Below are 72,089 nucleotides of genomic sequence, written 5' to 3'. Positions count from 1 at the left end.
CCTCTATTATTTATCATATACTTTTGTTTATACATGAATCACAGAAATCTTATATCCAAATAATATACTACTATAATACTTTGTTACGCAAAAGCATGAGTGAGTAATTTTCACTATTGAAAATATTATCTATTCTCTTATCTCTTCCTCTCTTCTACATCTTATAGTTGAGGTCAAATATACAATCAGCCTTTTTTTTAATTATTATTTCAAAATGAATGTATAGTTAAACGTCAGAATCTGACAGTTACAGTGAGAACCAAACCACTAGACAGACACTGCCATCTGCTGGATGTTGTAAGTCACTATTTTGACCTTTTAAAAAATGATATTCAGTTATGATTATATTCTGTTACGTTACGGTTGTATTCCATTACATTGGCTATTTCATTGCAGTTTTATTGTTGTCATTATTCATAAACTCAAGTGTCTTTGGACTGACTAGTGTAGAGTTGATCACAATGATCTGCCTTAAATTAAAGAAGGTAAAGAAAATGAGTGCTAGTGAGGGCTGTTTAGATAGTGGAACGACAAATCTTATCGATTTTGTACTTGAAGTGTATCTAAACATCATCAACATCATGCCATATAAGCTTTTCAGGAGTAAGACGGCGGGGCGGAGCAATAACAAAGCAATCCTTTTAAATCTCCTCTTCCTGAACTTGAGTCAGTTTCACTTTCGTTTCCAGCTGTTTGTGTCAGTGTCAGTGTCAGAGGCTCCTTGCTCTAGAAAAAGAGGCAGAGAAACACGCAGGTTAGTCTTCTCAAGGCTGTGATTTTCAGTCCAGCTTTGCCTACACACAACCTCTCTCTCCCTCTCTCTCTCACCACGGAGTCGACTTGCGGAAGTGACTGTTTGGGTGCGTTGACAGCACGAGAAGCGGGGGGAAAGTTGGGTGTCAAATCTTTTGTTTTACAAACAGCTGAGTTAGTTTTTTTTCGTTTAGTTTTTTTGTCCTAACAGCAACGTTTGCTGCGACACATGTTATGTTACCTGTCGTTTCAGGCGTGATCATGGCCTCCCAAGATGCACCGACAGTTTGTTTGAAGGAGGGTAAGCAGCTCAACTTAGTTTCGATTTTGTTGTAAGGGCATTAATCACATCTAGTTTCACGTATACTCCTGATATGAGACCACCCATTTCATTAATTCTGTCTTCGTGGAACGAATATGTTTCATTTGTGTCACTGTTAATTGTTGATCTCTGTCATATGTGTGGGGGGACAGGCCATTGTTTTGATTGTGTTCTACCAAACTAAAAGACACAGTTCAAATTTTTATTTCCTCTTATGTAGGGGGAAAGTACACAGAAAAAAACTATAGACAAGATACCGCATATTTAATCCATAAAACACTGCCATCCAATGGTGGCAGCCATTGTTAAGAAATGGCATGTGTTGTTAATAAGTGACGTTAGGGATAGAACTTTTTCCTTGCTCCCTTTGCAGCGGAGGAACTCGCCCTCGCTCTGGGTGAAGCCCTCAGCAGTGGGAACAGTGAAGAGGCTGTTAAACTGTGCCAGAGGCTGTCACAACTCTCTGTCCCAGTGTCTGTCAGTATCAACAGCCAGGCCTACCCTCAGGACTCCATAAGGTGGGACACCACAGTGTGTAGGTGTATGTTTGTGTTTGACTTCCTTACCTTGGCCCGATTTTTTCCATAACAGAAAACCATGAACCTTGTCTCTTGCGGGGGAAGAGTTTCCCTCTTTTGAAGAGAAGTGTTTATTTTTAGAGTGAGCTCTGTTAATATATTATATAGTGGATAAGGGTTGGTGGGAAATGAAAGTAAAGTATATGGCAACAAGCAATGAATAACAAAAGTGTGCGCATGCATGACTGAGTCCCTGTGTGTGGTTACATTTGATTCTGTTATGCAGTAAGCAGATAAAATACAGAATAACACAACACTGACAGGTTCTGTTGATTTCTGTTCTGTAGGTTGAAGGTTGGAGTGGAGGATGCTCAGTCAGATAACTACATCCCAGTGAATGTTGTGGTTTCTGCTGGTATGACAATTGCACAACTTAAAGATAAGGTACTGATGTGACAGCAACTTTGATGACTGTTCCTGTTTCCTATGTATTGTTATGAAAAATATAGCATACTATAGTAGGACAGCAGGTGCTTCTTTCTGGTATTACTAAGTTAGAAGTTTTATATTTCTAATGCAATTCTTTGCAGCACAGATTTCTGTAACATACTGATTTTTTTGTGTGTAAACTTTATTTAAATGCATGTACACGAACACTGGCACAAATGCAGTTCATACACACCTTCTGTTATCATCAGTCACGATCACAAGCGAGAATCATTTTCCCTCTCAACAGATGTTACATTACAGCTGTGTCAAATGATCTTGTCTGTCCCTAATTTCCCCGTCACAGATCAGCCATGACTTTGGGTTCCACCCTTTGCTGCAGCGTTGGGTCATCGGCAAAAGGTTGGCTCAGGACCGGGACACGTTGTACAATCACGGTGTCCGTAAAGACGGGGACCAGGCTTTCTTGTTCATCCTCTCCGCCCATGCTGGTCATCTCACACGGCATCAACACATCCAGGACCAGGAACAGCTACGAATTGAGGGTCGGTAACACACACACACAAACACACACACACACACACACACACACAGATCAAGACTACAAATAAGTTTCAGTTTTAGTTAATCTACTGATTTAGTTTATTAAAATATTGACAAATGCTCATAAACGTGACAGTGTTTGCTGCTGGATACAGATACATTTCTGTCAAATCTGAAAATACATTGAAGTTCAGTATCTCAATACCCAGCCCTAGACAGAAATGTTTTTCTGTGATCGCTAGCCTTGATTACCGGATAAATATAAGTTTTATGGTATGATAATCTATTCCTAGGCATCGTGGAGTCGATGGAGTCGATGCAGCTTTTTCCTAGAGGGCTAGGCGGAGGTGGTGGTGCGAAGGCAGCTCCTCGAGAGCCTCAACAGATTTTTCCTACTCCTCCTCCTAAACCCCCAACTGCTCCTAAACCAGCCGTGCCTCCTAAACCTCAGGTCAGTGTACAAACTGTGTTACGCATTATGTCTGCATTGCGTCTGAGCCCTATAAAACTGCCTATATGTGTGTCCAGGGGCTGTGTAAGCTCTACTGTATTGTAATGTGTTTGTGTGTGTGTAGTTGGGCTGGGCCTGTACTTCGTGTACATACGTGAACAAGCCAACACGTCCTGGCTGTGAGATGTGTGGAGGGGAACGGCCACAGGATTACAAGGTGCCCGACATCTACCAGCCAGACCAGCAGGAGGTTCAACGGATTCAGCAGGAGCAGCTGGCCATGCTGCAGTATGAGCAGGTAACATTAAAAATCCAAACAACCAGAACTCCCGGAACCTTTTGTTGGTTGTTGTGTGGTGACTTATAAGCATAAATCTGTTACTGAAACATGAAGTTATATGTAGTAATCTAAAGTCACTGGATGATTAGCATAGCTCTCTTGTATGGAAAAGACAAAAGTAAAATCCTTTATGATACAATATTTATGATAAATGCAGAACCAATAGATGACACTTACTGTATACTCTGCACAACAAAATAAAAATGACGCATGGAAAAGTAGACATAACACCACCAGAGTCTATTAAAACTTTGCTGGAAACACAGGGTTATGATATTTATAATGACAGTTTGTAATGAATCTTTGTGCTGTGTATGTATCTCTCTCTCTTGCTGGGTAATGAAGGCTCAGCAGGTGGAACGAGAGAAGAACTACCTGTACTTGTTGGCAACAGAAGATCAGCGCCTTATCCCCAATGCCACAGAGACAGACTGTCCCATCTGCTTCTCTACCCTGGAGCCAGGAGAGGGCATTGTGCTCAGGGAGTGTCTGCACACCTTCTGCAGGTCAGACAGGAAACAGCTTTGTAGTATTTCATACGACATAAAACGACAAGTATTCTGTCCGCTTTTCTGTAAGTCTGAATATACATGACATTATTTCTTCTGTGTGTTTTACGTGTGCGTGTCCTTGTCCAGGGAGTGTCTAAGAGGGACAATAGTGAACAGTCAAGATGCTGAGGTGTCCTGTCCTGACAAATGTGACAGCAAGATACTGGACAGAGAAATTAAAGCGGTGAGACAGGAGGACAAGACACTTTCAGAATCTAAAAGCTGATGGGACTCACAATAACATAATAATAATAATAATAATAATAATAACAATCCAGAAAATAATCCATGTTATGACTGTGAAAATGATTGATCTGATTGGTCGGACTAATAAAAAATTCCTCTTCAAACCCTCCTATAAAATGTAAGAACTTGTAGAAAAGTATGGAATAGAAGTTAAGTGAGGGAGTTTTTTTTCTGCCATTTGACATTAAAATTAAAGTACATATATGTTGCTTACCCTAATTTTGAAGAGAAGATTTTAATAAAAAATGATCTTATCTCATAGCGTGAACAGCTGAACAACAGCATATGGCATACCTGAGTCATAAATGTTCAACAATAGGACAGTGGGGATTTACAGTACAATTTACAGTATATTAAGCTTCAGGCAAAGCGCCAACCAACAAGTCGCAGTTTCTTTATTTCCTTTTATGTGTAAGTGACATCCATATCATATGTACACTCTCTGACTTTCTTTTTGTTACTGCTAACTGTATGATCCTGGATGCAGCTGCTCACAGAGGAAGAGCACCAGCGGTTTCTGGAGTTGCGTCTGAGCATCGCAGAGAGCCGCGCAGAGCACAGCTTCCACTGTCAGACTCCCAACTGTCGAGGGTGGTGCGTCTACGAGGATGAAGTCAACGAGTTCCACTGTGAACTGTGCGATGAGACCAACTGCATCCTCTGCAGGGTAGCTTTCTTACATTTTATTACATTAACTGACTAAAGTTTTTCTTTCGACGCAAACAGAAGAGATAATGTGTGTATTCTCAGGCCATCCATGAAGGCATGAATTGTAAGGACTACCAGGATGACCTGCGCATCCGAGCAGAGAACGACCAGGCGGCTCAGCAGACTAAGCAGATGCTTGAGGTAGGTCAACCAGTGTGTGAAAATTTACACCTGTTAATATTAGCCAATAAACAGGCATGTGCACCCTGGTGTTGGCAGATCAGCATGGATCCAGAAACATGTGCGGAACAGTAACAATCTTGTATTTTATAGTTTCTGTTCATTATGAACGAAAGAACAGACCACTTCCTTAGCAGCAATACAATTTTCAACTTTTAAAGTTAGTATTTTATTTTTAAAAAGTAATCGCACAGAGCTTTTATTTATTTTTATCTTGTCTAAGGCCCTGTAAATATTGTATAATCGTGCATGAAAACAGATGTGTGCCGCTAACCTAAACTGGAAGGGCTGATGGAGTGTCTGTTTTCTTTAACATGAATCATAAAATCTCTTTCATCTGTGCGTTGAACTGTAAAGTATTTTGGAGACAGTTTCTGACATGGATTTTCAATAAGTTAGACAATATTTCAATATCCATGTGTGATGCACCAGCAGTACCTCAGACTCTGAGTTCTTAACTCATAATTGTTTCATGATGCAAAGTAACATTTTACACTGTTTCACTGTGTTTCACCACAGAGCCTGCTGCAGAACGGGGAGGCCATGAAATGTCCGCGGTGTGACATCATCGTCCAGAAGAAAGATGGCTGTGATTGGATCTGCTGTTTGATGTGCAAGACAGAAATCTGCTGGGTCACCAAACAAGCTCGCTGGGGACCAAATGTGAATACACACACACACACACACACACACACACATTCATACATACACACACACACACACACACACACACAGCTAGATAAAAACATTTTCGCACAGTGTTGGTTGATTGTTGAGGAGAGTAACCTGTGTATCTGACTTATTTTTTCCTTTTTTTTTTTTCTTTTTTTTTTTACAGGGCAATGGTGACATATCTGGTGGTTGTAGATGTCGAGTCAATAATCAACCATGTCATCCTAACTGCCAAAACTGCCACTGAGGCAAGCACACTAATGAACACATACTATAACAAAGAGCTGCAAGTACATGCACTGTCTCAAGAAATGTAGACCTCAGCGGGTGCTCAGTCCTCTGGTTTAATGCTGGCTGCGTTCATGTGCTCTTTTGATTTATTTTACTGACTTTCAGCCCTGATTTCAGTGACACACTGACAGGACACTGTACAGTAGTTGTTCTGCTGCTGATGCAAACTTTTCTTCAATGGTTTGGTTACCATAGAGAAATATACTATACACAAGCTATGCAGACTACCAGCTATATCCTACATCTCTGCAGCTCAGGATATTAAATGTCAGTGTGAGAAGATAAGCTTTACTGGGACCTTCTGCTATGATAATACCTCTTTGCGATGCATCAATGCTTGATATGCATTTTGACTTCTGGCTACTGCTTTCATCACAATTCGACCATGATATTGTTTTTTACACAAGTTTGGCTTTGAGTCAAAACTTGTAGTTTGAAAAACCCAGTTTTAAATTTTTAAACTTTCAGACAAGAAGGTGAGAAAAAGCTTATACTCACATATAGTTTATAAAAATGTCGGTCCATGGGTAACAAATAAGGAATTTCCTTTGTTTTTCTTTCCTGTGTGCTACAACTAATTACCTACCACTAAAACAACGAGCATTCATGAATAATTTATTGTTTTTTTTCCTGCAACTCATCATTTAATCTATGAAACACCAGGAGAAATAAAAAAATGACTGTTATAATTACTGGAGTAAACTGACAGTGACCAGAAGGTTTTCTGAAATTCTAACAAGTTGTAATGTCGGTGTCGATAAGTGATGAAAATGATTGATTTGAAATGAGACTTGTATGCAATGGAACTTCTTTCAGTCGACTAATCAGACTGCAGTGTAGGATGTTGTTTTAAGTGTTTACATTGAATGAATGTTTTCATAATGCAAAACAAGCTGCTCCAATGCAATTAATGTCTTTGAAGTATCAGGTTTAAAACATAGAAAGCTGGACAAATAATGATGGTGAATTTTTTTGTCAGGTATTTGGTTCTTTATCTGTAATTCTTACGTGTTAATTCCTCAAGACTTACAGTAACCAATGTACTATAATATATAAAAAAAATATTTTGTTTACGTGTTTGTTGGGTTTGACTATTAGTTGAAACATGTCTTATCATATAATTTTTGTTAACCTGTCTTCAGTCATGTCATTAGATAAAATGAAGAACCTTTTAGAAGACGTTCATCTCTGCTGGCTGAGCAACAACATGAAGGCACAATTCAAATATTTTCACTCTTTAGCCTTGAGGAAGAACAATGTGCTGTACTATGATAATTTTAGAACAAGTCAGACGCAGTCATAGTTACACTTTATCAGCCTTAGCTCAACATTCAACAGGCTCAACTGTCCTGTATCTGCAACAGCTGTACTTTGTCAGTTTTTGTTGGTACAACTTGTGAACTACACTTTAGATTCAGCCAGAGCCTGATAAGAAATAACTTGAGTTTTTGAGTTTAATATTAAAACGTGTACCACATTCATATGGGCGTACCTTCATTACTTATGGACACAATGCATGTGTTTGAAAGTGATAATTTTTAACTACTACTATTACACTGCACATACAGGCATTGCATTCTAGCATTATTGGAATACGATGAAATGTTAGCACAAAGCTTAAAGTACAAGTGAAGTTAACAAACTATAACAAAGGTTGATGGAGTCTAGCTGAACATGACAAAAAAGTATGTGAATCTGATGATGTCATCATGATGCTGACAAAGGCACAGCTGAATGTAACTGAGAGCTAAGGCTCACAAATGTTGAATTAATCCTGATAAATACAGATTAGGCCGGATAAAGTTTACAAAGGAGTACAAATGTAAAATATCAGATCCATCTGAAAATTGTCAAAATACCGTATTTGAGGAAATATCAAATTGAGTAATTTATGTAAGTAACTACATGTGGACAAAAATTCTTTGAAGGTTCAGGTGGATCTTCCTGGTCTGAAAAATATCTTTGCTGTATCAAAATGGTGTACCTTAAAATCCCTCTTCAGTCAAAAATGTGTTTTGTTACTTCACTTGGGTGTTTGACACTAAAAGACCGTTTTCACCTTCGTCTGCTGAAGGAGGAAAGTTCCTCGGTGCTCACCTTAAATTCTGAGTTATGTACTTAGTTTTTGTAGAAACCTGAAATCTCCATTGCACAAACACAGAAGAGACTTTTCAGTGAAGTAGGAGACATCCATTAAGCTTTTTAAAATAACAACTAAACTACAACAGGCACAACTTATTATTCCAAGCAGAGAATTTATTTTGTATCTAAAGATACTGTATGTCTGAAGTTTCCACATTGATGTGTAACTGTGTCCAAACAAACACACAGAACATTTTCACTCTAGTTTATTAGCATTCTCTTGTACAACTTAACATTAGTATGACAGTTTTATTATAACAAAATAAACATAAAAGGCAGATAAATCATTTAGTGCAATGAAAATAAATGAAAACCACTGAGTGCAGATAAATGTTGCATTACAATACTGCTGAACAGCTATTCTCTCAGGCACCTCAGAGCATCCCTGGAAATGTTCCAGTCCACCCTCATTTTGATCGAGCTGTCTGTCTGTCTGTCTTACCAGCTGAATCAGTAGTTCACTACAAAGGCAATAAATCGATCAGTCATAGTATAGGAATGGGATGCCAAGGTGTAAAGTTCCTAATCGCAGTGGCAAAAAAAATAATTTTCTGAATTACATCATTTGAGTTGCTTTCAAGATATGTTTTTAGTCGGCTGGGTTTTGTGCCATCCAATGCAGGTGAAGATTTCCATTAAACAAAAGACGAAAAGATTTCAAATTAACCAACTTAAAATGAAGTGCTCTGACAAACTATTTGCTTAGTATTTTCTGTTAAGACTTGGGTATTCAGGTGAGTGCCATACCACTGACACTGCAATGCAATCCCCTATTTAAAATGTGTGACTGAATGAAAATGACTGGAACATTGGAATGAGCCGGACTGCCACTGAAATTCTATGCTGCGGGCAATCCTATTTACTAAGAGGGGTGTGTTCAAATCAAGTTCAGTCATGTTTAAAACACAAATGTTGGACAGTATTTATTTAAAGGCTCAGGTGCTTTCTCTGACAGGAGCACCTTTCCGATAGGAGAGAGTAAAGCACCTACCAAACTAATTTTAAAGTGATTTTTCATAACTAATGCTCTCAGTGCAAACTGGGTCCCCCATTGTGCCAACCCAAAGACTACCACTTTTATTTTACTTGCCATTTCTCCCAGCTCTGACATTTTCTGCTACCAGGCATTGAGTGAGTGAGTGAGTCAGTCAATCAGTCAGTCAGTCAGCTGCTGAGCGACAAGGAGAGAATTAATCATCTACTCCTGAAAAAGTGAAGCAGACAAAATACACTAGTCGTTTGAGGCCATGAAACACAGACACATTTTAAGATTGCACAACCAAACAATTAAGTGAGTATGTAACTGGATATGGATTTTTACCTCCTGGACTGGTGAAGTTGTACTCCAATCAGGGACCTAATCCTCACATTTAACTTTTGAATTACAAAATTAAGTGTCAAGCAGACTACAAAACATCTACTTTTATAACACCAGTAATATTATGATTTTGATTGATGCCAAACTAAATTTTAGCCACTGTTGACATGTTTTGAAGATACTTGATCCCAGAAAGGAAGATACATTTTCTTTCCCGACTGAAAAGGCTTATTCAAACAACTAAAAAGGGACAAAAGGACCTAAAAACATAAAATGTTGACCGTAAAAAGTGCCTGTGTGAAATGACCATATTGCTATACAGCTTCTGACATACCTGTGAATTAAGAAACAGGAAATTATACAAAGAGGGGATTCTACCAATCCTCTTTTTGGTCTCAGTCCAGGTATCAAATGGATAACAAACGGATTGCGATCACACACACAAACACACACATGCGCACACTCACACTCTCATACATTCACTTCAGCTCTATTAATTGGCAGCAGTTTCAAGTGTAGTGAGTCCACTAAGCTTTCAGCATAAATCTCTGTGAGCATAACTGAATATCAGATTATCCTAATACCAAATATAAATAAACTTTAATAATGACACCATCAATAATAGTTCTTAGAAATACAGTCTCTTCATTATAACAGGATGGATTCTTCGTTTCAGAACACCGGCAGCTGTAGCTGTTACACTGCTGCGTGCTCTTCATGAGTATACTTCATAAAAAGGACCCTCAGCTGGGGTCCTAAAAGCCCCACACAGAGTAGGATGTTTAGTAACATCCTAGAAGAAAAGGAGGAGCGTTAACTGGTTCAGTTTAGAGAGTACACTCCAGACAGTGTTATCGACTGTAGGGTTTGTGGTTTATTACTTTAAGGGTTCTTGGAAACAGACCCACCGACTAGATTCAGTCAAGGACAGATAAGTTGGAGTGTAGGGGTAAAAGAGTTCAAGGAAACAGGTCCAGTTTGGGGGCCCACTCCAGGGCAGTGTTGACCACAGCGAGAGCTGCTGCTCCTAGAGCCACCGTCAGACCCATGACAGCCAGTCGCACAAACCGCCGTGCTGCTGAAGGCTGAGCCACTGCTACTACCGAGCTGGATGCTGAGCTCTCAAGCGCAGCCTGTTTTTGCCTGCGTCGGCGACGGAGAACAGAGTCTGGTCGCTGTTGAGTGGACGCAAGATCAAAGTCCTTAAAGGTAGAGGTTGCCATGCTTAGGAGGAAAACGGAGAGATGCATAGAGAGAGACCAAGGGAGACAGAAAATGAAAGGGTTAATAAAAGAACAGTGAGTAATTGGAGTCATTGAGAAACAGCAGAAAATGAAATATGAAATATTACAGTTTATAATAACAGTCAGCATGCGAATGTAGAAGCAGAGAATTAAATATTCACGCCACTGAGGCAAGTAGTGTTCTGTAAAAGGTAAGGTAGTGAACCTAAAGAGATAAACACCTGTCATGTGAGGCTGCCTCTTTAGCCAGTTCAGAAGGAGGAAACTGGACGAAAAGGTCTCCTGCTCGGCTGATGAGTGTCTCATACGGCAGGTCCTGGGGAATCTGAGACAGCAGGTGATGAACCATGGCCATGTCACATTCACACTCCAAAACCTCCTCTTCTCTGTACAGTACAATCTGCAACACATGTACCATGTACAAATATCACATATAGGCGCATCTGTCATTCAAAGGGCCAAAATGGTATAGTTGCATTAGAGATAGAAGAATTACGAATACAATGCCTGAGAAGATCAGGTTATCTGAACCAGTGGCCACATTAAACTTAACCTGACGTTATGGTTTAAACAGTGCCAGTGATCTAATTATACAGTGTGGGAGAAAAATGCATTTGATGTAGATGTAAATGGCTTCTGTTAAGAAATTATACATGTTATACACAATGATCATTGTATTCTGTATTGATTGTAACCGTATAACCTTATACTCAATGTGTCATTTCATGTGCATCTTTAGATGCTAGGCTGCACGAGGGGAAGGAAAGGGTGTGTGAGTGTGTGAAAACAGGAAAACCTTTGGGAGAAGCACTAAACAGTTTTCTAAGTAGAAACCAAACAATGCTGGAGGGAGCAAAACTGCCCTTCAGCAATAATATATGGTGTTTTTTAATCTTACAATATCGGACCAACAGTCCCAAATTTAGCTATAATGTCCAAATAGAGAATCTACCCCCACCTGAAGAATACTTATTATACTTTTATCCATGATGAGAGTGGATGACAGACACATACAGTCATGCATCAGACTACAGTGCAGCCGCTGCACTGTAGTCAGTGCACAGCGCCTGATGCTAAAATAGATCTCCATCATGGCAGCAACAGTTACCTAAAGTATAAGTTCCTCTTTAACAAAATAAAGGCATGAGTTTGATTTTTTTACAGCAATGCTTTCAAGTTATTTCGAGCTTTTATTTTGAAAAGTTCAGACAGGAAGTTCCGAGGGATTCTTGTGGACATACAATATGTGTTATGAAAAAATAACACCAGTTCGATAAATCAGTCAAACATATAATATATGACTATCGGCCACAGCGCCACACGTTAACAGTAACAAAGAAAATTCCAGTTGCATTTTTAATCAATCGTTTTCTTCAAATTAGCCTTTGATTATGTTCTGACCCACCATCTAATGGATTAGAAAGAAATTGGCCTGAGGCAAAACCTACTTGCCAACCTGTCCTATATCATGGCAAGCCATTGCCAGACAATATGAATCCAGTCACACTCACACTCTCTAAAGTTGGTTTAAGTTTGTTTTAATTTGTTAAAATTAAGCTATGTAGTAAGCTGCTCTCCTGAGACACCTTAAGTACACCAGCGTGAGTGATGTTTTGAAAAGCATAATACCTTATCACCAAAGCTCCTAGTTTTGTAATAACAATAACCTTGACTGGGCCAACAAAACCTAGTGTGGATCAGGAAGGGAGCGGAGGAGACAGAGAGCAAATATAGAATTAAAAATGTAATCCTTCAAGGTCTTCTTTTTACTGAAACCAGGGCTTTAAGACTTGCAGCTTTAAATCCTGAAGTTTGCAGAGTTCTGAGAAAGACCACCACAACAGGGCTGGAAAAATTGATCAGCAATGTATATTAAAGGATTCATTAACAATCAATATCACCTTTTTTAAGTGCAGTAGAGGTCATGGCATCGTGACATCCTAGCAACCTACAATTTTGCCTTTACACAACCCTAACATTGGGCATAACATCATACAGTATATCATCGCACTGTCACACAGGCCTCTGCACAGTGACAACACTGTCCGAGTTAAGTAAATGGATGCACCATCAAAGGATAACTGTTTGCCTCAGGCTCACATATGAAAAAATTAAGCTCATCTAAATGTCCCTTCCTTTGGAAATGTTTTATTGATTGAGCAGACTTAATTCATGTACTGTACATTAAGTGCTGATTTTAGGGAACTCACCACAGCAGCAAAGTAGATGGGCATTAGTGGATGGCAAGCCAAGAAGAAGTCATACAACCGGACAACATGGCGGAAGTCTGAAAGGACGTGGCCAAACCAGGTGATCAGCCAACTAAGAGCGAAGACTGTACCCACCTCAGCCCTAAGAATCAAAACATGGCAGAGATCCTCTTATATCAGGACACAAAACCGAAGTGTTCTGATGCACCAGGTACAATATAGCACTCAAGACCAAAAATGACTGGAAGTTACAGATCTGTTATGGGATCTGGAACTGAAAGTCAGATATAAGGGGTAAGTGACATGTTAGCCCACCTAGTGGGAGGACTTAATGGCCTGTGATCTTAAGTCTTTACACAAGTAACTTGAGCTGTCATAATAGGATCACTAAGCTGTCAAAGCTGTCATCCTTCACAGGAAACAGCCAAACCCAGTGGCTGTAAAACGAATTCAACTGAATATATCATCCATTTAAATTTCCTTTGAAAAATACCCATAATATTACAATAAATGCTGAGGATTTCTTTACTGGAAACACACTGTTGTGTCTCTCTTCGAGTAAAACCTACTGGTACATGCGTCCATTATCTTTTGTAAAGTGATCAAACTGATTATCAAGAGAGGCACGTTCTCAAGATTGCATAATTGTTATAAAGTTATTTCCATTTAGCATGTGAAAATAATTAAATGATGAAAATGAAATATCCAAGTTCAGGACAACAGACACTGTTGGAAACAATTTATCGAGCAGATACAAATCGTATTAAGTTTCATAACCAAAGGGCAAGCTCTGTTGGGTATGAAGGCCTTTAATACTCTCAACACTGAGCTTCAGTTATAGCTGCTGTACCTGGCAAAATTGCTGCATGTTCAATAAAGTTCTGGTGGATATTTCATTTTGCAAAGCTTCATATGTTTTTATCTATTATTTGATTTGGCCTTTTGTCATTACAATAGCAGAGCCTTACTGTTCCATGAAGTCGTGCACCTCTGGGTTGACCCTCTCAATGATGGGCATCAAATAGTTAAGAATATGTTTTGTGTTGTCCATGGTGGGATCCATGAAGTCCCTGAGAAGGAGGATAAAACAAAGAGCATTTTTAGACTGCACAATAGAGCCTATTGTTAAACCAGGGAGAAGGGAGGGAGGAGGGGAGGGAAAGGATATTCTTTTTGAAATGAGAAAATCTCAGCCCACTTTCCCATTTAAATGGATTTGTATATATGTATATATTTTTATATGTATATATGTATATGTTAAGTACCTGAGATGATGTGTGGAGAGCTTTTCCACAAGAGCAGTTGCAAGGCGCTCCCCCAGGACCAATAAGAAGGTGACAACAATATCATGGTATCCCTGGTAGTAGTGCAGCTGGGGATTACGTTTCAGAACTCTGAGGATGATGTCAATTAACTCTTCCTGGAGACCCTCCCTCTGCTCGTCTGGCATACCTGTACAAGTCCACCCAAAACAAAATAAATATTTGTTAGTTAATGTATTGATACCAATTTTTCATTACTAATTCCATTGTAATTCCTTCGGGCTTATGATTTCACAATTTAGAAATAGTGCTTGTTGTGCTATACTCCTCAGCCAAACAGAAGATAATCTGAGTAATTATGGAGCATGAATTGTAACATTCATTGCTGGATCCCCTACCAATCAAGCTTGCCAGTATGAATGAATGAAAAACTAGTAAATAAATAATGCAATTCCATAATTTCAGGATAAAAGCTAAATAAGTACAAATGCGGTTGTGTTTTGAGTAATACCAAATACCAACATTAATTTATTTAAAGGATTCTAATCAAAAATACAGTACTGTATATTATTGTTGAGTTTTTTCCTCCAGAAGGAGAACTTTTTTAAAGGAAAAACTGTTCCGCATGATGATGACGGACGCCACAGTTTGGCACAGATCAACGTTCACTGAGATCAGAGCTTGCAGAGGCTGAAGTTTCCACAGTTTTGACATTTTTTCCCACCACCAGTCACACATTCTGGGTGCAGCTCAATGTTAAATTGATAGATATTGGTTTGACAATACTGTTGAGATGGACTAGCAGAGATTCAGTAACAACAGAGAAGGCAACATGGCTGTATTCCTGTAATTTTGTATGCTAGGTTGACTACTACCAAAGGCAACACAAACAGCAAGTAATAGCAAAGCAGTTTGCATATTGCAATGCCATTTAATTATTTGCAGAGGTGAATGGGTGGCTTCCAAGAGGAGCTGAAATGACTGGCTTAAAGTATATTCAAATCATTAATTTGAGAGTCAGATTTGGTGGTCAGGACACACAGCTTGATTGTGTGTGTTCATCTGAAACAATGCAGCTGGCAATAGCATATATGAGTCAAACTGAGTTGTTTGTCATTATTTACCAGGTGGGAACCTCCTCAGTGAGCGTTGGACATCCAGCAGGACCTGGTTGTAGTCCTTGTTATTCTCTCGCTCCACAGTCTCTGGACAAGACATGTCACAATTAGCAATGCTGTGTGAGTCAAATATGTGGGAGAGCGTGCACCTGTGTGTTTTAATAACTATCAAGCATAGTAGGAAAGGAAAGGCATGTGCAATAGCATATAGATGTGTAGCCTATATTACTCTGTCCATGCATGTATAGCTAACATGACACCTGGCTCCTGATCCAGGACTTCAAGGGGCACATTGAGAAGCCGAGGCCACACTTGACAGCGTATCTCATCAGTCAGCAGTCCTCCTTCACTGATAGCCATCCTCCTCAGAGCTGCTACATCCACTGGGCTCACGCTCAGGGCCTGCGTGATGTCCGCAATTTTCCTCTTCCGCCTGGTGTCCCAGTCTGAGACACACAAAACACCGTGTTTAACTAGCTAGCATGTGTTGACTTGCTACAGCTTGCAACTGTAACGAATACATTTACGGTCGTTTCAGGCGATGTGATTAGCTTAGCTAACTCCAACAGACGCAAGCAATCATGTGTTTTTTTAACCCCGAAATTACCCGGAATACACAGTATGATAGGCTAAACTGGAGACTGTCAACTTAGCGACATGACACTTACCGTTACCTTGTTTTCCATTCACTGGTGACGAGGCACCAGCACTTCTAGATTTCTTCATTTTCTTTCTCCACTTCTTGATGTGTCCTTGTTAGATAACATTACTTGCCATCCTTTGTCTGGCTAAACTCGATTTATCCCTCCTTACTTGCCAACTGGAAGCTAGCCGTCTAATTAGCAAAGCCAGCCTCATACAAAACACGACCACAACAGTTAGCTATTCAGCGTTAGCTAGTCGCCAAGCTAACGCTGCACTGTCCTGGTTCTGAAACCAATATTTCCAGCAACACAGCCATCATTGTGCAGACTACTGACGAACTCGTTACCGATAAGAAAAAAGTGCTTAACATCAATAAGTTTAGAGAGATGAAACGGCTACATGTTTACATTGGTTGAGGCGACCAATAGGATACATTAGCATTAGAGATCCTCCCTGCCCAGACTGACTCATCATCACGTAGGGTCAGGATGATGGGAGGTGAAGAGGAGGAGGCGTCTACCTTTGAGTGTTAATACTATAATAAAAATACTACTAAAACTAATATTATTAACGATTATTATTATTACATAATATTATACATATATATATAAACAGTGTGAATTTATGAATTTACTGTGCTAAGTTTGATCGCATATTGTCTTTGTCTATTTTCTGATCAAGTATTTGTGCTTCAAAAGCCAAACACTTCTTTCCATATACCATGGTCTAAATCTAAAGATAGTTTCCATAGGCTTGTACATTTCCATGCATTGCTCTTAAAGTGCAGTACGGTAATCTTCTAGGGGGGTTGAAATGTAGTCTACACAGTTAACACCAGCAATGGTGAAACAGAATATATATTTTTTCCAAAATGTTTCCAAACTGTAGTACAGAGAGATATACCTAAGTTGCCTATTACAAACGTCTTGCCCACCTTTACTTCTATATAAAATAATTTGAATGCGGACATTTTTACTTATAACTGAGTTTTATCTCGATGTGGTATTAAGTAAAACATCTGAATACGTCTTCTACCATTAGCTACACCATGATTAAAATCAGGCAGGTTGTCAGACACCCAGCATCCCGCCACATATTTGTAAATATAAATACTGAATAGATGAAACTGTGAATAATCCGCTGTGCACGGATATTAATCATGTGCGCCTTAGTCATTCGTGCTCCACACTGACTTCATCTAGGTGTGGTGTGTCTCTTCGGATGAAACGAAAACGAAAATGACAGAGCATTTAAATAGCAGCTTCCTGAACCGAGCAGTCAGAGCGTCTGAGCAGCTGGGGAGCTCAGACAGAGACTACCGGCTCAGCAATAGATGCTGCAATAATAGCAAACAGGCCTGTTTCCTGTCCTTAATGGTCCTGGAAATATTCGTATCAAGTGGATTTCATTGTAGGTAAGTTATTTCTGTATGTTGCTTTTGACGGATATGTCGGAGGCAGGGGCACTTGGCTAAATTATACGTTAATATGAATGAAAATAGGAACGAGAATAAAGCAAATAAAGATCGGACTGATATCAATAGTCCGGATACAGTAAGAAATTTGTAGAATGACTGTGGAGTATAGATTATGAGAAAATTTTCGAAAAATAAAAGACATTACACATTTACTAATGTGTTGGTTTAGTATCTGCTCAGCCTGACGGTATTTAATCAGTTTCGTGACAAAAGACATTTTGTGGTCAAAATAGACCTTTCATCCGAATTCTGGCGAAAGGAAACTTACCCATAAGAAGTCCAACCCCATGCAAGTCCTTCGTGTTACCAGTAGAGGGCCTGCTCTTTATTTGGGTCATTGCCATTGCAAGCCAAGTACACTCAAAAGCATATGGATAGTAGATACACTGGAAATGTCACACATATTAACCTTTGGAGGCCCACATTAAGACTTTTCCATTTTTTCATACCTTTGTGTTTTGCCTTATAAAGTTGTAATTTCACCAAGTAATACACAACCTCATTAAATTATAAACAGTATGTCACTCAATAAAGACTTGTGTACACTATAAAAGGGTGTAGTAGCCCATAAAACAAAAAACCTTGAATTTTTCCTTATTTTAGAGATAAAGACACTGAAAACCATGACAACGAAAGAAAACTTCAAGTTGCACACATTTGTTTGAAATTGTGCTAGAGGTGATTTTAAGTATCTGTTCATGAGTTATGCTCATTCTTTTGAGCTGTATTCATGGGTGTATTTCTTCTGCTCCTTGAAAAATAATCTCCGAACCCACTCCTGCAAATATCTCACTGGTCACATCCTTCTGTCTTTTTTCTGCCACTTCAGTAAGCTCAGTAGCTCACCCCGCTTTAGAGTAGCTCACTCAAAGGTTCTGAGAATATACTCCGTACAGACCATGGATGCATAGTTCAAACTTTAAGCAACACAACTTCACTCAGTAAATCTACTCCAAATGCAACTAAATCAAACACACAGAACTGTGCTGCGCTTAGCTATTTCAAGTTCCAGTTTGTTATGTACCATTGATGTAGTGAGAACTATCACTGGATTACTGAGTGAGGAGCTTTTTTTGTCTCACATTTCTAAGCAGATTTATGGATGTTTATTTGCAGTGGTGTCATCATGTTTGTGTTCAGGTTTGACTGAATCTTGACTCAGATCTTTGTCAGTTTCAGAGGTCTTTGGTATAAAATGGGAATTTTGGATATTGATATCTGATGACTTGTTAAATTATCATATTTATCTGATTTGTTTTGGTGATCGGTTTGAGTGTATTATACAATATGTGAATAAAAAAATATTACTGTAACCAGTAATATATGACATGAGGAGCTCTCAGCCCCTTTTATTTGGTCAAAGTAGCTCTCAGAAGAAAAAAGGTTGGAGATCCCTGACATTTTATATAAAGTTTATGACTATATTATTTTGAGCTCATATAGTTTGGGTATACAAGCAATTAACAGACTAAGCCAGGCCAAGCCAAGCCTCTGAATCAGTCACTCTGATTGGCTGTGATAGCATCCACTGGAGCCAATAGAAATGTCCAATTCAGTCGTCAGACGTCACTAGCAAAGATGGCGCCAAAAAATCTATCAATTAACAAAACAGATAGAAAGCAGCAATGCGCCAGCAAACGGTAAGATTGTCAAAATTCTTTCTAATTTTTGATATTAGTTTATCGACCGAACTAAGTGCTTAGCGACGGACAGTCTCTAGTTTTACGTGAAAAAAACTGCACGTCTCCAGCTGAATCGATCGCGGAGTTATGACGCACTATCACAGTGGTATTTGGGTGCATATACACTCCCATTGGCTTCAAGACCTTAAAGTGTCAGAATAGTTGAAATGTTAAGTGCATTTACTGCTATGGATATTCAAGTACATATCACACAAAATAACAGTTAAGATTGAAGAGACAGGCCGAAGACAAGGATTGCTTTGATACTGATAATAGGAAACAGTGCATAATAGTAATAAATAGTTAAAAATATAACCACTTTTTAGGAATGAGATGCTGTTCATGTCATGTCTTGTCAGTTAAAACCCTTTCATCTTCTTCCCTCATGCTTGTAGTATCGGGTTTCCCGTTTTATATTGATACTCACCTCACCTGCGCTTCACTCCTGTGTGATTACCTGACCCCGCCCTAATGTGTTGCACCTGTGTCTCATTGTCTCCCTTGCCCCGGAGTATTTAGTCTTGGTGTTCCCTTTCCACTGTGCTAGTTTGTCTTGTTTACTTTGTGTCAGCGGTCCAGTAATTTTCCCTACAGTTTTTCCTAGTCAGCCAGCTTACTACCTATTTCTGTTTCTTGGCCTTGCCTTTAGTCTTCGATTGATTACCTTATTGGGCTGCCTTCCTTTGTACCGAACCTGTTTACTAATTAAAGACTTATTTAAACCCACTGAGTGTCTCGATTCTTACATTTGGGTCCTGTCTCTATGTTCAGCCATTACAACTCACTGCCGTCTTATACAGGCTGTTTTTTTTTTTTATCATCTTGTACACAAATGACACATTATTTAGATGCTTGTTTATTTATTGTTTTAAAAATTGTTGCACTTTTGTAATCTCTCGCCACTCAGAAACCAAACAACCAGCCTAAATTTCAACAACTGCCAAATGCAAGACAATGGAAAGAGTGACGTTACCAAATTGGAGAAGAGAAGCTAATAATGGTAATTACACAGTATGAGACGCAATCAAGTTAAAACACTGAGCAAAGGTCAAGAAACTAAGGTGTTAATTTTCAAGGTCTCACTGAATGAATGTTGTTTTTTTCCCCCAAGCTAATGATACTGGCCAAAATGAGAATGCCGGTAGAGGCAGATGGAGAAGACGAGGACGTGCACGGGGAGACAGGCCGCGAGAACAAGAGATAGACGGAGGAGAAGGGATGCGTGGGAGAGATGGAGGAAGAGCAGAGTTAGGGAGAGGCGGAGGAAGAGGAGCAGGAAGAGGCGGCGGGGAGGGGACAGATGGAGGAAGAGGTGTGGGGGTACAAGGGAGAGGAAGGGGAGGAAGAGGAGGAGGAGCAGCAGGAGCAGAAATAGGGGATGAAAGAGATGCAGGAAGAGGTGGAAGACAGAGAGGAGGAGGGGGGAGAGGGAGAGGCGGAAATGGAGGGCAAGGTGCAGACAGACAGAGAGGTGGAGTAGGAAGAAATGGTCAACCAGGTGCTGATGCAAGAGAAGGAGCGAGAGGAGGGTTGGCAGAAATGGCTGTAAGGAGAGGAGTATATAGCGTGGATAGAAGAGGAGGTAGAGGGGGCGAGAGAAGAGATGGTTCGAGAGACAGACGAGAGGGGAATGGGGGGAGGTCAAATTCTACAGGCAGAGTAGGGGCACCACAGGGCCGTCGCCTGGGCTATAAAACACTGGAGGATCTCTCTGGAAAAGACCCGTCTGTGGTGGCCATCAGCCTCTCATCTAACCCTGCCCTAATTGAAGTCCTGCGTGACAAAGCAATGAGGAAGGACCTTATCGAACTCCTTTGCCTGGTGTTGAGTAAAGCCTTCAAATCACGGACAGACAGAGGCTCTCTGCAGCACCTGGCTGGCATCATAAAAGATTCAGTCTTCTTCCAAACCATCCTGCCCCACCATGTGGTGGGCATGGGGTCAGAGTTCAACCCTCTGCGCAGGACACAGTACCCTCAGCAACTGGAAAACATCCTGGCTATTCTGTCAAAGGTAAATAGAAGAAGGAATGAATGAAAGGGCCAAACATGTAAAAATTTCAGCTGAAGGATAATGGAGAAACACATTTTACAAGGTTAATGCTCAAAAACTATGACATCCACATCATTTTCTAGCGACCAACCATTCAAACCAATGAGAAAAACCCAAACAAAAACCCAAATACAGAAATCGCTCATATGAACTAACCAACAATGTAGAAAGTAGATTTTCAAGACCTTTCCCAAACCTTGTTTCACTGATTCTTAAAACAAATATTATTTTAGCCTTATTTTGCTTCTTTCTGTTAGTAGTAGTTGAACTCTTTGTAGTTGATTATATAGTTTAACTAACTACACTCATCATGTGCTTATTAGGTGCTGAACATTTTCCCTGCTAGCTCCGTTCAGTCAGTGAGTTTGCTACTGACGCTGCTCCAAGCCTCCATCAACAAGCTGAGAGCACTGGGAGTGAACATCCAGCCTGAGATGGAGGAGACTTTGGAGGATCTCCAGGGCCTAGTCAAGCACCTAGAGGAGAGATCCTGTGAGGGAACCCTGCGCTCAGACAGGGACACGTATACCCTCCTACCCACTGGTGATGATAACCCAGGTAATGGCTTGTTTTTTTTTTTTTTTTTTGTAACATTTTGATTTGACACCCTGCTCTCAAGCCTACACTGCACAAATTAGCCAGAAGATCTTATGGGCAGTTTCAAAAACGTTGCCACAAGGTTTTATAGATATGTACGTGCCTGAATCTCCCATTCTGTCTAACCCAGGTGAAGAAGAGCAGCAAGATTTCAGGACCATACACATCTATCCAACTGTTGAGGAGTTCCATCCAGACCACAGGCCCTTCCTTAGACCCAACCTCATCTCTAAGCGCTACACAAACACCCACCTCTACCTTGACACGCACTTCCGACTGCTGAGGGAGGACTTTGTGCGGCCACTCCGTGAAGGGATCCAGCAATTGCTCCAGAACCAAATGGAGATTGGAAGGAATGATAACCCACTGAAGACGAAGCGCTTTGATGATATCCGTGTATATTTTGATACGCAACTGGTGGTTCCCAAGTGCACGCACACTGGCATTGCCTACCTAGTCCAGTTTGACATTAAGCCACTTAAGGTTAGCCTTTTGACTGTCCATTCAAACATTCTGTGGTGTTGACATTTTACGACATTCACTGGTTATTTGCTGTTTAAACAATATAATTATACATGTTAACATATAATAATATTATAATCATATATATGAATTATTATTATATTTCCTCCATCCTTCCCACAGTTTGTGCGCTGGCAGAATTCCAAGAGGCTGATCTATGGTTCCCTGGTCTGCCTGTCCTGTGACAATTTTGAGAGCCTCCTGTTTGCCACAGTGTCAGATCGGGACCCCAGATACCTGGAGAAGGGACAGGTCCAGATTACCTTTACTGAAGAAAGCAGATACAAGCTGGCCAGACTTCAGGTGGGGCAGTAGCCTACAGTTTGTGCAAAAGTTGTTTATAAAGTTGCATGCAGTTGCTGAGGATACATGAAGATCTGATTTCAGCCACTTAAATGCAAAAGCTGTGAAAGTAATGTACATTTAGTTGGCTGTTTATTATGTACATCCAGTTCAAACACTGTGCTGAGAAGCTTCTATAGTTTAGTCTGATCTCACTGATATGAATGGGGTGGACAAAATATTAAAATCACTTATCACTATTAATGCTTACAATTCAATAGCACCACAACCCACAGGCTCCAAAACAAAAAGTAAGATAGAGAAAGAGGAAAACATAAAGTTGACACCTCTCTAAAGCTGTTTTGACAAAACTGAAATTATATCATTAAAAGGAGGAATTATTGCAGACCTATTGTATTACACTGAATAAGTTTTAGCCAGGTGTACATAATAAACTGGTAACTGAGTGTATTTATATTTTCATCAGTCTTACATTTGTGCTTTCAGCACAGCTGTTGTACATTAGTTTCTATCCTGCAGCACACAGTATGGTTTTATAGGAAACAGATATTCAATTTTTATTTATTTTATTTGTGAGAGGCCATGTACAACATTAAACATAACATGTTGCCATTTGATGTATTGTACCAGACCTTGGCAAGTCACAGTTAAAACACATAGTGTCAGAACACAAACTCGACAAACAAGACATGAAGAACTAACGAAACCAACTTTTCCCACAGAAAGACCAATTGTTCCTGATGGTAGAGTCCACAGCCTACTTTGAGGCCTATCGGTATGTCCTTGAGGGCCTACAGGACCAGGAGGAGGATGACCTGCCCTTCCAGAGGTGTGTGTGTGTGTGTGTGTGTGTGTGTGTGTGTGTCGTGTGTGTGTCTTTGTGTGTCTTTGTGTGTCTTTGTGTGTTTTTGTGTCTGTGTGCTGTGGGGGAGTTTCAGATTTCTCTGTCAAGGTCAGAGTTATGATCTAATCCCACAGCACTTTCAAAAGAAGTTCACACGTAGTTTTTTCAGGGCTGCAGGGGGAGAAACTGTACAAAGCAAGTTTAGCAATCACACCCTTAATTGGCATCAGTTAATTATATCGCTGTGGTATTCCCAAAAAGCTATCACGCATGGATGAGTTCAAAAGTTCTGTTATATGTGGCACTCCCAGTGCCCTTCACAGATACCACAAAGTAATGTATTATGTGACACACTTTGTTGGCCATCTGTCTCTCTAACTTCTCTCTAGTGTTTCCTTCAGAATCGCAACATAGGAGTTATCAATAACATAAACTGCTTATATATCAAAAACAGTTCTCCAGGCCATCTTTCAATTTTCTTGTTGGTGCAATTGATGTTGAATTAAACAGCCACAGGTCAGCTGGGGACATTTGGAGACTGATTCTCCAGCTCTCCTCACTGTTTTCATTTATTTATCCTAAGTAAGGCTATGTCACTTTTGAAAAAAGAAATAACACAATGCTGAATTCATATGCAATAAAATGCACTCTTGCTAGTGATGGCTAATGTTAGATAATTAACCATCTTTAGATTGATATTACTGTGTAATTCACATTGAGTCAGTCCAACAATTTTATTAGTCTTCTCTGCTTGTGATATTTTTAAATTATGTCTTTAACTTTTATCGTCATACTGTAAATGCCACTTTTGGCAGCTGTTTTGCAAAGCTTACATAGACTGAATTTTGGCAAAAACAAACTGACTGTGGTAAACATTTTGCATCTTTATTGCAACGGATCTTAGTTAAATCTTTTAATTATTAAGAATACTTTACTTGAGGAAATAATATATTGAAAGTTTCCATCCTATTCATTATACTTCCAGGTACATCGTGGAGTGCAGCACAGATGTTCGGGCCCCAGCTTATCTGCAAATAAAGGATACGTATAACCTGTCATCTATTGCTGACCGTGAGTATAAGGGCAAAATGCAGCCCTTTCACAGCTTGGACGAAGAGTCCTGGCCAAGAATGGAGGTGCTGGGGCTGGATGAGTCTCAGATGAGAGCCCTCCAACTGGCCCTCACCAAGGAGCTGGCCATTATACAGGGACCTCCTGGCACTGGTAAGACATTGCTGGAAGGATGACTCAATTCATTTGTGAATGAAAGTAAAATTAAAATGTATTTTACATGTTTGTGAAATGACGAAATCAATAGAATTGTTTAAGCTATTCCAATTCCTCCAATTTTCTCAGGAAAAACCTACGTTGGCCTTAAGATTGCTCAGGCTCTGCTGACCAATAAGAATCTTTGGAAAGGTGCAACTGGCAATGCTCCGATACTGGTGGTGTGTTACACTAACCATGCCCTGGATCAGTTCCTTGAGGGTAAGCAGTGATACCAGTTTATAATAATATCAGATATATTTAATTCTTTTTTTAAGTGGTTTGGCAAATCGGGCCTCTTGTCAACAAAAGAGGCACATCTGTTCCTTGTACAATTAATAATTCGTGGCAGGTGCATTTGTTTATATGCTGAAATGTTCACTACTGAGACATAGATACTTATTCAGTGTTAGTTAATAATTTTTAGTTTTCAAACTCCAGCTCTGTGCCCTTCATGGTGCATTTTTTCCCCCTGCATCTAAGGTATTCATAAATTTCTGAAGGACGGCATAGTGAGAGTAGGAGGCCGCAGCAACAGTGAGATCCTGAAGCGTTTCACTCTACGGGAGCTGACCCACTCGCATAACTTCAGAAGTACGCTACCAGCTCACCTGCGTTCTGCATATAATGCGGTGGGTTCATGCTTACTTTACCTACTCTTATGACCAAACATGATGTTTTCCAGATGCGCCACACTTAATTTCTCTTATGAATTGCAGCCTTTGCCTATTAGCCCATTTGCCTGTTACATTTTATTAAAAGTTTTTATTTTTTCATGTTTTCCACATTTTTATACTTTGTCACACATTCATTTTTCTCAGCTCTACAAGTCGCAGTTTATCAGACACATTCTTGTGAGATTTCTCCACCTAATCACTGTATCATGACCCGTTTGACAGATTTACAAGCAGCTGTGTGAGGAGGAGAGGGAGCTCCAGAATCAGAGTGTGAAGCTGGAGTGTTCTCTGAAAGGCGTCCTGCGTGAAAGCATCTTACGGAGGTTCATTTCATACAGACACTGGGACAGTCTGAACTTGCCACCTGTGAGTCATACTGAATTAAAAAAAAAAAAAAAAAGCATTTTATGTGTGTAAACTGAGATAGACAGGACAGAACACAGTGCAGCCTCATCAGTTTATGTTTATTGATTGTAGATGCAGGATGGTTTTGAGAGCTGGAATGAGAAGAGGTCCAGTTTGATTATGGAGTGGTTGGGTTTGGGTTCCACTGTCTTCCTGCAGAGGGAGACAGGCAATGCAAATATAAATGAAGGTAAGGCTTCTACTATAAGCGGCGCTCCAATGGAACAGTATGAGATGATCTGATAATTGGCTTCTTTTTAGTGCGTCCCAAAATTTTAACTGTATTAGTCAGAATGTCTCATTTTAACAATGCAAAATTTCCTCCTATAAATTTTCTAAGCAAGCACAAATCAGTTTCACCTTTCAATTGTTGGGATGCAGTTAAAATGTTGTTGACAGACAAGTTTAAGGTGTTACATTAGCAAAGAACTAATGACATTAAAGGCATTGTCAGCCAGCAGACACATAAATGGCTGAGAAAAATTTACAAATGGATTTAATTTACAATAATTCAACTGAACCATTTATTGAATTTACCTCAGTTAAAAGAATTACAATTATTGCAGGATTTTGTAACTAAACAATGATAGATAGTCACATCACATTTCAGCTTGACCATTTCAGTTCCTAAAAATGATATAAACCATGACCTTTTCACCATTTATCAACATTGTACACTCACTTCCTATACCATCTTTCTGTCCAAGCTAAAATTCTGTACATTTATTGGACTGGATGAAATACCTCATTTACTAACTAACTAACTAACTTACGACATTGTGTTAGACATAGCAGCAGAGGAAGCAATGGAGTTGGAAGAGGAGGACCTCATTGAAATAGCAGAGGAGGCCGATCTGATCCAGGCGGAGCGGATTATTGACGACAACATTGGTCCCAGACGTGGTAGAGATGGCAGAAAGACAGGAAACATGGAGGAGGCTGTCAGAGAAGTGGAAGAGCTGATGCTGGCTATGAATCTGGATAAAGCTGAAATACAGGCTGAGCAGAGCGAGGAAGGATGGGAGGTAATGTTTTAAGGAGATTTTTCATGTGGAGACTGTAAAGCGTTTCTTTCATTTAGAACAATGATGGAGGAACAGATGTATGAATGTGTATACAGTGAATCTAAGAGCTGAAATCTTTACAGCTCCTGCACTGTACTTAAATGTACCCTCTGGAGTACAGTACAGTACGTCCATGTTGGTAGCAGTCCTCCCTGCCTTTATTGGCAGATCGCTTCATTATTTGGCACATCACTGCCACCAACTTTCAATCAGTGGAATAGCCTGAAGCCACTGGCAGGACTCTGTATCATGTCACCTGCTTGCACACATACATGTTTGTTTAGGCGCCCATCCAAAAAACATTCAACAAAACATCTTTTGAGTATCACTCAGTGCCTGTTGGGTTGAAAAGCTGCACTGAAATGTTTGAAGCTTTCCCCCGCAGCTGTGGTCAGTTTTAATTCACAGCAGTTACAATGGATTCCAATGGAGGCTCTTGTCAAATTGCATATATAGAAAAATCAATTTTGCATCGTAATCCACTTTTCCACCGCTGATGTTCTAAACATTCAAGGTTTCTCTCTAACATATTGTAGCTAAATACACACATTTTGTGTCATGCTCCTCCTCATACTACCACATATTAAACAACCACTTACCCTGTGATGTTAGTTTTGATCTGAAACACACTAAGAGAGTGGACCGTCCTTTTTCAGCTAAAGAACAACAAATTAACGACTTAATGAACTAACCTGTCCTGATCTGTACAGATGCAACGGGACCAGAAGAGAAAGATAAAGAACAAAATCAGAAGAGAGCTGGGGAAGACTTCAGCTATGTCCGAGAGAGAGGCAGATACCGTGTTTGATGTTTGGACTCTCAGTCAGCAAGACAGATGGCGACTCTATCGGTAGGTTTGCGTCTGTGTTTCGCTTCTACGTGATTCTTTTTCAACTCTTCCTTTCCATCACCTCTCCAAGTGCCTTTCTCACGTTTCTCTCCGCCTTCACCCTTTCATCACTTTTCTTCCCTCACTCCTCTCATCCCCCAAGCAACCCTTAGTCTGGGAGAAGTAGTCTATTCCCAGTGTGTGTAATTAAGTCAACTAATCACCAGGAAACGGTATCCCAGAGGTTCCTCTCACCTCAGAGAGCCAAGACATAACTTTTATCACTGTGAAACCAGTACTGTAAGGACTCATGTTTACATACTTTTAATTATCATTTAAACTAACAAATAGAGCAATTTCCTTCCAAGACAGATATAATATGTCTCGCTGTAATTGTTTAACTACACTTGCAGTGATATCAAGTACAGAAGCATCATTCTTTTTTTAGTGTACTTCCAGATGCGGAGCAGATAGTAAGAGTCTTCAGGCCTTCATATAATTGAGTCAGTCGTCACAGTGTTTTTATGTTATTAATTTACTTTGTGTCTGCAGCTTATGGGTGGCACAGTACAGGATAGAGCTTCGCACCAGAGCTGTGGAGTCTGAACAGGCCTATCAGAACGCAGTGGACAGACTGGCTGATGTAAAACGACAGGAGAGCCTCTGTCTCCTGAAGAAAGCCATGGTACAGTATAACTGAAGTAGTGAATAGGAAGTATGCTGTTTTTTGTATTTTTTTTTAATGATCCTACATTAGATCCTTGTAACAAAATTTATCTGTGAAATATAATGTGAAATACACTAAAGTTGTAGAATTTTGATGTGATATAATACATGGTTGTATTTTCAGATATCAAGAAGGAAGGTAATAGATTAACACTGACATGAGTCTTGTTTTTGAACAGATATGTTACAGGTTACAGGGTTAGTTCACCAATGTTACATAAAAAACATTTCTCTCACTTATATATAGTGGTATCTAGCCATGCAGATGGTTTTGGTTGTATTTGGTTTTGAAATATGTATCTCTGAGATTTCTGCCCTCTACCCCAGTGAAGGACTGTCAAATATGCATCTACTTCGGAATTGAAGGAAATTGTACATGTGAAATAAAACAATTTGTACCTTCACTTTTAATAAGAAAGTTAACTTTGAGGCAAACTGTGGTACGTCTGGTGTACTCTAGTGGCAAAAACGCTGAAAAAGTTATAACACCATTAAATAGGCTGGCATTCAAATTAGCAGTACTATATTTGTAAAGGCAGGCAGCAAAACTAATAAAAATGAATGTGCTAATAAAATGAATCATAAAATTAGCAGATGCGATAAGCTAGCTTTGTGTGTAAATGAACAGCTATCTTGCCCATCAGGTTATTGGCATGACAACGACAGGGGCGGCCAAGTACCGCGCAGCTCTGCAGGAAGTGCGTCCACGCCTGGTGATTGTAGAAGAGGCCGCAGAGGTTCTCGAGGCCCACACCATCACCACGCTGAGCGAAGCATGCCAACACCTCATCCTCATCGGAGACCACCAGCAGGTGAGAGCTCACACAGACGCATAGCTCAATGTTTCCTAAACCCCCGTTTGTGCGTGAATGTTATTGAACTCTGCGTGACTATTTGTGTGGCAGTGTATTTGAACAGGCCATCATTCTCTTAAATTATCCCCATTTCCATGTCCAGGTGCAAATTTGAAGGACATCCTGTCATGAGGGATTTGTATAGTTATGTGGTTGTCAGTATGTTTGTGTGTGTTGCCTTGAGGGAAATGGAAGTTGGACAAAAAAAAACTTCTCATGCCAGACATTACAAGAGAAGAGAGAGGAGTGATATGCTGGACATCAGCAGACTATTACAACAACTTGTCAGAGCCTGCCAAGGACATATGGCCAGGCAGCCTGTCACGCAATCTGCAGTATGCGATAACAACTACACACAGTTCTATCACACATCTCAATATTCTGTCCTGGTTTCTTCCTCTTGTGTAACTTCTGTCTGCTCTTCTCCTAATATTTGCTCATCGCACTCTGTTTATACATGCATTTATGCATGTATTTGACTATACAAACAAACCTGACTTCTTTACAGTTGGAGAGAAAGTCCAAGAAGCATAAGAATGGAATTTAAAATAGAGTTTGACTTCAAAATTCCTGGTATTGTAACTCAGGCTTGGAAATCAATGGTCAGTTTTAGGTACTTCAGATTAATATAAAAGTCATTTTCCACTGTACCTGAGGCTGCAAGTGGGTCTACTTTAATCTACCAGATACATGTTGACTATAAGTGCAGAATAAATAAATCAATATTAAACTTTGTCTGATGTATCGAGTTAAACTACTGGACAATCACAGGCATGGTTAAAAAAAAAAAAAGACAAGTTATTCTGATGGCATAAATATTGTTTTTAATGGGTTTAAAGCCATGTGATAGTATTTATTTTGACTCTTTGAACAAGTGTTAGGAGCTTGTTTTTGTGGAACCCAAACTTGAATGTGTGCATGTAATGGAGGTGGATGGATCACACTTTCCCAGTAAAATAAGCTTTGGCATTTTTGTGCTGTTCATTAATCACAGGTTTGGTGTTGAATCGAGCAGAACACAATGCTTCACATTTATATTAGAATTTGTCTTGCCTCCCCCACACCCCTCCCACATACATGCACAATCACACTCTGTCCTCTAGCTAAATTAGGTTTGCACACACGCACAGACGCTTAGACACACAAACCCACACACATACAGGCAAAACAGCAAGATGCTTAACAGGACAGCAAAAGAAAGTTTGCGTGCATTTGCATGCATTCTGTATTCCCATCCAGTCATCTTAAGACAGAGACCCATAGCAGAGCATTGTTTATCCCTTCCGGGCTTGCTACCGTATAGATTGTTGCCGCCACCTGTGTCTAGGAACTGTGTAATAACTGTTCACTAGCATTTGCATAGCTACAAATGGTCTGATCGCACTAAGCGTGCGACCATGAAAGTCATCGCTCTGTTCTTCACTTACATGGTCATAAACTTGGACTCTTTAATACATTTAAATATGCAAATCTAGTGCAGTAAACCTTCCAAGGTAACTTAATCACCATTGGATGGAAGAAGGTAAAAGCTGGAATGAACACAAATCAAATAATCTTTAAAGGTTTAAAAAAGAAAAAAGGTTTGGAGTATATGATTAATGTATGATTTCTCCTTTAGTTGCACCCCAGTGCCACAGTATATGAGCTTGCTAAGAACTTCCACCTGGAGACGTCCATGTTTGAAAGGCTGGTGAAGATGGGACATCCTTTTGTCAGGCTCAACTACCAGGTTTGTGTTACTGTATTTTTTTCATTGGTTCAGATTATTGCAGCATCTGAGACTCGGTAAAATGTAGACATCTTTAGATGATGCAATTGTGCGCATGTTTTGTAAGTGCATGTATGCCCTCTGTATCTGTATGTGACTGTCTATGTTTATCTGTGCTTGTGTTTTTGTTTCTTCTTCAGCATCGTATGAGGCCAGAAATTGCCCGTCTTCTGACCCCACACATCTACTCAGAGCTGGAAAACCATCCCTCTGTGTTGGACTATGAGAACATCAAGGTGTGTATTGTATTTGCTCTCCTGCTGTGTTTTCATTCTGCCTGTTTTTCTCAGCAGTGGATATCTGTTTACTTCCCTGCATGTGTAAAAAAAAAAAAAAAAAAGTACCTGCACCATCTCTAAGCCTTTTAAATAAATTTTGAATAAAAGTTGGGAAACAAATATAAGATAAAGAATATTGAATTTAAAAAAAAATTGATAAACATCAAAGAATAACCTAGAATATGTTTTTATTTCAGGGTCTTAATACCAACTTATTCTTTGTGGAGCACAACCACCTAGAAGAAGAGATCAAAGATGGGAAAAGCCATCAGAACCAACATGAGGCCAAGTTTGTAGTCGCTCTCTGCCGCTACCTTCTCTTTCAGGAGTACAAACCAGAGCAAATTACCATCCTCACAACCTATACCGGCCAGCTCCACTGTCTGCGCAGACTTATGCCTGCCAACCAGTTCTCAGGGGTCAAAGTGCATGTAGTAGACAAGTACCAGGGAGAAGAGAATGACATTGTCTTGTTGTCTCTGGTGCGCAGCAACAAGCAGGGTAAAGTTGGCTTTTTGAGCATCCCCAATCGCGTCTGTGTCGCCTTGTCTCGTGCCAAGAAAGGTCTCTACTGTATTGGCAACAGTGCAATACTGGGCCAAGTCAAACTGTGGAGCAACATCTTCCACACTTTGAGAGAGAATGACCAAGCTGGGAAGACTCTGACCCTTTGCTGTCAGAATCATCCAGAAAGACAGGTAACAGCGTCTTGTGCTGAAGACTTCAAACAAGCCCCTGAGGGGGGCTGCACTCAGCCTTGCCAGTTCCGTCTGAATTGTGGTCATGTCTGCTCAAGGGTCTGCCACCCATACGACCCTGAGCACAAGGAGTACAAGTGTGACAAGAAGTGCCAGAGGATTTTGTGTGATCAGGGACACAGATGCCCACTCTTGTGTCATAGACAATGCCCAAAGAAATGTTCAGTGAAGGTTGAGAAGATCATACCCCAGTGTCAACACACACAGAAGGTTCCTTGCCACCAGGACCCGAAGACATTTGTGTGCCAGGAACCCTGCCAGAAAATGCTCCAGTGTGGACATCAATGTGATTCAGTCTGTGGGGAACTTTGCACCAGTAAGTGCAAGGTGAAGATCACCTTACAGCTAAAGTGCGGCCACAGCCAGCAAGAGGCTTGCTTTTACCAAACGCAAACAGAGAAGCCTCAGTGTAGGACACCATGTAGGTATCAGCTAAAATGTGGCCATGCCTGTCATGGTAGCTGTGGCAAGTGTCATCAGGGACGCTTCCATTTCCGGTGTTTTCACAAGTGTGAGCGTCTCCTGATTTGCTCTCACATGTGCAGGGAGCCTTGCACTCGCGATTGCCCCCCCTGTCGTAGACCATGTGAGAATTTCTGTGTCCACAGTAAGTGCATGAAGCCATGTGGGAAGCCTTGTGCTCCATGCATTGAGCCCTGCATCTGGCAGTGCCTTCACCAAACATGCAGTAAGCTTTGCCACGAACCATGCGATCGTCCACCGTGCACCCAACCCTGTGACAAGATGCTGGATTGCGGCCACCCATGCATAGGGCTGTGTGGAGACATATGTCCACGCAAATGTCGCGTCTGTAATCATGATGAGGTCACAGAGATTTTCTTCGGAACTGAGGATGACCCTGAGGCTCACTTTATTGAGCTAGAAGACTGTCAACACATTATCGAATACACAGCCATGGACAAGTACATGGAGATAGATGACGATGAGCAGGCCAATGAAGAGGAGGTGGCAATAAAACTAAAGGAATGTCCCAAGTGTCGAACTCCGATCCGCAAGAATCTACGCTACGGATCTTACATCAACCGCCGTCTTGCCGAGATAGAGATGGTAAAAATGAAGATAAATGGATTTGAGGCAGATGTTGAAGAGCACAGGAAGGCCCTTCAAAAACAGTGGGTAGAAAACCTTGACATCTGTGCAGTGCTTCAGCAAAATGAATATATGCACATCAATGAGAAACTGGGAGAGAGCTATCTCACAGCAAATGACCTGTGGGTCCTGGAAAACAAGATGGATTTCCTTGTAAGAGTTGCAAAGCTACTAAAGATTGAAAAAGGAAACACGTCAGTCATGCAAAGCTGCTGGTTTGAGAGCGATGTTGCAGAGTTTGTTCACTGGCTCAGCAACCCCCAACAAAAATTCACGGACCAGCAGGTCTATGATTTGCAGAGACAGCTACGGAGACTCACCTTACTCACTGAACTCAACATCCGTTGTCATATGGCAGACAAGAGAGGACAAAGTGATAAAATTCAACCCGAGGTACAAACAATAAGGGAAGTTTTGGAAAATTCTGGCCAATTCACTGAGCTGGATGAAGAAAAAGTGAAAGAAACCATGAAGCAGCTGAACAAAAAGCTTCCACTCACAGGCTTGGGGATCTCTGAGGAGGAGAGAAAGATGATCATCTCAGCTATTAAAATGCCTCCTGGACACTGGTACAAATGTCCTAATGGCCATGTCTATCTTATAACAGAGTGTGGAGGGGCTATGCAGAGGCGACAGTGCCCTGATTGTAACGCTACCATTGGTGGGAGCCAGCACAGACTGGAAAGTGGTAACCAAGTCGCCTCAGAGATGGATGGGGCACAGCATCCTGCTTGGTCTGAAGCCAACAACATTCTAAATTTTGATCAACTTCAACTCTGAAAACCATCTCGGAGAAGTCTCTGGTTGTTGCCTTTTCAACCCCAACTGTTGGTTGCAAAACCTGTGAGAGGCAACAGGTCATGGTTTGACTGTAATAACCACATTGATTCATAGTGGACAAAGAGAAATTTACTGTACTGTGTGTAAAAGGGTGGTAATGTTGCTGAGGCAGTCAAGTCATTTGAGAGATGGATGGATAAAGAACTTTGCTTGAGACCATAATCATAATCTTGCACGAAACTTACTTTTGAAAGTATTAGCAATACCCAGTGATAATTTACCGCTTTTCTTTCATGAATATACGTCAAACTTGTGACTTTTAAGTTTTGTTGTTGTTTTGATTTGCTGTTCTAGGCTTACTGGGTTGGATTTTTGTTTTTCACTGTAACCCTTTGATATGTTTAAAACTACTTGTGTTAAGTAATAGCTGTCCTTTACCTTAACAATAGATGGCAGTAAAACACTGGGGAAAAAAAAATGAGAAATGATTTGATTTTTGTCATGCTTGCAACTTGCTCATAATTACTCACATTAAAAATATCTTTCCCTATAAGAACATTCTTGTCTTTATTTTACACGCACATGCCTTCTAATAACATGTCTCTGAAAATATAATTGGGGAGACTCTGTATGTTATTTGGATTTTTATATGGGTCTTCATAGGTTGAGCACATTAAGCTCAGCAGAGGTGATTAATGTGAACCTGTAATACCGCTACAAGAAGTGTATATGTAGAAAAGCAGATGGAGACACATGCACATAAACTCAGTATAATGGAATGATCAATATTTGTAAATAATTTCTAGAGTTGCTGTTCTATAGAAATATTAACTACCTAATGGATGAAAAAAAGATTTCCTCCTCCTCATTACAGCAAATATGGATTCTCTCTCTAACCTTTTCTCTCTCTAGCTTATACACACACACTGAACTAGTACCAGCAAGAGTTAATAATTTTTGTCCCTAACAGGACATCATTGGGCGTGCAGCAAAAGAAACGGCCTGGAAATAGCTACAATTCCTCTTCACTACTGTACAGGACTTGTAAATGCTGAGTTTCATTTTGGCATTTTGTAACACCTTGCATCACTTTATTACATGATGAATGTGTCCCTGTCACAAAACCAGCTCCAATGCAAACTGTGCTGTCTGCAGGGGGGAAAAAAAGAACAACAAAAATGTGCTGTCAAGACAAGGTTAAAATTGAGCAAACTTTAAAAGGGTGCCACTCTTTCAGTATTTATAGGATTCAAGCACCAGGCTGAGAGAATGCTGGACGAAAGGAGGCACTGCAGAAAAATGGTAATATCCTACAGGGTGGACTGTCTCATCTATCATGTCAAGTGGACTTAAAATATGTTATTGTCAGAGTTTCAGCTAGTCTGCCCCTGCCAAAAAAAAGAAAAGCGCTACCAAGTAACTACCAGCAAGACAAACTACGTCAATCTGAATTTCTAGATAGCAGAGTATGAAGTGTCCTATTTGCACAATTAAAAATTAACAATTAAATACTGCGAGCCATCTTTGCCATAATTAGTAAAAGTAGATAATTTGATTTACCTGTATATATTATATTTGATCTTTGTGATTGGTTAGTCACACCAGTCGTGTGTTGTATGCATGTATAGGATGGGAGTGTGAAAAAAACTGAATACTGGAAAAGCTACATCTGAGGAATCAAAAGCAAAGTCTAAAGCACACTGATCCAGACCAAAACACAATTCAATGTGGACCAGGAACAAAATTTTAATGCAACCTCAGTGACGCATTAGTATCATGTGACCTCACTTGTCGCCTCCATCAGTTAACAAGCTCGTTGTCAGAAGTCAGTGAATGAATGGTATGTTCCAAACTAGTCTATATATATACATATATATATAATGAAATGCATTGAAAACAGTGGCCATTGCAAAGATTGGTAACAGCAAACTTCATTTCACCAAAAGTGCTCATTTTGAAAGAGATTCCTACAGAACAGAGGTAAGAACTGGTGACAAGTGACACATCAAGTACAGGCAATGGAATCAGTACTTTCAACTATGAATAACATGAAAAAAATTAAACTACAGCAAACTAAGTAGTCAACACTTACATCATTGTCCATTTTCGATGCCTAAGTTTAGGCAATTTGTTAAACAACAAAGGTCTCCTCTTTGTACACATTTAACTGAGAAAATGCAACAAGGTCTATATTCACAGACTGAACTGCTGGTATTATGTTAACTGCAAGGGAAATGAGTTTGTACTATCAGAAAATTGCTCATTAATGTTCCCCTGGAGGCGTTTCATCAGTAAAGCTGGTTGGACTCCAAAGTTTCTACGTAAAGCAGGATGTAGATACGAGATAGAAACTGCGTAATGATGCAATGTCATAGACAGAACACACAACAACCCCACTGCTCTTTAAGCGAAACATCTAAAGCAGAGTGACTAAAAGATTAGTTCTCAATATCATGTGTTACCTTTAAGCCTTTTCATGTGTGATGAACCACATCTCTTAGCTAAATAATAAATTAGAGGTTGTTTACATGGTTGTGCTCCAGAGGAGTTGTTTTTAAACTTTTTTACTGCGCTGCATAATTGCAACATATTTCTGTAAGTTATTACACTCATCTTACAAATACAAGGATGTAACTATCCAGGCATTTTCTTTCCAGTCATCTCAGAAGAAAAGTTTTTTGATTATGTCATGTGATCACACTTTCCTGTATCTCCACACCTTGTGGAAAAAGGCTGTTTTTTCATCATATGCGCTTCGAAATTCAGTTCTCAGTTTTATTCAGTCATGTTCAACTTTAATTTATTTTTGCCTTGCGTGGAAGGTCATAGTCCTCCTGGAACTCTTGTTAAGGCCGCTAACACTCTTGGCAGCAGAAGTTTGTTTAACAGAAGTTTTTAGGAAAGTAAGGACAGCCAGCACACTTTCATTAAATGTCACTTTACCTTTCTTTTGTCACAACTGCCCCACTGGCCTTAATTTCCTCCAAATTTGTCAGCAACCTCAGGTGTGAGTTTCCGACCGAGTGTATCACCAGGCCATTTTCTCCCTCTTGCTGACAGTGGCGGGCTCACTTAGCCTCAACTGGCCTTCCATCCCTGGCCACGTTTCCCATGGACGCTTTGGGCTGTGTTAACATGCTGTTCATATCCCACTGGATTTGACTGATCCCTATCTACTGGACCAGAGAGACAGAGAAAGCCACACAAAGAGACAGACAGACAGGCAGGAACTAATGCACACACACATTCACACGGACAGAGCAAGAGAGGGTGAGATGAAGATAATATCAAGAGAGAAATAGTCAGATTGGATGGGAAGGGGATGTACTGGAGTGATTGACTGATCTGCTTTTAGTCCACCAGAGACACTATATAAGATATGGGGAAGAAGACAGAGGGATAGAGACAGAGGGAGAGAGAGATGACCTGGAGGGAGAATGGGCCCGATTTGATATGAAGTGAATGGAATAGTTTGACTGATCTTCCTCTCCACTGAGCCAGGGAATGTGATAGGGAGAGAGGGATGCAGGCAGGAGGACATTAAGAGAAATCAAAATAGAAAGGGAAAAAAAAAGGTATGGCAGAAGGGAAAGAAACTGTGAATGCAGGTAAAAGAATTATGGAGGACTAAAAAATAAAAACTGAGGCTTACATTTCTGATTCAAGGTGACTGACTCAGCTGTACGTCGTCAAACATGGCTGTGCACTTTGTCAGCCTCAGCTATAGTTAAAAAAGCTATCATACATGTGCATGTTTTCTACATACTTTGGCTTAGCTTATATCACACCTATAACACCACAGTAAGATACTGTACATTCAGTGATGTCAGTGTCATTCAAATTCTGATAGTACCACATCTGCTACAGCAAATCTGGATTTTATCTAATCTAATACAACTTTATTTATTTATCCCTTGCATGCAGTAACTCCAGATCAGATCAGATCAGATAGATCAGATACATGCACAGTGAATAAAGATATGATCACGAATGGCAATATAGTACCACTTGTAGATTGTACAGAGGGAATGACAGATTCATGTAATTGCTGAATCTGAAATGTTCAGTGAGTAATCGTGGTTCATTTTACTGAGAAATTTTTATACTGAAGGACAAATAATTTCCAAAAATAGGAAAATGCCACTTGATGTGCTCTTCTAATGGGTTTTTTTGTGAGACCCAAACACAGCTACTTTTCAATATTCTGCACTATAATCAGGAAATGACATGTAGTTTATGAGACTCAGTTATAAATGAGCTGGAAGCCAGAGAGAGTTCTAAAAGGTTTTGAGTCTGGTAATATTTCAGACACACAACCTGTGGTTTTAATTGGTGCTTAATTGCAGCGTGGGCAGTACATTAATAACTTATTACCTTGGTTCTCTCTTGAGATACAGGCCTGGCAACTTCTCCCGGGGCGTGTGTCATCACGTCAAAACTTTGATTAAGGCAGTGGGAAAAGCACAGACCCAGATCGCATTTTTGTTCAGCTTCCAAGTTGATTTAAATGTAAATTCATTTTTATTTCAGCTCCTCCCATTCTGACAGTGTCTTAGTACGGGGGGGGGGGCAGGGAAGGAGTTGAAGGGAAGAGGGTGATTCTGCCCAGGTAAGCATATTTGGTTCGTGAGTGTTTGATTCTAAACTAATTTGAATAACTGTGTGAACGCCAATTTGGTTTAATTGAGCTCTGCTTCTCTGAACACCTGCAACTAGATTAGTGACTGACATTAAGGTGTTTTGCTGCATTGGGCCTCCAAGTGCTGCTTCAACTGCTTCATAACTCTGGATTTACCTCCAAATTTTTAATACAACACCATATGCTATGTGCTTTGCAGAATATGCAATGAGCTTGGCTTGGTGTTTCACAGAGCAGCTGTGAAATATGGCCAAGAAAGGGAAAATAATACCTGGGCTAATCCATTCTACTCTCCTATGCCTGAGTACCATGACAAAGGTGGTTTATTACCATTACCATCAGTGTATCATTATCAATATGTATTAGGGCATTTCACCATCGAGCAAACCCCCAACAGGCCATGACAGGTCTAAAACAAACTATGTTTCTGCTCCATCGACAGAAAACATTAAGCAAAGATGCACATCCCCCTGGCACCACCCCAGCACAGCTGAATCTGCCCTCAGAGGTTGAATGGGTTTTTGTGTTAGCAGAGACCAGCACACACTCTGTCCTGGCCTCTGTCAGCTTTTTGTATGCCTGTGTGGCTGTATAATTTGTGCACTGCCAAACTCATTGATCCACTCCCATTCAGAAGGGAAGGGAGGAATGAGGGAGGTGGAATGATAGAATAAAGTAAGACACATGGTAAAAGAGAGATAAACCTTGTGTTAATTGCTCATGAAATCATGTACAAAACACTGCGGTTGTTAGCTCCACCTGAAACCAAATTTTTATTTTATTATTTATTATTATTTTTTTTTTTAAAATATATTTATAAGGGACCAGTACAGATCATACAGTGTTGGGTAGGTTTCTAAGGTTGTTATTAATTTTTCATTATTACTCAGTGAAAAAGTAAAGTTTTCACTAATTACTTAAAATTAGTAATTAGTTACATTACTCTTTACATTACGTTACTCCAAAGTCACCACATACAAACATTGCATCTTTTACTTTTAAGATATGTATGTGCCCCATAATGTATTAGTGGACGAAATGCACAATGTTCTTGATGAACAATACAGTATAATGTTAGGGCTGGTTCAGAAAACCAGCATATCCTTTCCTTAGACAAAAGCGCTAAAAACACAGTGTAAAAATAGTTTGTTACAAGTAAAAGTCCTGACATGAAAATGTTACTTCAGTAAAAGTAACGTATAAAAGTATAATCTTCACATTTCAGTGTCTGGAACCATGACACGTTTGGTGTCTTTGCTTAAAAAAAAGACAAAATAGTTGCAGATTAATTTTCTCGCAATCAGCTAATTGATAAATCGACTAATCATTTCAGCTCTGCTTGTGTATATTGTTCGGTGCTGCTGTTTAATCTATGGCAAAACATCACGTAGGTCTTCAAAATGACTAGTAACAAAATTAAACAGGTGTGGAATCAGCTTCATAACACTATAAAATGTTATTCTCTGGGTCTGTTTTAAAAAGAGCTTAAAGCAGCAGTTTCTACAAAAATATATTTAAACTTGTACAGCCTGAACAGCTGTGAACTTCAGAAATGGTGCTGTTATTTGCACACACCATATATATATGATTTTGTATATTGCCTATTGGATTGATGTTTGAACTGATGGGATATATGTTTCAGGGACCATTTAGTTTTTAGGGTTTTAGGTTGGAAATATATTTACATGCACTGTCTGGGCTCCTATTCACATGAGTGTTTTTACCCTTTCATATTATGTTCTGTAGTTTACCTGTATTATACTGTACGTGCATGTCACGTGTGTGTCAGTGCTAATATAAAAAATGTCAACAGATGGCGGTCTGAGCTCAGCTGCATCAGTGCGCATCCCTCGCCGCCTCGAGCCTGTTTCTCGGTAAATAGCGATAGTAAAGTTGATAAGAATAGTGTTGCTATTATCATGAATATGTTTTTGCCCAGGTAAGAGTTATATAAAGTGATTGTTTGGGTGACAACACACAGTATAAAAATAGAGCATAAACGTCAGTAAACACAATGAATATGTATTTTAGGTGCGGATAATACAGTGAAGTTTGAGTTGAAGTGCAAGACTGGGATGCGTGTATGTGCTGGAAGCGTTAGCAATTAGCATGAGGGATTAGCTTTAGAAGTTAGCATAAGTAATTCACAGGCTAGTAAAAGTGCCAACATCTATCATTAATGGTCAGTTAGAGCAGGGTAAAATGTAAAATCAAAGCAGACCAACCCCAGCACTTTAAACAGTGTTTTGTGTATAAGAGACAGAGTAAAAATTAAATGATACTGCTAGAAAAATCTGTCAACAAGCAAAGATTAGCAGGCATTTGAGCTAACTAAACAGGTAATGCAGTTACCAGGGTAATGCAACGTTTTCAAACAGCAAAGTAATTATTGAGGAGTTGTGCTAAACATAGTTTTACTAATACAGGTGTGAAAATGTGTTTACATTTTGTATACGTTTAATGTGATTTTTGTACCATAGCATAATAAACAGTACTGTATTTAGGTACATAGTACATATGTAAATGTTTTCTGCAATTGTGTATTCAGTGTATAAAGTGAAGTTTAGATCAGAACTATAAGTTCAGGTGATGGCAGCCATGTTCACAGTCAATAGCATTAGCAGAGTTGATGCAGGCTGGGTGAATGCCAGACGATAATATCAACCAAGTATTTCACTGTGAGCCTGTGACATGTAGATGTAGCAAACCAGACGTGGATAAACAGGCCGGTAGCCTTCAGTTTGGGGTATTTCTTGACCATCAGCAGCTTTTGTGCTCCTGCTGACTGCACCCAGCAGAACTTTAGATGTCCTGACAGTACAGTGTGGTTACGGAATTCCCTCACCCTCTAATGTTGAACAAAACATGATTTTTAAATGCAGGTTAACCAGTGGTCAGCTACCCTTTTATGAACATCCGGCATGGAAATAAGACTGCTTTGGAGTCACCGGAAGGAGTGTTCATCCTCTTTTGGCTCTTTTGCACCAACCTACCACGTCTCAGACCGGATGAAACTGATGATCAACTCACCCATCCAGCTCCTGGTAAGATGGCAAACAAATTCAAAAACAAAAAGTAATGTTAATGTGGCCTATTTGCTAGCATTGTGACACTATGAGTATGAGATCAAAAGTTCACCTGACTGTAGTTGGACATTGTTACTAACTAAAACATAGCTGATGTGGAAAACTTGCATACAACTGTTGTCAGTGCCAGGAAGGCATCACAACCATGTTTCTATTCTATGTACAGTACAGGGTTTGAACACCGCCGCCCAGCCACCCGTCTTGTATTTGAAAATAAAATGATTCTAGTACTTGTTCTGTAGGTACTCTGTGGATTTGAATCAATACGGGACGCAATTTGTCCCATATTTTCGTTCATGTTATGTCCTCAAAGTGCTGTGAATAACATAATGTCAAGTAAAACCAAACCAGTTGCCACCTTCTTTTACATAAAAGGTGGCAACCCTACGGATAAATATTATCTCTTTTACTTCAAAGCACACCCAGGTTCTTGAAAAGTTTCCTCTAAATTAACGTTACATCCCATCGAGTATGTTTTTCTTTTCTTTTTTTTTTTTTTTTGCAAAAATGCCCCCCCCCATCCCGGGCGTACGGCTTGGTACCACCCCCACCTAATTTTCAGCCAGGAAATACCCTGCAGTACCTAAGTTAAGGTGTATATAAAAATCAATGGAAGACACACTTACTGTACTTATACACCTCTATTATTATCCTGCTCATTTGTCAGCTTTTACGCATCCATCTTCACTCTGTGCTTCATACTTATACCGTCATATGGAGATTGAATAGTTAATTTACAGCGATCACCGTCCTCAATCATTTGCATCAAACGCAGATTGAAGCTTTAAAGAACAGTTATTTCAAATGGACTCCACTCCACACTATTACATTATTTCAAGTATTCCAACTAAAGGAAATCATAAAGGTCTGCTTTTAAAACTAAAGTCAGTCTTTTGACACCATGAGCATATAAAACATGCTTTAAAGCTCTGGCTGTGTTTCAACATTATTTTGTGGGAGTTTATGTAAAGTATAACCACTTAGGGAGACGAGATCCAGATGTGGTTATTACTGTCACTATTCACTAAGCCTTAAATTGCCTGACTGCCCCTTTCAGCAGGGAGGACCCACTGGTGTCTTCTCTAAACTTTATGCTTTGCTGGGTTCATTGAAATGTTTGTACTGTTGTGTCATCCTCATTCCGTTGGCTTACGATAAATGTTTGGCTTTAGAAAGCACCATGTCATAGGTTACTTTTCCCTAATTAAACAAGATATTTATGGGTAAAATTGTAGTACAAAAGTTAATGCTGCGTTTTTTAATAATCCACAGTGGCAAAGGCGTCATTCTCTGTGCATTCAACCCACTGAGGTGGGAAAAACAATGAATGCCTGCTGTGAAATGTCTCTTCAGCTGCTTATGAGCACCAGAAACCTTAATATGTACAGTTTAAACCAACTAATGTTAATGTACTGGGGTGCTGATAATTTAAAAGCATGCCATGCTGAAAATTACCAACTAAATTAAGATGCTTTAAAATCATGCAATCTTGTAAAAGTAATATTGGTTTACTGTTGACTACGTCGGAAACCATGTTCATTAGGCATCATGCCAGGCACTGGGGATTTAGAAAACATACTTGACTTCCACAAGAGAGACTTTGACTTAATTTCTCTGGTCTTTAGCAGATGCTGCTCTTTGATTTTGGAGCAGCTTTCTGCAAAGGCACAGAGAAAAGGCATCGTAAAACTCAATTGTTTTCCCTGACCTTTAATCAATTTCATAACATTGTGTTACTAGTGGTTTGTGCACTTGTCCAATTGTACACTTTGTACTTGTTTTTTATTAACTGTCTCTTTAATGTGCTCTTTCACTGTTATTTCATCTGTAAAGCATATGTTATCAAATGTTTTGTATAGAGGATGCAGACCAGGTTATCTGCACTGAACATTTTGCCATTTGAGACTAATGTAGGACATATGAGTAACATGCCAGCACCTCAGATCAGATTTAAAAATTGGAGGGAATGCAGGCAGAAATAAAATTAATTCTACCAGCCTATAATAGGGAAGACGTTGTTTCAATTTGAATACAGAAGCAAATCCTTAAATGGAGCCTAAAATTTGTTCAAGTACCCCCATTACTTTTATACTTTTAAGCGACAAAATGGTGTGGCAAATATTTAGAGACCTACAGCAGTAAATTATTTTAAATCCATGATTCTAGTGTGGGACTTCAACCATAGACTTATATTTGAACATCTTGCTACGGTCCTTTTCTTTCTACTTCCTGGATAAACTGAGCAGAAATGTTCTGTGCTTTGAGCGCTGTGTGAGCAGTGAGAATGAATTTGGACAGCTGTAAAGGCAGATAGTTACATTGTGCCGCGACAGCAAAACTGGATCCAGGAGAAAAGCCATTCAAAAGCCCTCTGTCAGTCCTTTTAGTGACAGAACCCGGCCCTCACTGACATAGACCAAGCACTGGCACCTGATCACCACTGATCAACATCATCTAATTATGCTTACGCTACCGATCAAAGGTTTTAGAACACCCACATTTGTAAAGTTTTTATTGAAATTTAAGCAGTTCAAGTCCAGTGAATAACCTTATGTGACACATAGGTACATTTGAAACTCCCCACTGTAAAAACAGAGAAGTTTAGGTCACCGTGAACTGAAAAATCATATACATTTTTTTAAGTATATTTTTTGGGGCTTTTGTGCCTTTATTGGACAGGATAGTAGAGAGAGACAGGCAATTGGGGAGGCAGAGAGAGGGGGAATGACATGCAGTAAGTGGCCGTCCGATGCGGGATTCAAACCGGGGCCTGCTGCGGCGAGTACTGTGGCCTCTACATGTGGGGCGCCTGCTCAACCCACTGCGCCACTCGACACCCCCCAAAAAAAAACATATAAATTTAACAGACAACAGGTCTTTTAAGAAACCAGTTAACTTGGCGCTTTCATGCAGCAATGAAAGTAAATGAAGCCTTGAAAGTTAATGCAACCACCTCCTACAGGTGTCCCAACTTTTGTTGATGACTTACAAACCCTCTGTCTGTACAAAAGCAGTGTTGTGTTACCACACTCTCTGATGTATTATTAGGACAAGACTATACTGTAGTACTGTATATTGCTAATTTGACAAATTTTGACAAAAATGTGAGTAACAAAGGAAGTCAAAGGATCCTATAGCCAGATAATGACTCAAAACTTTATAAGAAAAGCACCAGATGGTGGCTTCAAATGATGACATGCCAGCACAGTCTCCAGACTTAAACCCCATTGAGCTGGTGAAAGGTGAAAGAAAAGCAAACTGCAAGAGCAACACATTTGCAGGGACTTGAAAATATTTCATTGTAGAAAGAACGCCAGTTGTGTGTTTGGCTGCTGGATGAGTCAAAAGTTTAGAAGATCCCATGATTCCTTGTTTTTAAAATCTCCAGCTGTTTATTTTTTCTATGCTCTAATATCAGAAACACTGTTTATACGTTATATGTTTAAATTACAGCTAGAAAAATGGGGTGTTCTAAAACTTTTGAGCAGTAGTGTAGGTTACACATTATTTATCACGTTATTTATCAGCTCCAGCTCCGAATGGCAGAGATGTAAACATGACACCCAGGTGCTGTGTTGTCTTTCAGAGCACACAAACACTGTAAACAGACCTGTCACCTACCTAGCATGGTGCTTTTAAACCAGGAACAGTGCGGCTTCACCTTCTGCTGAGTGAGTGCTGCGATCAGGGATACAAGAGAGAGCAGAGCTCCGAAATAAGTTTTAAAAAACACACAATCACTGAAAGTAGAGTTTCACACAGAGGCTCTGACACACAGCACCAACCTGGGGATGGGATGAGATGGATGCATTTTGTCAGTCTGCACGGCAGCGAGCAGCTTACTCTTTGAATCTGTGTATGTGTATGCTCCGTAGGTGCATGCGATGACGTTGCTACCTGCAGTTGTGTGTCCTCTCAGTGTGAACAGAAAGGCAAACCCGTATGGCAGTGTGAAAGGAGGTCAATTTCCTTTTTTACCTATGTTTAAAAAACCTGCTAACTCATGCTCATTTTTGTGTGAAAATAGTTTAATTCTCCTGTTCATGTTATTTCAACCTGTTCTGTCATTGGCAGCTCTTCTGCACATAGTGTTGTTTGTCCCACATTATACATGTACAGCAAACGGCCCAATTCCCAAAATTTGTGGGAGCGGGTAGTCGTGTAAACACAGCTTGTACCTTGTAAAAAGGTCCAGTTGGAAGCAGTGGTGATCCTAGATTGATCCTGAAGCCCATCGAATAACTAAAATTTACAGATGTTCCCTGAATGCCTCTCATGCAGGCAATGGGTATATACTAGCTAAAGCACAAATCACCAGGGGGCCCAACTTAGGGGGGATTTGGGGCAATAGCAGTGTCTTTATGGGAGGTTTAAGGGGGTTTATGGATGTCATTGCAAACTGTGCCAACATGAGGGACCATCCCCTTGGGGCCCCAAGCATTTGCCTGGTTTGCCTCTCCTGACAGTGCGCCTCTGGTTGGTAGTGAAATATTTGTGACAGATGCTTGGAGGGCTGCTGGGGTTGTTATAACGCTAAGCGTGACCTGCACAGGCTTGGTGAAATTCAAAGAAGTTACCTGAAAAACAAAGTAGCAAACTGTGACAGCTGGTGAGAGTTTGTGAAGTTCTGATAGATTATTTTGAACTGCGCATTTGTTCTACATGCATTTGCTGTCTCACATACAGTTAATTTAGATCATACTGAATAGGAAAAATCAATTAAACTGCCTTGAAAATTAACCCATACTAAATAAACTTGCAATACAGAGGCTAAAGTTGTGGAGGACTTTCAAGGACTATAACGTAACAAACATAATTCAACACTGATAAACAGAGTTTTTCCTCATGTTCTCTTGATCATACACATCCTTGGAGGTAACATAATACTGGGATTTGGTGGTGATTAGTACATTTGGCTTTTGTGCATTTCCTTTTTGCAATTACATTAGTTCGCCTAGGGCTGTAAGAAAACATTAATCTGGCTGTTGGTTCAGCCAATCACAGAGTGAGTTTTCAAGAAGAATTAGGGGCAGTGGCATCATCAGAGTTGTAGAAATGACTGAAAATGACTGGAATGACTTTGTTCTGACCTGGTTGTACTTGAGGTTAATTGTGATGTGCTTAAAAAAAAGGGGACAGGTTTGTTTGAGTCCAGAAGGAGCTGTAGATGAGAGTGAGGTGCTTTGTGCACCACCTAGAAAGCACTGCAATTTTCTTTCATCTTAATATTTCACTCAAGAGGGAGGAGCCCTTTTTGTATCTGTCGGTGCAGCATACAACCGCTTTTAAATCCTCATGAGAATTTTACATATAAAACTCCTCACTGTGAACACAGCTGGCTCCTGTGAAAGTCTATGTCTGTTAAAAGTAGTTTTAGTAGCTTTAGTAGCTAGGAGTGGTCTTCATGACCTTTAAGTTTCAACACACTTTTTCATGTAAAGATTATCTCTGTAAACGACATGTTTCCTCTGTGGAGAATGATGTTTGGTGAGTGACTCGGAATGACTGGGGCACTGGTTTCTGCCGTGAAGTCTCATCATCCTGACAAGCATAAGCAACACTAACATGGATTGTAGGCTATGAACAGTGACATCTTTCTAATTGGCTTGCTGCTGTCTGTCCTGATTTACAAGTGTATCGAAGCCGCTTTCTCATGCCATGCACATTATAAACAATTGGACATGGCTCTTGCCCTCCAGCTTGCTCACAATTACTTCAGTTCAATCTCCTGTCTGTGTGTGTGTGTGTGCGCGGAGAGGGTGAAAGAGAGAATCTTTACACACACTGCTACAATTCATAAGTATTTGTTGTAGAGTTAAAAAAAAAAAAACACACATCTGTCTAGTTGTGGTAGAACAGAGGTTTTAAAACCCCTGTATGAATACTCAGTCATTTATTCCTAATTTTACATAAATACAAAAATATTAGCATTAAAGTGTACTTTGAGAATGAAAAAGCACTTGTTAAGCAACAGAGCGGCCCCTGTGAGAGTGTTGTATTATTCTGTTGGATAGTTGCTAATGCATTAAATGGTAAGCAGCATTTTTAACTTGTCGATGGTCAAAGTGAAGTGAATTTTAACGACTTTATATAATGTCGAATAGAATTTAGATGTAGTCTGTTAAACCTTTCAAAGCAACTACTACTTTCAGATAAATGTAGTTAATCAATCAATCAATCAATCAATCAATCAATCAATCAATCAATCAATCAATCAATCAATCAATCAATCAATCAGTCCAATCAGTCCAATCAATCCAATCTATCTATCTGTTTATCTGTTTATCTATTTATCTATCTATCTATCTATCTTAGTGACTTACATCTACCTTGACATTAAGTAATAACACATTGACAGTTCTGTCAACTCAGCAAAAACACACTGAGGCAAGGAGAAAAATAAAAAAGCAAAACGTTGAGCAGTGCAACAGATTAAAAAAAAAAATCCTGTGCCCAGTCTGAGAGGGGAAGTTTTCCATTTTATTTTTCATTTTCATTATCTGTCTGGTGAAAGTATAAATGCCAGGAGGATTATAGAAATTACATGGGCTCTCGCCTTTCCTGGCCTGGTGCTTATCCTCCTCTCTGCTTATCTCCCTCTCTCTCCTTCTTTTTTCATCCTGTGCTCCTTTACCTTCTTCGTCTTGCTCTCTCCATTTACCCACCATCTTTCCCACTCCACTGTCCTTTTCTCTCTTCTTTGCCTGTCTCTATCAATCTCTCGATGTCATAGCTGCTCTGTTGCCTTCTTCACCTCGCTCCCCTGTGACAGCCCCCTATTTCTACTTCTCCTACCCCTACCCTCGTTTTTAGCCATGCCACTGCTTCTCCTCTGTTTTTTGTGAGTGTGTCGCTCTCACCACCCCACTGGCACTCCCCATGCGGCTCGCGCTGGATCAGCATGACTGGGCCTGGCCCCGGCCCCCATGGGTCCTGCTGGCTGGCCAGTTCTCAGCAAAGTGAAGTGTCTTAAGAAGGGCCCTCCTAATCCTTAAGATCTATTACAGATAGCAGGGCTAACACAGGCGACAGAGATTAGAGGGGGCAGATACTGACTGTATTGATTGGCCTTCTCATCCTGAGGCCAGCCCATCAGCTTGCTCACGTAATAGCATGCTGTAATGAAATTCAGCAAGTACGTCAGAGCCAGCGGCTCGAAATGCATAAAGACTGGACTGAACTGAGGGACACTGGTGGTACTGTAGAGCCACACACTGAGGGCAGGGGACAGAGTGCCTGCTGGTGTGCTACTTTAAGTGGAGGTTAGCATCCCTGCGTCACCTCCCTAAATATATGCTGGCCCACAGTGGCCCAAATTTTCTGGAAAGGAAAACCACTTTGTGTTTGGACCCAAGGGTGTTTTTTTTCTGTAATGTCACGAACTTGTGTTTTAGTGAACCGTTTGTTAGGGATTTTTCTTTGGCAGTCACATTTAGGCATGGTTTGGGAGCCAATAAACAAAAACCAGCTGGACCACTCACTTTGCAGTCTATTACTGGAGGTTGCAAGGCCATGTGAGACAGCAAGGCCATTTTGTGCTTAGCTCAAAAAGATTTGTGCCAAATTTTGTCATTTTTGGAATTCGACAAATGTTGGAAGTGCCCCCGGCACATTTAAGCTTGTACTTTAAAATTTGGATCAGTAAAACACTGATACTGATGAGGGTACAGATGTTTAATCATATATTGTTGGTATGGAAAAGACTTAATAAAGTTAAAAAAAATTTTTTTTTTAGTAAAATTATTTTTCAGGTACAACATGTTATACGTTTAAAAAGAAATGTTCAAATTGTTGGTAATTGATATTGGGAACATACAATTTATACCAGCGTTGGCTGCATGAGAAAAGAGCTCAGAGAATGCACAATTATATCAATTACTGTGTATGTTGTGGACAAATGGCATGTTCCGACTAGGGATGGGTACCAAGCCCCGGTATTGAACGGGCGCCGGGGCTACATTATTCAAGACCGCAGTATCAATAAGCTCCGACCTTAACGGTTCTGCTATCGGTACTGGACTTTTTTTTTCTCGGCTAGATAAACGTTATCTTGCACATTTATTTAACCAACTCCGTCAAATATCCGTCTGTGCATGATATATTTTCACTATTCTCACAGAGGATGACAGATCTGTCTCTCTCTCTCTCTCTCTCTCTGCCTGCCTGCTGCGGAGGGCAGGGGGGCGGGGCTGTTGTTCCAGTGAGACACACACACACGAGACGAGTGCAGCGCGCACACCAACTCAAGCTCATAGCCTACCTTTAGATAGATAACGATGGCAGAGAGAACCAAACGGTGCAAAGTGTGGCGCTACTTTACTAGAGTTGATGCAAACACAGCCCGTTGTCACAAATGTGACAAATGTTGTGTTTGTTCAAGTTTCTCCCTCAAAAAGTATCAATAAGAGTACTGTTAAAGTACCGGATCGATAAGCAGTATCAGTAAGAGTAGTAGTACCGTTAAAATCTTAACGATACCCATCGCTCCAACCCTAGTGACCGGATTAAAGCACTTATGTCCATCGAAGTAATGTTATGCTATCTAGACCGTGTGCTGGGAGGTCTGGGGTTGTTTACAAAGTCTTGCTAAAAAGACAAAAACTGAGCTACTGTGGATTCTTACAGTAGCTTTTTGCGCATTTCTCCCCTTGCAGTGGTAGATCCACTGCAAAAATGGCAGACATTGTTGAAGGCTGTGTAAATCACATATTGCCCACAGCAACAGTGCTGAGTTTTGTTGCAATTTCAGTGCAGTAGCCACAGTCATAAGTGCGGGTCATGTGACCGCTTGAGTGCAGATTTTTTTTTTCATACACTTACTGCAAAATACAAAAACTGAAGAATAATTAAGATATTTTCCTGAGTATGATGCACATTCAGGAAATGCTAACCCTAACCCTTATTGTAAGATCCAAACAAAATCAAATTTAGTCATCCTTAGCTGCAGTCACAAATAATGTCAAAGTGATTATTTATTTATTATTGTTAGTGGAACCAAGTGAATGGTCTGGCATGTTTAGATTCCTCATGGCTTGAAATGTTTTGGTTCCACTGTGCTGGGTCCATTCAAGTACTTTATTGGCACGGTCCACCACGGCAGGTGCACCACGACAAGCTACATTCCTCAGTGGTTGAGTACAGAGGACGTCTCCAGCAATGATAGATTTACAGAGATGGATAGCGGACAGTAACAATTCATAGTAGCCACAGGTAAACCTGAACCTAAAAATATGTTGCTTTCGCAGTGTTAGTTATTTTTTTGTATGACATACTACACATGATTTGCACTAATGTGCAATTTTCTGAGCTATACTGAACTATATGCAGAGATCACATATCTATTTTGGTTGTATGACTACGCAGCACAGTGCTTAAACCAGCAGTAATGTTCTACAACCTCTTGATATACATAATGCTATAGCGCTACATCTTAGTATGGCTCATTTTATTTGGAGAGTTAGGCCTAGTGTGTTTTCATTTGCTTTTCAAACAGAAAAGTAGAACAAAACTGACAGTTAGATCCCTAAGAGAACAAATACATATTCAATATTCAAATAGCTCACAATTTCTGCCATCTGTCTACCTTTTTTTTTTAATCAGTTTGTTTTCTTTGTTTCTTTGTTTCTTGCACTGCACTTCCCACGCTCCACCAGTGCAGTTTAACTACTTCATTATTATTATTGACAAGAAAAACTTACTAGAATTTGTCATGATTTATTATCAAACAATACAATATTGTCAAGTGTTTACAATCATTCAAGGAGATGAGCAGAGATTCCATGAAGAAAATATGACATTTATTTTTTGGCATAACATTTTCAAACATCTGTAATGTGTTCTGAAGGTTTACTACATCTGGGCCTGGTTAGACCTCTTTTCAGCCTCTTTCTCACGCATTCTTCCTCCTCCTTTGGCCTCCATGCTTGGAAGGAGCAACAGCCCCCCTGTCCCCTGGGTTTAGCTTGATGCAATGGATTGCCAACAACACGCTATAGCTACAAGGCCTCTGCTAATCACAGTATTGATCCTGTAATTCCACCCATTTGAAACTCTTTACCTCGGTAGGCGGTATCAATGAATAAAGTCCAAGTCTCCGTTTCTTCCCTCGTTCGCAGAGGCACCTGGTGTCTCTGGGGAGGGGATTGAGACCTGCGTGCCTTCTCCACATCACAGCCTGCCTCTCTCTTTAGTATTCAGCCGCCACAGACTCTACAGGAAAGTATTCCACGTTGAGATCAAACGCAAATAGAGAATGGCTGATCGACCTCCTCTGCTTTGACTGCGTCTTTGTGGAACTGTTGTGTTGGTTTTTTTTTTTTTTTTGTTTTGCAAGTAAAGATTGTCACCTCATTGAAAAGAACAAGGATGCAAGAGAGGAGAAGCCTTAGAATGCAAACTCTTATGGAATATCAATGGGCAGAGTAATGGCCTGGATTTTGAGGTTGCAGAGAAGGTTTTGGTCCGTTGCATGTTATTTCAAAAGCTGGACTCGTAGAACAAAAACACAAATACACATCTTATTGTCCCAAAAGCTAACTTGTAATTACACAATGTCCCAAAGTAGTTAGTTAGTCTGTCATCTTGTCAGTGAATTAGATTAATTGTGACACACCTCCTTGACAATAATTATGCTTTACTACGACAAGAGCAAACTCAGCAATGCATGCCCTCTGAAGAAAAATCAGGCTGAAATTTACGACATCACTCTGCCTGTGCACTCTGCAATAACGCAGATGGTGCAAAGCAGCTAATGGTGGGTTTAATTTTCCTCAGCACTTTGCATCCTATTATTGACCCTTTTATTGTAGATCTGTGAGGAGATGAGCTTGAAGTCCCAGAGTCATAATGTAATGTTTTGTATGCCTTTTAATTAGACATGCTGCATTAAAGACAGAGAGGAGGAGGAGAAGTGGGAAAACATATTGCAGTGAAAGATGCCAAATCACTTATTCTTGTTTACACATTGTCCTTGAGTAGATGTAGGACTGAGGGTAGACATTTTAGCATGAGGAGGTGAGGAAAAAAAAGGGAGGAAGAAAGTGCCATTGGAGGAGCAGCAGAAAAAAATAGAGACCTGAGGATTATAGAAATAAGAATAACGAAGGAAGGAAAAGGAAAAAAGGAAGGACAGGATTTACATGGAGTGTAGTTCTGGAATGGATTTACAGAGAAGAGATGATATCTGATAGATTTGGGAGAGTGTATCAGTGGTTCAGGGTATATGTAGGTGAGCTCTGTAAAATGTTAACACCAGGATAAAAGTATTACTTGAAATGCGCTAAAGAACTGTAGGCAGAGAAGAGCAGATGAAGTGGTGTCATTTGGAAAAGGGATAGAGGAGAATTGGTTGAACCAGAAACATAGTTTCCTCTCTATCTCAAAAAGTAACAGTCTAAAAGAGGCAATGGACACATGGTAGCTGGAGGGGATTTTAAATAAAGCTGCTCAGGCAAAAATGACAGATGACAGTGTATGACATGACCAATGTCTTCCCTTCTTAAAAAGGATAATTGTGGTTTACAGCCTGGGTCTAATGTTCTGAGTTTTGGACATCATTTTATTGGTTATAGTAATATTGTACGTTCAAAAGTTATTTCTTAGATCTGAGAACATGGTGACTTCAACACAGCCTGATGGGGCAAGTCATATAAGTGGTCAGATAATCACAGGTTGTAAACAAGCTAAACCAAATCTAAAATCTATCATATAATTAAATTTTTAGAAATCAAAAAAAAAAAGGTTTTGGTAAGGAAGTGAATAAGCATATTTCCCAAAATGTAGAACTTTCAAACTGAGAGTGATTGCACCTAAAATATCAATAATAATCAGTAGTGATTTTAGCATTCAACTTTGTTTGCTCTTTTGCACAAGTTTGGCTAACCCAAGAGGTTGACTGATTGTCTGACCACACATATCTTGTCCCATTTAAGCAATGTTGCTGCATTCTCAGCTCTCTGAGTGACACTATTAGTATTACAGACAGGAAAGATGGCCAAACTAAAATGTCAAACAGAGGGTAAAGAAAATTAACAAAGCACAGGAGATTTAGGCATTTAGCCCATGCAGGTGACAGCATGGCAGTGCGTTCACACCTGTCCCCCAAGGTCATGAAAGTTTAAACCTTATTTTACAAATCTATGCCAAACCAACTGGAACAGCTCCTTCTGTTTCTTTCTTGACAGTGTGTTATTGACAGATTGGAATTCCATGGCAACATTTTCTTTGTACTTTATACCAAGCGTTCAGCAGACTGTTCATCTATTCAGCTATTATTAGCCTCAGAAATTCACATGGACCTCTGGACGATGAGGGATTGCCATTGTTCACTCTGTGGTTCATGTGCTGCTTCCTCTTCATTATGGTGCAAAGAGATAATACCACTCAACAAACCCTAACTGCACATCCCTTCATTTGCTCTCATCATTATCGAAAGAAGTGATTGTGCTACTGTGGCCCCCTCCCTTTCTTGCCCTCGACTCACCCTCTTTCTCTGTTATAAGAGGCGCTCTTTGCACTCAGCTACGGGCCATTAAAGTTGTCCCACAGCAATAAGCCTTTGTCTGTGTGACCAAACAGTTGATGCTTGATAAGCGTAATCCTGGCCCGTGTTTAGTCCCCTGAATGGTGCTGTGTGGGCTGCGAGGCCCTTCACAAAGCAGTTAGCACTAAATTGCTCACTCTTGCTTGCCTTTTGTCTCTGGATTTGTGAAACACTTTGAGCCGCTTTGCAGTTCTGAGGGCAGTGGCCTCTGTGGGATGGAGTTTACTGAGGACTGTGTTTTGTAGCTAAACTGACCACACAAAATCAGGACATAGCCCACTTCCATTGATTTATGGCAAAAGTTTAATTACTTTATGGTTTTGGTATGTTATATGTTTTTAAAGTAAGTTTGAGTACAGTTCATTGAGCTCAAAGTTTTATAATGGCATGCATCACAATAACATATAAGATGGCAAAATAGCTCATTTAAATTTCATATTAATATCTAAGAGTGAGGTTGCAGCTAATTTGTGTTTGGTAAAAAAACAAGTGGAGACAGAGAGGACTGAATCATGTAACAACTTCACAGCTACTCACACATAAAATTAAATCATTAGGTTTCATCTACCAAGCCATTGCTTGATGGATGAACTTTGATGACTGAAATGTATCCTCTCTGCTGTATTACTTATTGTGCAAAATGTGTAAATATCCACAGCAAAATGAATGCAGCTTTGTTTTAAGATAGTTTTCCAAGTGATTTTAACATCACTTAATTTCTTTGGGTTTTGAGGCATAAACATATTTCTTTCTGTCACTGCTTTTATCCCCTAGCAAGACTATGGTCACCCACATCCGACTAGCTTTAGCCACAATCCCATTAATCGCATTAGCACTCAAAGGGGAAGCAGCCAAGTTGGATTAATTGGCCTGCACTATGCAAAGCAGGCACAGTGTAACAGGAATTCAATACCAAGGAGGGCTGATGAGTGATTACAAAAACATTTCACTGTCTGCTCAAAGTTTAGCAAGAAATTATCTCTTGGTAAACGTTCTCTCCTGTGTTCCTCACTCTTTTGTTTCAGTATGAATTGACTCTGTCTGCAGTTGACAATGGCTGAAATGCCAATGCCTTGTTTTCTCTCTGTCTGAGATGTCAAAGGATGTCAACATTCTCCACCATCACTCACTTCCCATTTGTGCAGACTTGAGCCCAGCTAATGCATCCTATATGTCCCCTCTGGGCTCCCATACATCAGCCCTTGACCCACGGGAGAGGTTCAGGAAGGAGGGATCATATATTATTTAAATGTATAAAGGGGTGGGGTGAAATGGGGATTCTCATAAGGCATTTTTTTCTGAATGCATTGAATCTGCCTGAAGACATTTAGGTTAATGTGGCTGTCACACATTCACCAGACAGAGAATCCCACTGTGCAGTATGAGAACTTCAGTGTCCGCTTCTTTGCTGAAAAAACATTGTGCTCAAATATTCACACATATGCAAAAAAAAGAATACTATTACTACTAATAAATCAAAATTATTTGGTTGAAATCTTAATATTTAAGTTTTTTTACATGTTTGGAATATGAAATAAAATTAATATATACGGACTGTGACTTGAAATTGTACGTGTCAGCATTTTAGGGTACCAATATGCACATAGGCCACCTTTTTTTCAAGGTGGAGTGAGTTTGACTGCATTATTACTAAGTAAAATATATTATTAGGTTAAAATGATGGATAATACTCCAATGCAAATGCAGTAGTAATTGTTTCATTCTGATTTATCACGATTCTGCATGAGAGCTCAGCACCATTTCTTTCTTTTTCCAAACAAATACAGCTGCAGTCGAACATAATACAGATGACGTAGACATTCATAGTCCATGCAGTGCACCACTACACTGTCACTGGTGGACAAACGAGCATGTGTTGGAAATCATAGCACAGCCATAGCCCGTGCAAAACAAAAGTACCTCATATATCTGGAAAATGCCTACAATAACTGAATGTTATGAATAATGTACAGTGTACAGTATACAATAAATAAGCAATGAGTTTTCTTTTTGACCAGTCTCGTGTGTCTCTCAACGAACCTTGGTGATTTCAAAAGGTTGCACATTCATCAAAGGTGCTGGCAGAAAAAGAAAGGTCAAGGTTGTTTTCTACTTCTTCGTCTTTCTTTTTTCTTTTTTTTTTGTACCCATCAAACAGATAATGGAAAATAGATGACTGGATACGTTGTATAGAAAAACACCTGTCTTAAATAGGGAATGGATAACAGATGCACTTGGTGTGTGAAAACGGATAGCAGATGTATCACCATGCTCTTCCAAATAACATTAGGTTGCAGACAGAAACATGGAAACGGGAAATCTGTAGCACTCCAGGAAAAAAATGGAAGAAAAAAAAAAAGAGAAATCCCACACTACTATACATTTTAAACATATTAAAATAAGTGTTTTTCTTAGGGATAGAATTAATATTGAACCAAATCTGGGCTAAAACCTCAAACATCATCATTATCATCACTAGCAATGTTGTTGTCATAAATGAAATTTTTCTAACATTTTACAGATTTTGTTTAGAATTTGTTAGATACAACATGCAAATGTACTTTTAATTAATGCACTTTAAGTACAGTTTATTAATGATTACCTAAAGCACATAAGAAGTACAGTACCAAAAATGCATTGCAAGTGTACTGTCATATGAAAGATGCATACTCGTATACATTTTTAACACACTATAAATGAATATACTGCACTAATTTTTCACTTGGGACCAGCTAACCCATAATACTCTGTGTACAGTAAGCGTTTAGCTGATTCTCATTGAAAACAAATGCGGCTGTCTGGTCAATTTGCTGGCACTGCAACTAAATTGTCAGTGAAACATCTTTTATTCATTACATTGGCAGTATAGCCTCACAGGTCTTAGGTGCCCAGTGCAGCAGCCCTGTAATTCACTGAAAATATATCTCACTGAATACATGTTTTCTGACTGCTAATTGCGTTGTCAGACACCCCTAGTGCATCTGAGACTATCAGGCCCTTTTTATATATACAAGTGTAGCCTTGGAGGGCTCACCGATGCGATTTGCATCATCTTTTCCCTCTAGTGTCTTTTCGCTTTAAGGTGTTTCTGAATTAAGACTCCTTAAAATGTCATGGCTGCCATGTCTTGGGGTGATGGGTCTCAGATGGTTGCACTCAGAAGCATTACAGAGTAAATCTGAACCAAGTCTCTCAGAAACACTGCTGTGTGCACACACACACGCACACATGCGCACACCATGGCTAAAACTTAATATGGTGCCTTTGTAAAGACCTTTTTTTTTTTTTTTTCAAAAAAAGAATAATTGAAGTTTTCTACGCAATTAGTGGTATAAACATTTACCCAATTGGCTTGTTTGTGTGTTGGCCTTTAGATATGACCCTCAGTTTATTCACTGTACTAATTCTCAGAAAAATAGCCAATAGCCTGATATTGATTATCAGGCTAGTATGTGAAAACCATACTAGCCTGTATATATATATATACACACACACACACACAAAACACAGGTATTTTACTAATGATTTTTCTTAGTATCAAAAGGCTGCTATCATTTTTATCCTCAGTGGGATCAGTGGGATGGATTTGAACATATTCACAATCCAGGCTCTGACAGAGAGTGATGACGCCCATGTATTCTCACAGACTTTATTGTTACAGTTTTTCAGACCATAAACCATCTGTTGCCTTTTTGTCACTTCCAGCTGTTTTGATACTTGGACACTGACAATGCAAATTTTAGAAAGATCCACAGCCTCTGAAATCGGTTGATCCACAGTTACCTCACTAAATCATTGACCACTTGTGTAGTTGGGGCATTAAGCCTTTAGTGTTTAAAAAATAGCCTCTGCTGAAATGAACAGCTTCAGGTCTCTGTCAAACCAACAGAGCGTGAAGATGTGAATGAGATGTAAGACAACATCTGCCATATAATGGATGATGTAATTTGAAATGCTGCACAACAGACATTTTTTAACATGAACGGTTCCCATTAGGACTGTGTGGTACTGATATACACTGAGCTAGTGTACACATTAACTGCTGGACTAGCAAACAAATGTAGGAAACCTGAAAATCAAAATTTCTACATCTGTTTTAATCCTGCATGATCAAAGTCTATATAGTCTACAGCATCACTTGAAAAATGTCAGATGGTGATCTTAATGAATTCTGTTTGTCTACAGAAAGTAAAATACAATTTTAATGTACAAGGAAGAAGCCTATTTTTCAAAATTCTGATTAAGAGTATCCATGAGAGTGGTATTGTGTTTTAGTAATGCTAGTGGCATTGCCTAAAGGCATGCCGGCCCTAGGCATGCTTCTAGGCACGGGTATCTGTTGGTTGGCCAGTTGCTTTGTTGGTCCACCGCTGTGGTGTAGACTGAAATAACTGGACAACAATTTGATGGATTGCCATTCAATTTTGTGTGCCATTGTCAGGTCGAAACTTTGACTTATGACTACATAACTGTAAAATAATAACACTCCCATCAGCCTCAGATGTACTTTGTGTTTAGTGCTTTAGTGTTACACTAAACATTAATGTGATAAAGTATAGTATAACATCCTATTAGCATTGTGTTAGCTTGTTAGCCCACTGACCTTAGCATTTAACTCGAAGCACCAATGTGGAGACTCTTATTTTTAGATTTCTAGATTGCTGTGTAATGGTTTTGATACGCCTCTCATGTTTAAATGAAGATAACCATTATGTGTTCTGAATGAGTTGAATCCAATCAAAGGCAACTGCACCAACTCTTTACCTACTTGCTTATTTTAAGAGGTTATCAATGAATGGTTGCATACTTCAGTGTAGATTCAAGTGGATGAACTTTGTAATAAATGTGTCAGTTTGCATGGAAAGTCAAACACAACTCTCCTTGTGGTGCCTTTCAATTAAACTTTGGTTACAGTTTACCCTTCCTGCTAGACATTCAGATCCATACCCCCACTATCTACACTGAGCTGAAAAAATGTTTTTAGTGAAAATAAGATATTCAGTGTAGACAAGTATAATAGATTTTACTCTGTGAATTCTCACTATGTTCTTTTAAATCTGAGGTCATGGTTTAGCTGTGGATGAGAGGGAGAAAGTTAAGCAGATGCTTTGTAAGCTTCTGCGCTCCGGAGAACTCTACTTCTTATTCTCCAAGGGGTTTACAGAAGGAGAACTGTAACAATTTCTGTTCTGATAGGAAGCAAGTATGTGGACCGAAGGGCAAAATCAACTAAAACTGTTTGATCTCCCCACTAGCTGATTTACATTTACAGACCACAGTCCTAATCTGTCCATTTATAACCACCAAATAAAGGAACAGAGACAGAGAGACAGAGAGACAGAGAGAGAGAGAGAGAGAGAGACGGCCCTGTTATGACAATAAAGTCCATTGTCTTGTGTATCCCACCGCTCCCCCTCCCTGTCTTTCCTTTTCTCTATTTTTTGACTGTCTTGACTCCTTGTCTCTCTCTCTCTTTTTCTCTTTCAACATCTGCCCCATCACTTTCTGTTGAACTGACTCTCCTCTCTCCATCTCTCTCCATCTTTCATTCTCCGTTCTCATCTCCCCGAAGGGTCTCCATCTTATCTCCGAGATAAGATGAACTGCCACAGAAAGGCATTGGTCTTCATCTGCTTCTGTATACCTCCCTTCTGGGTTTATGGAGGCACATTTGGGAGGATATATGCAGTTTAATGAAGCATTCACAGTGTGCATGTCTCTGAGTGTGTGTGAGTGTGTGGCGCCAAATCACTTTTTACTTCCATGGATACTCAAGAAATGAAGGGAGGCGCACCTCCTGTACACTTGACAACATTATAAACCTCCATGGTCTCTGAACCATGAGGCCCCTTTGGACTCAACATCAAATAGTTTCCTTTTCAAGGAATTCATTCCGAACTTCGCAGTGTAGTAGACATCCCCTGTGTGTTTATCTCGTGAGATATAGTATGCCCAAAAACATGCTGCACATCCAAAGTGTAAAAATTAATTTAAATTCTTTATTACTTTGTTGCTGTCCTCTGCATAAATAAGAGGAAAAATATAATTTCCTAGTTTGTTGGCTGTATTCCTGCATACTGTAAGATTTCCTCATTCATCACCTCATTCTCTCTCTTAAAAAATGAACGCTTACACACACACAAAGGCACCCACCCACTCATACACACCCACACACTCTCCCGCTGCCTGCGTTCACCCCACTGGCACAGGTGGTCTGCTCTTCACCTCATGAGAAGCCCGCCTGGCCCTACTGCCTGAGCGATCTCCCATGAGCCTCTCTGTTACCATTCTGAGCAAGACAGGAAGGAACTACAGTTCAAAACCTGATCTGTTCTGTTCAACTGCCGCTCGCTGCCATCTGGCTGCGCTGCATAGCGAGGCATTGCAATGATGCGTGCAGATGTAGGGGAAATCTGTTTGCCTCCAATGCAGGTTGTCTAGTGTATAAGGATGGCAGACTGGCAGATGTTAATGGTATGCATGTATGCACATACAGTGCTGTATATATAATATTCCTGCGTCTCCAGTTGTGTATTTTTCATCAGGTGAAGGCCTCAGCTGTGGTGTGTGTGTGTGTGTGTGTGTGTGTGTGTGTGTGTGTGTTATGATTTATTGGTGAACGGCTGTGTGTTGTTGCTGAATCTGCAACTGTGCTACAGTGCCAGCAACTGATCTTCATAACAACATGTTGTTCTCTGTTAGCGACAGGGACAGAGGAGAGGAATGAGAGGAATTGGAAAGCAGAGAATGAGAGAGCATTTCTTTACCTTTGAAAATGATGCAGTGATTATTTATTGGTTTGTGTGTCTGTGTGTTTTTACAAGCGAGACATACTGAGGCAGAGAGAGAATATGTAGACAGTGCTGTCTGACCCTGACCTTGGTTTGATGCTTTTCCTACTGGAAATGCAAAAACAATATTTTATTTATTTATTTATTTATTATAACTTCAGTATGTGTGACATATATGTTATTTAGAAAAACCTGAAGTTTACAGTTCTACTGTATACTGAGAGGCAAATCCAGAATAAAATGAGAAGCGAACTGCAGAAGCTTCTTTTGCCTATTAGTATTGTGATTTACATGCATAAGAATTTTTATTTACTATGTAATGACATACATGATGTGGGTTTTGTAAATGATGGATAGGTAATCCAGAGGTAACATTTCCATAAAGCTGGGGGATTTGTGAGAGACAGATTAAATGAAGAATGGCCAAAACTGATGCAGTAGACGCTGAGATACTTTTAGTCCCTACTTTTAAGGTCTTTCATTTGACTTTCTCTTTCTGTTAAAAAATGTACCCTTATATCCAGGAAACAGCAATCCTGTTGACACCATCAGGAATTATTTTGTTAGAACCACAGAGGGCATTATACAGCTGTTTTCACAGTGTGCGTAGGACTCCTCATGCCCCCATTTAATATGTGATCGCATGTTTTCAACATCTCAGAAATGCAGGTTGAAAACATTCCACAAACATCTAATATGATAATTTGCAGCACAGCTGGTTGCTTTGCCTACTTTGTCCTACAGATGGCAAGGCAAGGGAAGTTTTTTAATCTTCTATGGGGGGTGGGGGTAGGCAGCTGCACCAGGGCCCCAGAGCCCTTTGGTCCCTAAAGGCCCAACATTCACTGTGTTGAACTTAGTTGTGGTAATTTGATTAATTGGAGCTTTGATTGGAATCATGGCAATCTGCATTACTGTAGCAAATTATCAAATGACATAATATGGCAATCGGTCTCACTATTATTTAGTTAAGTTGCCAAACAGCAAATGGAATAGTAAAGGGGGAAGCAGCTAATTTTTAGTCCTGGCAGGCTAATCCACCCAGACCACTCATATGTCCTCATATGTATTTTTGTGGTCATTGAGGAAAGGTGACTGTTCCAGAAAATTAAATTTATAGTGTTAGAGAGTGATAAATTGATACATGTAAGATGATACCCACACACTATCTGTATTTTCTTAAGCCTAATCAACACCTGGCTTGCTTGTTTGGTCAACGTGTCATCACCTCTACCTGCAAACCTGTCTGTGCAGTATGCTGTAACAGTTAGCGTCCCAAAATAAAGGTATTATGGTAAAGGTTTAATAAGAAACTTAAATGGTTTGAGAATTTGCTTCTATAAAGGGCAAGTAGGATTTTCTTGAGCTCTGAGAAAGGATTAAATGGCCAGATATCCTTTAACTCTGCATCATGGCAAAGGGCGCAAATAGAATTCACATGATGTTGAGTCTGCTGTAATCAATAACCTGTAAACCAAGGATGGATGGTGAGCTGTTATGGCCATAAAACAAGGAGCCACTTGTATTGACATGGCTATCCATACTACTCTGCTAACTCTCTGTCAACAGGGGAGAGATATTTTTGTACCTTTTGCCTTTATTTCTTGTCATGCTGAGTAATGTTAATGCTCCCCGAGTTTTCAGAATCAGAAGATTTCTTGGAAACGCTATTCCCTTTTCAAACCTCCTCTTTAAGGAGTTTCATGGACAGCTTTTTTTGCACTGCACTACAGATGGCATTTTCAGTGCAAATTTAACATTCAAAGTAACTTTGAAAACTTTGAACAGAAAAAAGTTGGTGTAAACAAATGCAGTAGCACACGCATAGATCTAAAAAAAGGCATGAGTTAGCTGTCTGATTATATAATGACATCTAGGCATGCTTAATTATACACTTTAATGTAATTATAGATTAAAAAAAAAGTATAAATAAAGACAAGACATCAATTAGTTTTAGACAGTCCATGTCATTTGTTCAACCAGCTTTAAAGAAACTTCGCTTTCAATGCCAATATAGGAAGTGGTGTGAGTGTGTTACACAGCAAAAAGTAAAGGAGGTGAGATCCTGGGAAATGTATAGTTGCGCAAGCTTTTAATTTCAGCATTTGAGACTTGGGTTTGTGCTTTACCAACAAACAGACAGATTTAAATAAAAAAAATTTCTAACCTTTTCCAAGTAGTTTCTTAATTGCTTTTAAGACCCCAGTCACACAGCAGTTAGAAGGTTTATAGCCTCTGTAATGTGGTGTATTTGTGAGTGAAATGAAATATGTGTGGGGTATATAACTTTGAGATTGAGCTGAAAAGATTGCTTATGGATTTGAGTGAATCACTCCAAAGTACATGTGGCTTTGCAAGCATTAATCTCTGGAGAATATGGGGAATACGCTGTTGTTGAGGGATATGGAGCTGTGGAGGACAGTTCACTTCCACCCACACTTCCCTAACCTACATTGTTAGATTAGTAAGAGAAGAACAGGGAGGAATGAATAAATTAGACCTCAACCAAGCTCTTATAGACAATTTTTTTCCATCTGATATCCAGACACACCAATCCTAAAATCCATGTTATTGCTTATTACCAACTACAATCAATGGATATATCATGGGGAGGGGCTAGCTGGTCACTCCACACTATTACATTTAATTGGATACATTTATATTCATGCCCCAGAGAGAGAAGAAAACTGAGTTATTTTGATATTTAATTACTTGAAATTATATTTTTATTTATATATTGTAGTTGAAATATACCGAGATTGTTCTTTGGTCTGCATTTCTGTTACTAAGAAACCTCTGCTGTGCATCAAAATACATACATGTATTCAGCCTTGGGTGAATAAATAAATGAGTCAGTCAGTCAGTGAGTTTTGTTGTAAAATTATGATTAAAATAGTAGGTAATTAATGTCTCAAAAGACAATTAATCAACGAGTGTCAAAGAAAAAACTCAAATACCTACCTGAAATCCATTAAACATAATTAGATTATAATTTCAACCTAAAGAAAGAAGCTACTTCTACCAGCTTCTTGCAAGCACAGTGCTTTTGCCTGTAGCTTCTTTCATACAGTATCTCCTGATGTTATACTGCAAAAGCTCCACAAAACATGCCAGATGAGACATTTGATGGAAGTGATACATATTGATTTTTAATAAGCGACTTCTGCAGCTTTTAAGATATTACTTTCACAATTAATAGCATCAGCATTGAGCCATTAAGCTGAGTGTTGCTTTACACCTACTGTGTTTTCATCATTTGGCATTTTTATGATTATGGAATAAACTATGTTAGGCACTATTTTACTCTTCCCTAAGTGATCAACTGAGGAGAAGTCAACTAATTTAAGTATAGTTTGTTTCACTTCATATGATTTCTGTGCTTATTAAGCCCTGCTGACCACTTGCTCTATGTAATGGAGCATTGAATTTACATTACAAAACATGAAAATTAAGAATATAAAGTATTTTGAGGCTGCAGTTTGGAAACAGAAAATTCCATTACAGTATGCACATAATTTAAAGGTGAGTTCATTTCTTAGTAAGAAATGCTCTGCATCCTCAAAGATAGGGATGCCCCATAATAGTCTACCAAATATTAGTTGATAAGAAGAGTCTTAGTCAACCAAAGTTTGATACTTTGGGTGGTTGCAAAACAAATTCAAATTCCAGTGACCAGCAGCACACAGTCACCCAGTCTGTCACAGACAAACATCGTTTACATGGTTGGTCCCTGCAGTTATTAGATAGAAATGTAACCAAGCATCTTGGGTTTGCCTAACTGAGCATATTTAGTAATATATATAATAAATGGGACCTAGAGACAAAGTGGCAGGGCAGTGGTGATGATAAGAAGAAGGTGACAAGGGGACATACAAACTCATACACCAACATTCACCGATCATTCCTTGATAAACAATGCTTGCCATTTGTAATTGTAATTACCCTTAAGTTAGTCACTTGGCATGGCCGCTCACTGTAATGGTCTCCTTGCTGGTTGTTCTGACACATACAGAATCATTACCGCTTTTGCTGGTGTCTGGCTTTGCACAAGTGGCTGTAAAATTTATGTTTTAAAGGCTCATAATTATGGTTTTGTATTGCCCTGTAATGTAGCAAAGTGTTAACAATGTTAGTTATAGCAGTCTTTCTTGAGCTTCTTTAGCCTTTGGCTTAAACCATTTTCAGATAGCCCCAAAAATGTGGATTTAAATAATTAAATCAATATCACAACCATGCATTGACTAGTTGACTGATGGCTATACGACTATAAGTTGACTAGGAAAATCTTTGGTCGGGGATAGCCTTGCTCCAAACTCACCTTTGTCTTAGTTTCCATCAGCCATGACATTCAGAGGGAGGCTAAACTCTGAACACATCTAACTGTAAATGGTGTAAATTTCAGTTTTTTGGATGAGTGGTTCTCAAGAAAGTGTCAAACATCGCTTTTCTACATGTATATACATGTCATTTGAAGAAAAAGGGACAATGCACAGAACACACATGCCGTTGTTTTAAGGAAGGCAACACTCAACTGCGACTGCACTTTCTACTCCGTCACCCGGACACTATCGGAGCATAACAGCCAACTCCAGCAGTAACAACTAAGACCGACAGACCAGACACACTGCAGGGTGTATTGCTCAGGACCCAAGGAAGTGCAATGTGTTTGTTGAATGGTGCTCTCAAGAAAGCTGTAAGCTGTGTGCTTGCTTTTTCCCCCTGATGGATGGATATTTAACCAATGAATGACTCTTGTAATGATAGAAGTGGCTCTAACTTTATAGCTGTGGCCACTTCATAATCTCCACCTCAGGGTTTGAGAAGCAGTTAAAACCTGGAAGTGTTCAATGAGCTGGTAAACATGAAAACGATTTGAGATTAATGCTATTTAATTTATACTGGCATGTACTAGGGTTGCACGGTATACCGGTACCAGTATAGTACCGCGATACTAGAGTTTTGAAAACGGTACTATACCAGCATTTAAAAACAAACGGTACTTTCATTTTATTTTATTGAATGCAAATGAATTTGTAAATTGGAGCCTGTCTCTTTAAGCACAGCGAGGCCAGCGAGTGTGACATAGTTGCCCGAGCGGATGTAAGCTGCCTCCCACGCGCACTTAGACTGAGGAGGACAGAGAAACGACAAGTCGCATCTTAGACAGACGGAGCGGGTTGAAGAAAATACAGTAGATAGAGATGGCAGCTGCAGAAAAGCCCATACTTGTGGACAAAATGGGGGCCCGAAGTACGGTGTGGAAATATTTCGGGTTCAAACCGAACGATAAAGGCGAGCCACTGTACCCAGAGGCTCCGCAGTGCAAGCGGTGCTACAAAGCGTGTCTCGAAAAAGGAGCCAACACTTCAAACCTGTCGAAACATTTAAGGGACAACCATGCGGACTTGTTCCGAAACTTCAGTCAAGAACGACAGGTGATAATGTTGTTCACCAGTTCACTGCACTGTAATGTCAATGAAAGAAGTACAAAGTCCCTCCCAGCCCAGTAGTAAACTTACAGTAGCCTGCATACCGAGAGCTAAAACATGTCCATGGTTAATAAATACATTAAAAAATATATTTTTAAAAATGTAATTACATTCTTTAAATATTTAAATAACCCATTAAGGCAATACATAATATAATGAAATATTTTTTATAAAAAGTATCGAAAAGTATCGAAATACATATTGGTATCGGTATCGAAACAGAAATTTGGTATCGTGACAACCCTAGCATGTACACATCTACAGTTTCCATTAGTGCATTCTATTATGATATTTCATGTTTCTCTTTGAAGGGGATACTCAGTGTGCTGGGCCCCGTTCCCAAAAGCATCTAAGGGCTAAGATTAACCAAGTCCATATTCTTTCAGTAGGGATGATCGTAGCATTAAGATCCTTTTGGGAAATGAAGGTTAAGTAGCTCTCAGAGAAACTTTTTGTAAAGTGAAAAAGGACTAAAAAATTTTTTCTACCTTTAACAGCTTACCAGCATAGCTTTGTCATGAACTAGTCTTGAGCATTTATTGTTATTTAACATAAATAGTATTTTTTATAGTATTAATTTTTTTTTTTACATGCTACACTGTGGGGAAACTGTAAACATTTTGCTTTTAACTACCAATGCCTATAGAGTCACATAGGAGAATTGTCTACATTTGCGTCATTAGAGAAATGTGGCCAAAAAAGTACTTTATATAATATCTAAACAAAGATACATCATCGCTGTTGTTTTAGTGAGATACCACTTTAGTATTTTTTGACATTTGTACAAGTACAAACGCCTACTGAGGAGTTACACCATTACAACCATATGATTTGTTCATCTGTGTCAGCATCTGCCTATGTGGGGCAGCAGGAGCAGCCAGATCTGTGCAGGCACACCCATCACTGGTCAAAGTGATTGAAGCGGACATTCCAGAATCTGGCTAATGTGAACTGTGTGCCAACCAGCCAATGTCAACATATGTATCACGCCAATGTCCCAGCAGGTGAATAGATAAGACCATTGTTGTCCATTGTTCCACCATGCTGTTGTTGCTCATATAGTTTGGCTCTCCAATGTCATTTTCAGTTGAGGTAAGAGCTTATTGTATGCTATAGGATATGAAGGAGCTATAGAAGGTTAAGAGATTTTATTTCCACAACTTGACTTAAACCTGTAAGTCTACAACCTACTGCTGTGGCAATTTCATCCTTGCTTGTTGTGTTTTTTGTGACTATTTTTCTGTTGCTGTTTTTCATGATAGCTCGCAAGATAGAGGAAGATGATGTCGATAATCTTAATCCCACCTGCAAAGCTCTGACTGGTCAAACATTTCTCCAATCGCCAGGAACGTCAGTGAGCATATGTTGCGTTTATGTCATATGGGATGAATGGTAGAGATGGGAAAGCATCCCATGTAAACGATTTTTGAGCGTCATCAAGATGGTTGTATGATTACGCAGCTGGTCATATGAGGATTAAATTACTGTGCATATTGACAATATGGCACCATATCCATTAAATTTGGGTTTAATTACAGTGAACAACAGACTGTGGGTGATGTGAGGTTTCCATATCCATATATAGTGTTTGATTTTCAGGCATTCACGTATTAAGAGCCAGGTTTCATATATCAGAAAAATCTACCACCTGTAATTATGACTTGGATGTATAACTTGTAATGATGATAACTTTGATATAACGAATCAATTCAGAGGTCTGGATATTGATTTGTTTATTTTGTACTATATTGGCTACAGTAGAGTATATGGTGTATATCCTAGATCTGGTTGCCAGTCCATCATTGCTTGTAGAGTTACCAAACAATGAGCAACAAAGGACTATGTGAGAGGCAGTTTACCCTCTGGGAGTATAATAGTTTTCTTTCAAAGAGACAAAGAGAATTGCATTACTTAGTTTGTCCATTCATCTGAACATCTGTGTTTTTTAAAACCCATTCCCTGGTGTTATTTTCCAAGAAAGACTCTTTTCAAACCTCCTGGTTTGCTGAGTAAAAGCCACATTCTTTGAAAACCTCATAGAACAAAAGACAGTGAAGAAAAAAGCATGTTTGACAGATGCTGTTTAATCAGAGGTTGAAGCAAGGTGGATGGGATGTCTAACAGTAAGGGCTTATGTTGCAACAGTTGTCTGTACTTCCCTCCTTCCTGGATGATCTGAGCTGAGTAATGACTTTGGACTTTGCACTGAGTTGTAACACTGCATAATGAGGTGAGAAATGGTGTCAGAGGGTGGAGGGCTTCATGTTGTCATTCTTGATGTTTCCTGTCCGTGAGTTCACACGTTTCTAAGAAATCACTTAGAGCCCCATGATTTGATGCATCAGAGATTTGGTGGTTACAAAAACATGTGGAGGATGGTTCTGGACTCTGGTGTGTGTTAGGATTGTATTATATACATTTTCTCCCAGCTGTATCAGTAACCATGCATAATCTCCCCCATGAATTTGTAATATACAAAAGCCTGTTGTGTTCCACTTTCAAACCCACAAAGAGGTTTATTGTAAACTGTGGCTATATAAAAAAGTTTACAATATCATCGATTCATGTAGGGCTGGGCGATAAAACAAATTAGTTCCACTAATTTTAATTCGCAGTATTGCATGTATAAAATGTCTATATTGTGAAAATCAATTATTACTATTTCTACAAAAAGGGTTACTTTTAGTCAGATGCTATATAGATGATAGCTGGCTACATTAACTGTTGTCAATCACGACGTTCTCATAAACTGAGACCTGCTGCAGTTTATGGCACTGTTGTGACTCCAGCTGCCTTTGGCTATCTTGTTGTGAATTTAATGGCAGTGTTTGTGAGTGGCAGAGACTGAAAAACAATTCTGCACAGTGTCCTGTGCTCTTGGTTTGTGTTTGGTAATGAGGTATCACAGCCATCGCAGTTGACTGAGCAGTGTGGTGATCCTACTTAGTTCAGTCTGTCCCTACATGCCCAGCACAGCTACACCAACTGTCCGCAGATATCAGGCTGATGTCCAGAGCAATTAAGAAACACAAACAGCAGGAGCAAACTGACTGTTAAAGTGGAGGACAGCGCTCTGTTTAGTTGAAGCAGGCCATGTATGGGATATATATTTTTAACATGCATAATGATGACAGCTTTGTGAGTGGTTCAGGTCTTTTACTATTCTTGCTCAGCTGTAAGTCCTAAAAAATTATAAAATGTCAAACTTTTGTTGGCCCTAGGGCTGTGTATTGGCAAGAATCTGGCGATATGATAGATATCTATAACTATTGGTCGGAGGCTTAAATACCACACAAAACCACCGTCACCATGTAAACTATTGATAAAATATTGATTAAGCACTTCAAAATATTGATATAGTATCACATCATGAAATATCGCGATATTTTAATTTATCAATATTTTCTTACACCCTTAATTCGCCATATTGCCCGTTTTTAAATTCATGCATCAATTTGTTTCGATGAATCAGTTAATTATTTTGCTATAAAATGAAAAATGCCCACCACAATTTTCTAGAGCTCAAGGTAATTTCTTCAAATGGCTGGTTTTGTCTAACCAACAGTCCGAAACCCTCAATGTTGAGTTTACTATCATGTTAGACAAGCATGTTTTTGCTGGATAAGTGAATTAAATGATTAATCATATAATCAGATTTCTAATTTATTGACTATTTCATTAATTGACTGATTGCTTCAATATAATTTAAAGTCAAAAATATAACATAGTGTAGTAATGTTGAAATACCCATGCCATATTTTGTTATGGTAATTGACCATTAATGTGGCAAATATATGATGCCAACAAACATGAAAAATCAATCACCAAATAAAACATTAGAAATGCCATGCATTAACACTAATTGTGACCCCAAATTTCCCTGCTTGCCCTTTCACAGTATTTTCTAAAAAATAGTCTGCACCCTAAGAGATAATGTTATTATCACTGCATCCCTTAGTAAAATGTTGTTTATTCCGTTAATTACCATTCCTTTTTTTGTATGCTGCACTATAGCTGTGGGCGCTATCTGGCACATGCAGCCAAGCAGAGCCTGTAAAAACCCTTCTGGAAGATTCATAAAAGTATAAACCATAGGCAACTCCTCCTGAGGGCCTCTTAATGGGTCTGTGTCTTTCAGGAAGTGTTAAAATGTAAATTATGGAGAGTTTTATGCTTCTCAATGACAGCCTGGGGAACAGTGAAAGGCAGACCCATGGTGGATCCTAATCTTGGCAACAGATAACAAATATTCCAATAATCTATTTCAGCAATTGCCAATGGCCAGAATATACCTACGGTAATGCAACATAAAAGCCACAGGATTGTAATAAAGGAGACACACCTTATAAGTATAAGTCGTTGTATAAAGATAGACAACAATACTAAGTCAGTCTCTGGAGACTTTATAAAGCCTCTGTGAGAGAAGATATTCATTTTTTACTTCTTTACAATAGCATCTTCATAATCTCACAAGTACATTTATAGGCGTTAACAATGCCATAACACTCAGTTAGATTGCCTGCTTGACAATGAGTAGAATGACCAACTTGGTTTAGAAAGTGCTTTTCAGTGTACAGTTGAGATGTTGGAAAGTGTAAGTTAAAGTCCCTACAGAGATGTAGTTATCAATGGAAAAAAAGGCAATCACCCAGATGCTGTTATACTATGAATGAGGGAAATTGTTTAAGGAAAATGGATTTTATATTTCTCTAAAGGACTAAGACTAGGTGTTCCCTGCTATGTTGCTTTGTAACCCCCAAAGTACAACAACAAAACATACATAAATGTAACATTTACATTTGTCTGTATATCATGCCAGTAAATCTTTTTTGTTTTTAGGATTGTGTGTTTCTTATCAACTGGTGATGGATTTTATTTTTATTATTAATAATAAAATATCCCACATTTCACTTTCCAATATATAGACTACTGTATGTTTATTTTATTTGATTATATTTTATAAGAGGAACTCTCTAACCAGAGAGTCTCCTTTCTTGATAAGCCATTGCCATGGGCTAAGTTCTTAAAATTTCACTGCTTGAGTGGTAGTACCAGCTTAAGAGCTGTGAGGTGTAAAGTATGGCATAGTAATAAGTCTTTTTCTCCTACATCTGGCCACATTTGTGTCTGAGATTAATGTCAGTGTCAGCTCAGGGCCACGTATTTGAGTCTTTTAACACCTCCTTTGTGAATATGAAATGTAGTGAGGCAGAATTCACTGTCTGCTCGCCTAGTCAACTCTTTTCAAATAAAAAATCTTAATGGTTTTACTAATGGCAATCATCAGGGTTGGGAAAAATGTTCAATTACCTTTGAAGAACTTGCATAAACTACCAGATAAAACACCAGGTATTAGCCATCAGATTGGTGAGTGATTTGTTATTCGTCATTTAAAAACCCTACTCCAGAAATAGAAGCCACTAATATATAACGATTTAATTATATGGCAACAGTACAAAGTTGAGAATTCTCATTATTCCCACCTGTAAACTTCCAGCCAATTCAAATCCGTCTCCTGTGCGCAAAGGTTATACCTAAGAAACACATCCCTGCTTTGATGAATCTTTCATTTTGTGTTATCTTCTGAGCG

General features: G+C 39.5%; 3 protein-coding genes across 6 annotated transcripts; 2 read left to right on the top strand and 1 right to left on the bottom strand.

Moving 5' to 3' along the window:
• The first annotated feature begins 652 nt into the window (after nt 1–652).
• Nucleotides 653–7,503, top strand: rbck1 (RanBP-type and C3HC4-type zinc finger containing 1). 3 transcript variants are annotated; one of them, XM_023426070.2, is made up of 13 exons: nt 653–754; nt 1,007–1,054; nt 1,449–1,593; nt 1,941–2,037; nt 2,387–2,585; nt 2,877–3,034; nt 3,159–3,332; nt 3,720–3,880; nt 4,013–4,109; nt 4,659–4,838; nt 4,922–5,020; nt 5,579–5,722; nt 5,898–7,503. In XM_023426070.2, exons 2-13 carry the CDS (start codon nt 1,015–1,017, stop codon nt 5,976–5,978), a joined length of 1,575 nt encoding a protein of 524 aa, XP_023281838.1. In that variant the 5' UTR covers nt 653–754; nt 1,007–1,014; the 3' UTR covers nt 5,979–7,503. The 3 variants fall into 3 exon arrangements, with proteins under 3 accessions (XP_023281838.1, XP_023281837.1, XP_023281836.1); XM_023426069.2 differs by having other exon boundaries at nt 676–860; XM_023426068.2 differs by having other exon boundaries at nt 676–1,054.
• Nucleotides 7,504–8,354: 851 nt separating this feature from the next.
• On the bottom strand, nt 8,355–16,422 carry tbc1d20 (TBC1 domain family, member 20). Its single transcript, XM_023426079.2, has 8 exons — nt 15,985–16,422; nt 15,577–15,762; nt 15,323–15,403; nt 14,202–14,388; nt 13,905–14,006; nt 12,937–13,078; nt 10,948–11,126; nt 8,355–10,706 (listed from the first exon to the last, which is right to left on the bottom strand). Exons 1-8 carry the CDS (start codon nt 16,040–16,042, stop codon nt 10,442–10,444), a joined length of 1,200 nt encoding a protein of 399 aa, XP_023281847.1. The 5' UTR covers nt 16,043–16,422; the 3' UTR covers nt 8,355–10,441.
• An 817-nt stretch (nt 16,423–17,239) lies between these two features.
• Nucleotides 17,240–34,509, top strand: znfx1 (zinc finger, NFX1-type containing 1). Of its 2 annotated transcripts, none has more exons than XM_087179246.1 (19): nt 17,240–17,371; nt 20,028–20,120; nt 20,232–21,133; nt 21,496–21,730; nt 21,900–22,252; nt 22,415–22,594; nt 23,317–23,423; nt 24,424–24,662; nt 24,795–24,926; nt 25,188–25,336; nt 25,604–25,747; nt 25,859–25,976; nt 26,573–26,811; nt 27,561–27,700; nt 28,232–28,364; nt 29,050–29,217; nt 30,878–30,988; nt 31,168–31,263; nt 31,503–34,509. In XM_087179246.1, exons 2-19 carry the CDS (start codon nt 20,075–20,077, stop codon nt 33,951–33,953), a joined length of 5,943 nt encoding a protein of 1,980 aa, XP_087035372.1. In that variant the 5' UTR covers nt 17,240–17,371; nt 20,028–20,074; the 3' UTR covers nt 33,954–34,509. The 2 variants fall into 2 exon arrangements, with proteins under 2 accessions (XP_087035372.1, XP_023281831.1); XM_023426063.2 differs by having other exon boundaries at nt 17,240–17,375.
• The last annotated feature ends 37,580 nt before the right edge of the window (nt 34,510–72,089 follow it).

Source organism: Seriola lalandi, unplaced genomic scaffold (assembly GCF_002814215.2).
Source record: "Seriola lalandi dorsalis isolate HSWRI2012SDOR001 ecotype SW California unplaced genomic scaffold, Sedor1 jcf7180002054805, whole genome shotgun sequence".
NCBI classification, from domain to species: domain Eukaryota; kingdom Metazoa; phylum Chordata; class Actinopteri; order Carangiformes; family Carangidae; genus Seriola; species Seriola lalandi.
The sequence above is the reverse complement of the archived record's forward strand: the minus strand, read 5'-3'. Positions and strand labels throughout refer to the sequence as shown.

What these genes read in the sequence shown, in the direction of transcription:
- rbck1 (XM_023426068.2), top strand. Translation starts at nt 988, where the DNA reads ATGTTACCTGTCGTTTCAGGCGTGATCATGGCCTCCCAAGATGCACCG. An exon ending in TGTCTGCACACCTTCTGCAG is followed by an intron (nt 3,881 to 4,012) that starts GTCAGACAGGAA and finishes GTCCTTGTCCAG; the next exon opens with GGAGTGTCTAAGAGGGACAA. An exon ending in CCAACTGCATCCTCTGCAGG is followed by an intron (nt 4,839 to 4,921) that starts GTAGCTTTCTTA and finishes GTGTATTCTCAG; the next exon opens with GCCATCCATGAAGGCATGAA.
- tbc1d20 (XM_023426079.2), bottom strand. Translation starts at nt 16,042, where the DNA reads ATGAAGAAATCTAGAAGTGCTGGTGCCTCGTCACCAGTGAATGGAAAA. An exon ending in CTCTCCACACATCATCTCAG is followed by an intron (nt 14,007 to 14,201) that starts GTACTTAACATA and finishes CCTCCTTCTCAG; the next exon opens with GGACTTCATGGATCCCACCA. An exon ending in GAGGCAGCCTCACATGACAG is followed by an intron (nt 10,707 to 10,947) that starts GTGTTTATCTCT and finishes TTTCCTCCTAAG; the next exon opens with CATGGCAACCTCTACCTTTA.
- znfx1 (XM_087179246.1), top strand. Translation starts at nt 20,075, where the DNA reads ATGGAAAGAGTGACGTTACCAAATTGGAGAAGAGAAGCTAATAATG. An exon ending in CCTGGATCAGTTCCTTGAGG is followed by an intron (nt 24,927 to 25,187) that starts GTAAGCAGTGAT and finishes CCTGCATCTAAG; the next exon opens with GTATTCATAAATTTCTGAAG. An exon ending in AGAGCGAGGAAGGATGGGAG is followed by an intron (nt 26,812 to 27,560) that starts GTAATGTTTTAA and finishes TGATCTGTACAG; the next exon opens with ATGCAACGGGACCAGAAGAG.